Below are 72,089 nucleotides of genomic sequence, written 5' to 3'. Positions count from 1 at the left end.
GAATGATTTGATGCTGGTTTGGTGGAAGTTTAAAAGAGGACAAAGCTATGTATGCCAGTGTCCAAATAATGCATCAGGATTTTTTTTTCTTTTTTTGGGAGCAACAAACAGAGCTGTACCTGATGCTTTGGGGACTTTTGACTTAAGCTTGCAGTAGTGCTGACCAGTGCCTTGTCCTCTTTTTACGAGTCCCTTGTTCTCTCTGTGGAGGCTGGAGAGAGAACTGCCATCCAAAAGCAGCTGTCAGGTAACTGGTGACTCTGCAGTTTATGTCATGGAGGAAGGTCTTAGTTTTGAGGGAAGTACTCTCTTATTCTTCTCATGAACAGAAGGAGCATACAAATTTTGCCAGGATTCTTCCAGGGAATAGAAGGAGAATAAAAATTTTGCTAGGTCATACTAAAATAGAAACAAGGAACCCTTAGTTCTGAGTATTCTTGCTATTCTGGGCTTCTGTGTAATGATTTAAATAAAAATCAAAAGATAGTTTGTAGTTAAGCTTTAATTCTGTATCAGAAAAGTTTCTGAATTCAAATAAAAGTTGCTGGTGTCTAGTACTTTGATCCCTCACATTGTAGCATTAGAACTACCACAGTGGAATCATGTTCTTTTGCTTCAAATGGTATATGCCTTTTATTACTATTGAATGGATTTTTCTTTTCATTTTAAAGATACGAATATCCCAGCTGACTTATACCAGATTGAAACAGGAGAAATGGGCTTATTTTATGAAAAACAGCTACAGAAGGTAGCTGTTAATCGTAGTCTAAATTACTCCCTCTTCATCCTTTCAAACAAAAGTGTGTGCAAGCAGATAGCAGATGGGACTTGCACAGTGTCCAGGAGGTCAGCAGACTCCAGGTCTTTCAAATATGTATAGCAGAAATTAATTGCAAATCCATGGGTTTTCATACTCCAGATGCTGGGTTTGAGGACTGTAGCCATGAATAAATCAGCTAATCTCAAAAGCTGCAGAAATGTACAGAGAATACAGTGGCTTCTGAATTATTTGGAGCCATTGTATCCTATTAGGCCCTAGAAAATAAAACTGGTTTGCTTTTTGCTTTCAATTAGTTGCCCGAGCAAATGATGGTTATCATCAAGGGAAGAAATGTTGCTGTAGGTCCACAAGGTATACAAAGATGACAGAGGAGACAAAGACTGTGTTAGGGAGCTTGTTCCCCATTAAAAGATATAAATGCTGGGCCAAAGAGGTAACAGAATATTGTTTTGCTACAGAGGAAAAACAGATCTATTGGCTTTCTAGATGTCTCTTTTATTTCAGTTGAGAAACCTGGGGTTGTCAAGCTGAAATTTAACTGGGAGCATATATATTTGCTACATTAAATGCTGGGCCTGATGAACAGGCTGGAAAAAGTATTCTTCATGTGTACTCTGATATATTGCTGTTCTGACCGTCCACTATTATTATGCAAATATATTCTACTGAGAGGAACGAAGACACAGAGATTCCAACTCATTGAAATAAGAGGCTATTTTAATTCTTTTAAAAAGCAGGGGGGACGTAATCTCCATTTTCTTTCTTCAAAGCATAAAAATGAAAAATTTAAAATACTTTCAACTATCATCCCTAATGTTAAAATAGTTGTCAAATAAATTAAATCCCTAAATTGAAAAAAAAACCTACTTATTTTAAAACATGCTTTTATGGAGGGAGAAATACTTCTTCCTGGCAATACTTGGCTGGTCTCCTAAATAAGAATTTGAAAGAATTGCGGCTTTGGATTGTAAGAAAATTGCTCAAAAGAGCAAGGTTCTTCTTCCCTGAGTTGTATAAGAAGTGCTCATTTTCTTCTGTGGTAGCGTTCAGGCTGAGAGAACTGTATAGCATTGGGGTGTTTTGTCAGATACTGTGTTGAAAATTGTATTTTTTCAAGTGCAGAAAGCCCAGTCCTGAAGGGTGATATCCTGGAGGAGTAGCCTAAGTAACCCACTTTCTATTGTGAGGAAGATTTACTCTTCATTATACAGGCTAGCCTTGAAAATACGCAGCTTTCCTAGCATCTACACAATGCCCAGGGATTTCCATGCATGACTGGAGACTTCCAGATTGAAGATTTGTAACTCCACAGTAATTCAGCTCCTCATATCCTGGGAGTATCTTATTGCTAGGCATGATCTGAGGCACATCCCCATGTGGGCATCTGCTCTCACAAAGTGGGATGTTGGTTAAGTAACACAATATTGGCTATGTTTCTTTTTCCCATCTAAGCTCCTTTGGGCTGGTGAGAGTCAGTGAAGAGCTCTTCTTTTCCTTGACACATTCAGTCCTTCACATGCAGTTTCCAGTTTCCTCCTGTAAATGTCAAAAAAGGTAGCACTGATGTTCGGTGCAAAGGGAGATGGGAGGTGGAAGGATTGCTGGGTGCAATTCCTCTATGGTTAAACAGGGAGAACCTCAGAGGCTGAAGTAGTTATGCTGACTAAATGGCTCAAAATGTGTCTTAAATTCAAGGTGCTCAGGATCCAGTTGTTGCACTTGTAAATAGAATAGCAGGTTTCACTGTATTTTTTGAAAGCATAGGGGCTGGTCTGAGTTGTATTCCACTGGTCATTTCTGGAGGGTGCTGAACACTCCATGGTGTTGGTCTTTAACTCAAGTCTGCAAACAGCAGTAACTGAGTAGATCCTGGAAGTCACAGGACAATCTACAGAGGAAGTGGCACTGTTACCTAACCTGGCTGGCTGGTGAAACCAGCGCTGCACTAGGCATTGAAAGAGCATAAGCTAGGGAGAAGTGTGGGTGTGCTTTGATGAAGATGAATTTGCAGTCCCCATCAGTCTGCACAGAACGGGTAAGTGGGCACCACACTTCAGATGTTCAGGTGATTCCTCTTCTGAAACAGGATCAAGGTGCCAGTCTGATTTGCCCCGTTCTAGTTAAAGGTCGCACTGAGGAAAAATGCATGAGGCATGCCTCGTGTGGCAGATACGTGCCTGCGTCATACATGTGTGGAGTCTGCCCTTGGAACATGTCTTTCTTAATCTACTTCATGACTTTGTGTGTGTTGTTAAAATCGTTGATCCTCAGTGATTTAATCCTTTCCTGCACAGGCTCTCCAAAGCCCATGGAACTTCTGCAGTGACTCCCTTGGTAGAGTTACAAGTCAGTTACAACCCAAAACTGCATTCGAAGATGAGTGAAAATAAACCTGAGGAAGGAAGACATAAGCCTGCATTATGAAATGGCCCGGAGCTCAGATGCTTGTCACAGTCAGGCTTTATGAGCTGTGGAATGACTACATATTTCTCCTTTTTCTAGGTTTGTGTTACAAATGGTAACAAACCCTCAGCTGCAGTAAGAAGTGTAGGGCTTGTTTCCATAATACATGTCCATATAAAAACCCTAAAGCATCACAAAACAGAGGAAACTGATGCTATTAGTTTTACAAATTTTCTATGAATTTCTATAAATACAATTTTTTCTGTAAATTTGATTAGATTATTTCAATTAAAATATATCTAGGATTCTAAAAGTATTGGGGGGAGGAGGTTATTTCACAGTTAGAGCACTTGGTCTGAGAAGAGGTGATCTGAGTTAAGCTTCCAGGTTTTGCCACTAGCTTCAGGTGCAGCCATGGGCAAGTTATATAATTTCACTATATCCCTCTTTTCCATCTGTAAAGTACAGGTAACCCTCTTCCCAAAGGTCATTTGAGGATATGTACTTAAAGCACTCAGAAGTGGGGGCTCTTTGAATAGATGTCCATGTGCATCCGTATGAAACATACTGCATTCAAGAGATTGACACATTTGTATAAATAGCCAGGGAAAAGCACGTCAGCTTGTGACTCTGATCTTCCTAAATTTGAGTTTAACTTGATTAAATGTTCCCAGAGGCAACCTGCTTTTTACTACTGTTTTCTTCTTTTTTTGTTTTAGCGTTGTAAAACTTTGGGAAATGTGGAGATGTTGTCTGGACTGTGGTGCCTTTGTCTTTACAGCCTGTCAAAAAGGATGGTTTGCTTTGCTTTGGTTGGGTTTATAACTGTGGCTGTGTTTGACTTGGGCAACTTCAGGTTCGTGACAGGGAGGACTTGTGGACTTTTATATAAAGAGTTGCTGTCATGTTCCCAGACTTCTCACCTGGACTGGCTCTCAGGAACTCTTATGGTACATGATTCCACAGGATGGTAGTCCAGGGAGCTCAGCAAAAGATTCAGAGAGAAAACATGCCTCTGTCACCTAGACCAGCAGGTGCCCACATGGTGGCAGGGGACAGGGACTATTTTTTTTTGACAGAAGCCCACACCTTGTGAGACCTCAGACCACCTTCAGCTTGAGGAACCTTCTAAGAATGTAGCCAGCCACTCATATTTTCTTGTTCTTTCGCCAGCACAGAGTTTGTTCCACCCATAAAATACCAGAAGGGAGTTTTCTTAACCCATATCTCTACTGAAATCATGCTGCCAGCTCCGTGCTGACATAGGGAAAGGCGAGGAACAGCAGCACAGTGCTCTGTAGCTGTCAAACAGAGATTGGGGCTGTAAGCGTTTGTATCGATTAAGAGCTGTTGGCACCAGGCTGCACACAGACAAATGAGCATTAACAATTACTCAGCTGGAACTTGGATTTCTTTTTCCTGAACAAAGAACAGTTACACTCCCAGAAGGCGCAATTTATAGGATGCTTTAAAGCCAGAACTTGCTAAGTTTTCACTTCTTTGTATGGATTATTCTTAAAAGGAGAACAAAAAAAAGCATGGAAATACTGCTTCAGAAATTACACATCTGCAGGAAAACATCAATTCAATTGATTCAATTATGCTATGACATTAACAGTATTTGCCTGTATCAGTTTCTATACTGCTTTGTTTTAACTATAGCTAATAATTATATATAGTGCAATATAAATTGTGTGCAGTTTTTGAGACATGATTAACTGCTACATCAGTACATGAAGGAAAAAAATTATAAACCATGTAATTGGGGGGAGAGACTGTGTATATTGCGCTCTAACAGTGATGTTGTGACACATTGCAATCATTACACTGAGAGCATGACAGTAGCTCACTTCAGCATCGCTATACTTTTGAATGCTTCTCTCAAACCAGTGGAAATATTTTTCTCTGTAAACTTGTTTAAATATTCTAGGATAAGACTGGTTCAGGCTTAGGCTCTGGGTTCCTCTGTACCTTATCAGAAAAGACTTGAGTATGTTTGCATAGTATGTGGCTTTGAACAGTTGGGGCACAAAGCCATTAGTCACTGGCACATTATGGAACGTGTTACCTACACAAAACTCATTGCACGCTTCGGTACATGGGAAACCCACAGTTTTTGCATCATCCATTGAGAAGTCTGGTGCAACAGACTTGGAAAATGGGCATGTCCTTGTGGATCCTGTCCTTGGAGGGATCATCACAGATGCTGTGTGTGGCACAGTGACTTCCTGCAGTCTTTTGTGTAATTCCCTCACCCTTTGCTTGTTTTCTGTTGCTTGACTTTTACCTAGAGGTGGGTCAGTAGAGCCTGCTATAGAGATCTGCTAAGAGATGGAGGCAGAAAATGGAGACTGTATCTGTGCATCCTTAAGCTGGCTTACATGGTGGGCCAAGTTTAGCCCCATGTTCAGAAGGCAGGTATGATTTGCCCTTGGGAGACCAGCCTTGAGTTATCTGCATTGCCAGGATTATTGGAAGGTACGCAGGGCTGAGGAGTTTGTGTTAAGAGCTGTGCTAATAACGTGACAGCTTGCCTACTTCTGAGTCTCTTAGCTGTGCATTCGAAATGTATGCAGCTTTTTGTTAACTGGTCCAGGAAAAAAGGTCTGGAATTGCCTGAAGGGTTGCTGTGACATCTGAGAGACATGTAGCACAGGGGCTTACGTGGTTTCCGCAATAAGATCAGTCCTGTAAGGGCTGATGGCTGTGTACAATAAATCTCTGAAAATCTGGGACCTAGTATAACAGGGAGTGGCATCAGGAGAGGACTGAGCACAATCTCGAAGGGTTCAGGACCTGGCTGTGCAGTGCCACAGCTGACCTGTGTTGGCAGTTCAGCTCCAAGTGTCTGAGGTGGACTTAAAGACCACCATAGGTTCCTTCCAACCAGCACTTCTGTGATTGTATTATCCTGTGAAAGGCTGACTTCCATTACATAGTCCTGTCCTTCCAGGTAGAGCCAACAGGACACGCATGGAAGCACACCTGGTGCTGTGTCCTGTGCTAAAATTGTTGGGTTTTGGTCTGGGAGCTACTATCATCAATTTGACAAGAGAGTGAAATCCCTTTGTTGCTGCCAAAGAAATACTCCTGAGGCCGTCCATACTCTGGAAAGACCAGTAGAAATGTCAGGACTGTTTTTAATGACACATAGGCCAGACGTGGGCAAATACATGGTCGTAGTGGGATTACAGGGCTTGAGAGTTTCAGGTTTCATATTTGGTATATCTGTACAGGACTTAACTCTGTGTTTGGACCACTTTGTGACCTGGCGGTGTTGGGGAAGAATCATCAACATGGCATGTTGCTGATAATAGTACTGACAGACTTTAAAGAGCTAGTGGATGTTGAGTTGAATGTTTTTGCGGATGTGCTTCAGTGCCACATGGCATTCTGAAGGGGAGACGTGTTCATGAATGTGGAAAAATGTAGAGACTACTGCAGCATCACTTGGAAGTAGAAAAGCTCCCAGATTTGCCCACAGTGGTCCATATATGTTGATGTGTTGTGGTTTAACCCCAGCAGGCAGCCAAGTACGACACAGCCACTTGCTCACCCCATCCCCTACTTGGCCGTGCTCCCTCCCGGCTTCTTGTGCGCCTGCTCACTGGTTGAGCACAAGGCACTGAAAAGCCTTTGACTCAGCATCAACTAAAACATCAACTAAACATCAGTATATTACCAAATTTATTCTTATACTAAATCCAAACCACTGCTTCTGCTAGAAAGAAGATGAACTGTATTGCAACTGAAACCAGGACAGAGGGACAAATCATACGTGAGATTCACCTTGGGTCTTTTGCTGAACATGGCAGGAAGGAGCAGTTGGTCCCTCGGTATGACCAGGATCCTGAGAAGGCTGCCCGCAGCAGATTGTGTTCCAGGAGGTCTTTCTGCCCGATATTATCAGGGTTATAGACTAGATCCTTATCAGCTGTTTGTTCAAGCTCATTAGTTTGGGCAAAGCCTGGATGAGTGGCATGCGATTGCTCACCGTGCCACGCAGGCTGGGCGCAGTAGGAGCATGAGCGAGGGAGGAGGCTGAGCACAGCACACGTCCCCCTGCATTTCAGCATGGCTGCATAAACCAGTTGGATGCTGTGGCATTGCTTTCACCTTTCATATGTTTCTAGCTTGTTAAAATTATATCTTGATAAGTACACGAAGTCACAGCAGATGGCAAAATCTGAAATGTTCTCTCCAACTCTTTAATTAGGTTTTCAGTTATTCCTTTATGAAAGGCACTCTGCGAGTGCCTAAAGTATTGCAAGTATTTAAATAAGCTCCTGTTGCGACTTCTCAGAGCTGAAGTCGACATTGATATCTTTATGAAAGGCTTGAGTTTTCTCCGTTGTTTTTAACCTCTTGGGGAATGCTTTGATTTTGTTCAGATATTGGTTTGATATCTTTCCTTGATGTGGTGCTGGACACATCAAAACATTGGCCATGAAAATGATTTGTATTCCTTACCCTGGCAGTAGTGACGCATGAGGTTTGGGGATTGGTCAAAATGCAGTTGTGTGCAACAGAGCTGTGGCCAGCATTATATTTACATGCTGTATCTACCATTGTTATCGTGTTTGCAGAATGCAGCAGCTTGCAGGCTCCTGACCCGAATTAAAATGACTGCACGTTTAAGTAGCAGTCTGAAAATAAACTGTAATCAGAGCTGGTAACGGTGCCTGTTAAAATGTTTGACACTTTCTTTTGTAATTGCATCCAAAATGACATTTTTTACTTAAAGATTTTTGTGGGAATGGCAAAAAGTGAAAATTCAGTAAGAGACTAGATACCACCCGAGTATAGACTCAAAAGCATCTGAATTCTGTCAGCTGAAATTCCACACTTCTTTCTTTTTATCCCAGGTTTACTTGAGGCACCAAATAGGGAAACTTGCAGTCCAGGAGGTTAAATTTTATCCAAATTATAAACAGCTGGTAGGATATTGGTTAATAAGAGACAGTGCTAACCATGCCACCCATAGTTTCTGTATAAACGGAAATACATGGACTACAGCAGGGTAGAATTAGCTGCTCTTAGATGGTGTGGTTTACATACAACCTGCATATGGTACCAGAATGGAAGTGGGTTTAATGATCCGTTGCATTAACAACAAAAAAAGTATCAGAATAAACTCATGAAACAATGCTCATTTCTTCTGCCATGGCTCCAGTCACATTTTAGGTGATGTGATGATATTCTCCACATTATTGTAAGACCAGAGAATTCTTACTTTCCTGCTTTGAAAGCCGTATGTAGCTGGTGCCAAGCATGAGCAATAGCTGTTCACAATGCGAAGATCCCTTTTGCAGGTACAGCTTAATATTAATACTTTGTTAAAGCTGGGGAATATGCGGCTCATGCTGTCCTAGGTGCTGTGCACATCATTCAGAAAGGTATCAAAGCCTTAAATGATTAATAATGTGTAAAATACAGGAGACAGCAAATGGATCTGATCCAGAAATTTAGTAGAGGAAGTTTATATTTACTTTCAAAAGTATTTATTTTTTGAGATTTTGAGGACAGCGTTTCCTGTGCTGATTTAATCTTCTGTTGCACTTTGCTCTGTCTTTTCCTATGTTTCTCTAAGTGTGCTTCCAACAAAACCTCAGTTTAGGAGGAAAATACAAAATATGTTTTCTAACAACAAAAATACTCCTGCAGGATAATTATGATTGAAAATTATACATTATGCAATTATATATGATAATTATTCAATAAAATTTAAAAAATCTATTACTCAGTTTTATTTAATTATTCCACTTGTCACAACTAAAAATGAGCATTTTCTAACAAAATTTATGGTTGGGGTTAAATTGAGAACCATTCAGATCATCCTTATTTGGGACATATTAATTGCCAAATTAGTGTGGGGATGGAGAAGGTGTCTCGCTGTTTAGTCTATCAAAGGGTATTTAAAGAGAAATAAATTTCTAGTCTGTAAATGGGAGATAGGGAAAAAGGTGAGAAAAAGCATCGACAGGTAAAACAGCTATTTTTGTGAAAATTGAATAAGTTGACTGTGAAACAATTGAGGTGGGAATTAGAGGCTGTTCCTAATCTTTGGTTAAGGTAGGCTCTAAAAGAGAACTCAAACTGCACTGAAAAATGACTTGTTAAAACAAGAGTAGGAAACAGCCTTTTTCTCTCATGTGTCCATAGTTTTGTTATAATAGAAGCGGCACCGAACATAAAAGAGCCTCTGTAATATTGTGACAGCTTTCTGGAAAGAAAGAGTTTGTCCACAGTGCAGACTTATTTTACTCGTTTTAGTCTGTAAAAATAGCTTTGATGCTCCAAGGGGAGATTTTGTTTTTCTTTTTTCCTATTTTCCCCCTTTTTCCCTCCATATATCAGATTATTTTCTCAGTATTTGTTGCACGCAATTGCAAATGAAGAATTTTTGGTTTAAATTCCAATTTGACAGTAAAATCAGGGAGGCAAAAGATGCCTCCCTAATGCATCATTTTGAGCTAAAGAACAGAAAAAAATGAGAACATGCTAACTTGGTTCTTAATAGTTGTAACACTGCAACGTGATACCTGCTCATCAAATAGCATTCATTATTAAAAAAGCTTTCGGTGCAATCTGTCAAACAATTACTAAAATTATTAGACCAGTGAGTTTAATAAACTTCTATTTTGCGATAAATCCAGTAGGCATAGATACTTTAAAGGTATTTATTTAATTTTATTTATTTTAAGATATTTATTTTTGTAGAGCGGTATTAATCTGCAACTCTAATGCTTTCTTGTATCTCAGTTGGTAATTGTCATAGACCAATATGAAAAATAAGGTAAGCTGTTAATAACTCAGTAAAAGTCTCTCTTGCCAAACAGGGATTTGAAATTTTATACTGCTGTGCATTTAGAAGTAATATCTAATTGCAGAGTAATAAAAATGCAGTATATGTAAATGGGTATATTTTCATTTATTATCAAACTTGTCATGAAGGGGTAATAAACATATTAGAATTTTTGATGTAAGTTGGAAGCAAGTTGGTTTAAGGCACTTCCACTGTTCATTTCTCACGGGTCAGATTGGAGGGAAAAGAATGGAGTGTGTTTCGTGGGATGAATGTAATTTTTAGTGACAACTGTGCGTTGGCAGCGAGGGGTGAATACGGGCAGCCCTGAGATGCAGCCTCTGCCAAGGCACCAGTTCCGTGGTGTAGCGGTGCATGCCTCGCAGTCCCTGCCTGCACAGAAGCTCCCCCCGGCCGTGCAGGATGGGTGCGGGGGTCCTTGTGCCAAATACTTAATGGCAGAGGTCCCAGTGCAGCAGAGAGGGAGGCGAGCCCTGTGGCACAGCCGCCGCAGCCGCCGCTGGTTGCTGCATGCGGGGCAGCATGCCAGCACAGGGGCTCGCTGGGAAGCTGTTCTTTTTTTTTTTTTTTTTTTTTTTTTTTTCCCCTTCAGTGAGTACAATTTTTAATCATTTCTAATAATGCATTTGTCTGCTCGAGTTTGGGAACTCTGCTTTCTGGTACCCATAAGTGAATGCCTCTTGGCCTGATGCATTGAAAAGTTGAGCTGTGGTTTCCAGATGCGTGTGCACTTCTTTAATAAAGGTTTTCTTTTTTGTTTGGCGCAGGGCCGTATCTGCAGAAAAGCTGGCAAATCAAAAAAGTCATTCAGTCGAAAGGAAGCTGAAGCAACATTTAAGAGTTTGGTGAAGACCCATGAAAAATATGGGTGGGTCACCCCACCCGTCTCTGATGGCTGATGTTAGCAACCTGCACTTGACAAAAATGCTGAAAAAAAGTACTGTGACATCTCCTCAGTGCTGTACACCGCCCATCCTTTTCTACTTCAGCTTCAGTTACATACCATGAATGTCAAGGAGACATCTAAGTTATTTATGAACAGATGTGTTTACAGAGGGAGAGAAAAAAAAAAAAAAGCTGTGTAGGATTATGTTTCAAGACTGGAGAATGGTCATCATTGAAGTCACTTGAGCGGATGCTGAGATTGCGTCATTTGCCCCCATACAGCCCACATTGTCTTCAGCTTCTTTCCATGACAGCAGCACCAAACAGCAGTACTGGAAAGTCTATCCATTACTGCTCAGTTCATTTAAATGTAAATGAAACAGTTAATATTTAATAGGGAAGCAGTGCATTGCAGGTACATGTTTGCTGTGCTGTTTATCTTTGTCTCCTAGCAGGTCAACATAACTTGAAGATTTGTCTTTATGTGGAACTGTGGTCTGCTGTGACTAAATTTAGACCTCATTTGTGCTCTATATATGACCTTTAATTCATAAATGAAACCAGAATTAAAATGCTGAAAGGTCCTAGTGTTGAAAAATTATTAAGTGGAATCACCCAACCGGTTACAATGTGCTCTCTGTGCTGATATTGTGATGTGCTGTTCAGAAATAAACCAGTGCAGTTAGCTGAAGGTTAGGTGGTTTTTTAAAACACATCCACACCAGGGCTCGAAGGGGTTGGTTGGTGGTAGCAGAACAATTATTACCCTGCCAGTACCTTCTGCAGTAGCATGTGGCCTGTCAGTTCTTCAAAACAGCAAAACAAACAAACAGAAATGGACAAAGCAACCTTAAAATTTTATCTGTTGAATTTTGAAATGATATGCCAGTAACAGAGTAAAAATTTTCAAGTCAAATGGAACATGGTTTGTAAGATGATTTGCATGACTGGAATTTTTCTTTTTTATTTTCACTCAATAGACATTGTATGTACTTAGAGCCCAGTATCTGAGAAAACCCACTGATGTATATAAATGTCCTATTATTTAATCATTAAAATTTAAGTTTTCTGTTAAACAAATTGGAAAAAAAAAAAAAACCACAACTTTCTAAGGGACTCCATAAAAGCTGAAGGTAATGTTAAGAATGGTGTAGAAAAGTATTAAAAAATGTGGATTCCGAATGGAAAATCGTATTGGACACGTGCTGAATAAAATCACCAGTATCGTTTCTGTTGCCTCAGGAATTCAATCATTTTGGTCAGTTCTTGTCTTCAAGGTAATAGGTTTTCTGTTGTGAGATTCTAAGCAGCATATAGATGCATCTGTTGTGATACTTTAATTGAAAGTATCGATTGCAAGACTGATTTGGAGGAGAAGAGCAGGGTGTGTTTGGAAACACCTTCCATTGTATAGCAACCATAAGAACAAATCAAATTGGTTGATCAGTTTCTGTTTGTATTACAGCAACACTGGAGACTATACTCTAGAGAGTTTGGGGGTCTGGAGTTTGATTTAAAACTACACATGGCATAGAAGAACAAGAATCACAAAGGACAGTGGAGTTCAAGCACAAGTGAAGAAGCAGCAGAGCAGATATTCACACAGTACTAGTACAAAAACACTGCTCAGTTAACCTGCCAATGCTTTGTCAGCTAGATACAGAGAAAAATAATCAAAGCCTCCACCAAAACAAATATGGAGGTCAGAGCCACTGAGGTTTGTGGACATACCTGGTTTCTTGCACTTCAAATCTCCTGTCAGTAGTCTCTTCTCATTCTTCTTTGATCCTTTGGGGTGCCCACCTGCTGTGCTTTCACTCAGTTATAAAGGGAAGTTCTTTGTACCACAGATATACCCAGATCTTGCTGTTTATCTCACCCTTTTATACAGGGAGAGAGTGCTATAATCAGTGTATGTATATACCGTTCCCCTCAAACAGCAGATCAGTTCTGTACATGCAGCAGCAGAGCGTGTCTTTGGAGTGAGGAATAGCATTTCAAGTAATTTACTTAGTTTTCATAAACTTTTTTTTTCTATCCTTTATGAAAGAGGAAACTAATATGTTTAGTTAAGCATCAAATAATTTGGAATTCCTGGTGTGACTCCCTGGAGAACAAAGGGAATGATCTAGCACTGGAAAGCATAAGGTTTGTTATTTCTCTTTGGAAGAGCTCTTCTCTCATCAGCACAGTGAAATTATGTTAAAACCAGCATGAAGATGTGGTAAGTCTTTAAGGGGAATTATTTCTTTTTCTGCTGTTTTTTAACCTGTCTCTTTTTTTCTGTCAGTGGGTTATTTTAAATCTTCCTGAGAACCATATCTTTAATATTTAATTAAAGGGTTAGCTAAAAGGAACGTAGTGGGTGGATTGCTACCACTTCCCTCAAACCTACTTATTATGTGTCTTCTTAAGTGTGCTTTAAATAGGTAGAGCAAACATCATCGCTAAAAATCACAGTTACTTTCTGGCTGTAGGAGGTTCTCTGCATCACTCAGCGTCTTGGAGCAGTAGGAGAGGCAAATCAAAAAATCTGGAGTGCTTTGAAGCAGTAGCAGAAGGGGAGCAGAGTGCGTGTGATGATAAGCTGAGGCAACAAATCGTGCGAGGAAGAACGAAGGCAAAGTACACTGCATGAACTAGGGCAGGATGAAGTTCCTGCTGCACCAAAAATAATACTGCTTCTATTGAAAAGATGATGGCTTATGGCAGGAGCAGCCTGTGCTTGGAGGGGGGTGCAGGAAAAAGGGGACAGCAGGGAATACCGAAGCATTGTGCTTCTGAGAAGGGAGGGAGGGAGGTGGCTAGGAATGTGGCTAATTAAGAGATCTATGAAGAGGGTTGATCTATTTTAGGGAAAATTAGTTCATGGTTTTTGTCATAACTGTATGCTAGACAGGTTCTATTTTCTTTGCAACAGACAAGCTTAAAATAAGAAAATTGGGAAAGGGGTATGAGAGGAAGGAAGAGAGGAAGACTTGAGAGAGAGAGAAGTATGGGCTAAAGAGGGTATAACTGGGCAGTTAAAACACAGGATAAAAAATGCCTGATGATGGAAGGGTATAAAATGAGGGATCAGAGGAGATGAGCACAGCACCAGAAAAAGCAGTGTAGGTAGGGCCTACTGAAGGAACTGATTGCAGAGCTGCTCCAGGTGCCTTTCTCTTGAGGGAGATATGGTAAAAGAGATCCTATAATGTCCTTTTTGTTTGTATCACAGAAAGTGAGAAGTACTTTCTCCTTTTTCTGTCCTCTTTCTGGCAGCTGAGAAGGATGCTAGGATTTGGAGCTGTGGTGTGGAACTCAAATCAGGCCATCACCTCGCTTCTCTGACTGAGAAGTAAAGCCAAGTGTCACTCCCAGATCCTAAATTCGAGGAGGCCAAAATTAAAACAGATTGGACAGTCATCTGCTTGGTCAAAGTTCCTCCGTATCAGAGAAGTGGGAGGATTTTTTTTGCAGACAGTAAACTTCAATATTCCCCATTTATCCAATCAAAAATCTCTTTAGGACTTCTTGTAAAATTAGCAGTCAGTATGGTTCCTCCAGCTCTCATTAGACCCATTTTATCAGGAACGTTATTTTCCATCTGCTGTCCCCAGAACAGATGATTAATTTGAAACTAGCATCTGGGGAGGTGTGAAGCTGTGTTGGGAACTTACTTTCAGGCTTCTTTAGAATATATCCTTTTGGAGTACCTTCTTTGAGTCTGAAAAAGCTACTTGACTGAATGCAGGCATTGAACAAAGAAATGATAAAGGAAGAAAACTCTCTCTAAATACCTAAATGCTGAAAGATTTCCACAAAGAACAGAACTGATGATTTATACAGGGGTATATTTCAGTGTCATTAGAAATTGGTCCTAAAAGTTAAACAGTCAAAAACATAGCAGTCAAAAAGACCTCTTGAACTTGCATTGTTTTCTTTCCCAAACAGCACGTCTCCTTCATTCCAGCCTAAACTTCAGTCCTGAGCCCAGAGAAAAATCATAGGCATGGTCTGTTTATTTGGTGCTATGACACTATTATATTTTTGAACAGACTCACTTCATTATCCTTGTCCAAAGCAGTACATAAAATCCTAAAATGAAACTTTTTGCCTAAATAGCAGGGTTGGGAAAAGCCTTCCTAGTATAACAAGTACATGTGATATGACAATGTAATATATATATATACTTTTAGAAAACTCATTTAGAAAGACATTCAGAATCACAATTGGCAGCCAGTGTCAGCTGTGATGGCCAGTGCTCTGATGTGCATGCACTTTCCATTCCACAGGAACTTGCAATAGAGAGAAATCTATTTTTGATAGGCTGACTCAACAGAGAAAAATATCATAGAACTGAATAGCTCTGGAATATGAATCTCAGGGCTTTCTTCACCACATTTTAATTTTTTTTTTCAGGATTTTCAGACACTCACATGGAGCCACAGTGTCTTCATTTTACACTGGGAGTATGACCAGCATGGTTGCTTACATGACTCCAGTGAGGTGGTCTATTATGAACACACTTCTTGCTGAAGTTTTTAGAGGATAATTGTCTTCCAGCTGAATGCCTGGGTGTGGAGCTTGGCAGATGCACTGAGCGTTTACTTGGTAGTGTTACGTGGGCAGATGTGACGCATGCATAGGCTTCCCAAAGCTTAGCTGAGATTACATGGGGAAACATTTACATGGAGTCAGTGCGAAAAGTTTGTCTCTTCCATGCAGTAGATAATTTCTAGTGAGGAAGGTTCCTCTCAAACTCTACTATGATCTATACAGTAGAATTAAGCAGGCCAACCTCCTGGTACAATGTAATTTACCAATTATGTTTTTCCCTCCCTGACAAACACCAAGCTATGTCTGCTACAGACATTAGATTTCAGAAGATGATCAGTAATGATGCTGAAGTAAAACTCCTGGATTTATCTCCTGAAGTAAAACTCCTGGATGTATCTCCTCTAGCCTTCCCGATGCATTCCTGAGGGCAAGATTTAGCCCTGATCTAAGTGAATGAGACAGACGGAGAGGACTGTGCACATGCACTGAGAGCATGCACTGCCCTGCAAAGTGCCAGCCCTGGGAGGATGGGGGCAAGAGCCTCTGAGCTTGCCTAGGCATTGTGCATCCTGTCTTGTTTTCATCAAATACTGACCTTGCAAATACTTTACAAACATGCATATTGGATTAAATCAAAGCGTTCAGTACACCTCTGACCTGAGCTGTTGGTTGCAGAGCAGATGGGTTACTAAATACGCACTGTGCATTTTCGTGTAAGTTAGTGACATATTTAAAGTTTTGCTTTGCTGGCTCTGAAGAATAAAGTGGCTCTCAAACTAGGTCTGAGGACAAGTAGGTTAGAAGTGAGTCACATGCTATTATCAGAACAGTTGGACTGGAGAAGTGGTTTCACCCTTACGTCAGAGGATAGAGGTGAGGTACTGCAGTGAGAGCCACCAGGACATTGCATGAAGTTATAAGGACAACCTGCCTCTGTTGTGTGTGTGTTCAAGTGTGTTGCATATTACTTAATTGCTTCCTCTTAATGTACATTGCTCTGCTTTGTAAATGTTACCCCTTCCTTTTATATCGCTTCAAAGTTTTGCTGACATGCTATGAACATTAAGCGAGTCATGAAAATTTACATTTAAAGCCTTCATTTCAATCTGGAAGCATGCAAATGCCATGCTGGCACCTGTCAAATTTCACCAGCAGCTTCCTCAGAGAAGTCATGGACAAATCAGCGATGACAGTAGTTAAAACAAAAATAGAAACTCCGTAATTTGGATGTTTGACTTAGTCTTTTCCCTGATTACTTTGTCTTTCGGTTTGACTGACTGCAGATGAGAACGTCAAGCTAACAGCAGCAAAACTGTCATAGTGTTGTTTATTTATAACAGTTCCTTTGGTTCATGCTGCTAAATAGGGTGGCAATAAGTATTCATTGCAGTTGTGTTTCACCAGATGGGAATCCAGAGATAACTCCTCACACTCAGAAAACTTTGCATTTTATTGTTAGTGTTTGCCACCACACACAGCATTCATTATCTTTTGCTGTCAAATATTCTTCTATTTTCTTATTCAGCGACCCCCTGTGTTTTAAATTAATCGTGGTTTACTAAGAGAGATATGCGAAGTATGTTGCAGGTTCTCTTGGCAAAATCAGTGAAATGTAACTGAACCAAACCTAGTTGCCTGGGTGATTTAGAGGAGTTCTCCACTTGCCAGTTGCATTATCAAGATCAGCAAACTTTTAGTAAATATTCCCCTTCTGAACTTCCTCAACAAACCAAAAATTCAAATTCAGCACAAAGTCCTTGCTGACGTGGATTAGCATGTGTGTCAGGAATGAAAACAGACCATCTTTGTGAGAAATTTAAACCATTTCTTCATTAACACCAGCATCATTTAGTTCTGAAAACGCATGGGAACAATACAAACACAAGTAATGCCCTACACTGGATGAGGGGTTTATTATTTAAATAATTAAATGATTTAATTTTTTATTATTTGATGGCATTTCTGACAGGGACTTTCCCCTTGAATATGTCACAGTACAGTTCTTCTGCTCTGCATTTATGTCCACTCTGCTGTACAACAGATCCCAGTTTGGTCAATACATGTACTTCCCCTGTCCACCTTGTAGGGTCGAAGACTTTACAGGCAGTGTGAGTACCTGGATTTGCCTTTCCTTCCCTGCTCCCTGGTATGCTTTACATCACTGCACCTGAATAGGAAAGCCTTCCTTCTCTGATTGCACTTATTTTGACCCCATTTCTGAGATAAAATTGTGTTGTCAAGTATCCCTCCCTCACAAGGGCAGTCAGAGCACTTGGAAAAACAAAGGGATGGAACAAAGGACTCATGTATTCCAAGTGAGTAGCCCTACAGCACAGCTGGTAAGTTGCCACAGTGAATAGTGCTGTGATTCAGCTCCCTTATCCTCTGCATCATGCAAAATGGAGTCTTACTGGAAGTGTTGTCGGTTTGAATGTTAAGCATGGCAAGAGCACCCTTGCTGCTCTCAGCGAGCAATAGTGGTGCCCAGCCTTTGCAGGGGTGTGCCAAGTATATCTGTGTTGAGTTGCCTCCCCCCTCTCCTCCATCACCAAGCAAAAAAAAAAAAAAAAAAAAACCTCATCCAACCCTTTTGAACAGTTATTCTACAGGCACTCAGTTATTCCTGATGTATTTTAAAATTTTTTATGTATTTTATTTTATATTTTTTAATTGCTTTTAATATTATATATTAAAATATTATTTATATTAAAGTATATATACACATAAATACATAAAGGGGAAACTTGGACCCAAATCAAGACTAGGGCTGAAACAGACTGCTCTGGTATTCTTTCCACTATGACACTCATTAGGTTTCCAAAAGCTGGAGCATAACTACTCAGACATCTTCTGCAGGACTTGGAGTATAAATAACAGCTTTATCTCAGGGCCATTTCTGCTATTCTTTCTGTATTGGCAGTAATAAATTTAAAGGTCCCTGCCCATTGGAAATTACCTGAAGAGTCTCTGTATTTCTTGACATGAATTTCACTGACAGGTGACATGATCCATTCACTGATAGCTGGAGCTATCTACAGTTCATGCACCAGCTCTCAGAAAATGACAGCTGGATGCTGCCCCTAATACCCATGGTAGATGCTTTATGGGAAAGGCATAAATGTAACTAGGCAAACTGGGCTACGAGTGGTGATGATCCACCATGGTGAAGGTGGCAAAGGAGGAGTCAGAAAGTCTCCAGCAGTACACCTGTTGACTGCGTTCCTGGAAGAGCTTACAAGTTCTTTGAAAGGAAAAGAACCAGAAGTTATTGCAGCCTCCTGAGGGACAAGTTTCAGTTTATGCTATTGATTTGTCTTCAAATCTTCTTTTGACAGAGAAGACCATTATTTCCTGCTAGTAAACAAAGCCAAACAAGGATGGATGAGAAGTCAAGAAATTGAGAAGCCTAGAAATTGGAAAGACAACAAAAGAATTCTTCTTTATACCTTTTTCTCGTACAGTATTTTACATGCTTTGAGCAGCTATTCAGTTAAATACGCCTTTCTACCTTCCCAGTGTTTTCCCAAGTGATTTGGAGTACATGTGGATCATACCCAAGGGGTCTTGTCACTGACACCATCACGGGCCAGTACAGACTCCTTTTAAATATAAAAGTGCAAGTGCTGGTAGGAGGGAGAGCACTCACAACTGCTAGTCTATTCCCTCCCTCCTCAGCTAGCAGGCATCTAACTGTAGAGCTGTACTTGCTTTCATGTGTTTTAGGTAAGTTTTGTGCAATGTACCGCCTGGAATGAGAGTAGGAAGTTGTCTTTAACAAGTAAATGGAAGTATTTGAAGTGTGTCTTTAGCTTAATGACCATAAATAAACACGCTGCAGCCTCTGTGTGGTTTAAAGTCATGATCTGCTGGATCAGGGCAATAGTGGAGAGCTAATGTATGAATCTGACAGTAGACAGCCTTGGTTTATAACAAGGTCATCTCATCTCTGTCATTGAAATTAATTTCAATAAATAGATTGTCTCTTCAGGACACTTTTTCAAGTGATCTGAGTTTTTGCCACATGACATATAACAATAGCTCTAATGTAATAGAGAAATTGAAGGAGCATTTTGTTTCTCAATACCTACATCCCTTTGTCCTCTAATGCTGATGCTGTTAAACAAATGATGAAAGCTTAAGAATACCCATTAACTCATGAAAGTAAACAGCTGGCATATCCAGATTAAACTACGTGGGCAAAGCACCACAGGTTTTTTAAACATTTGGCCAGATTTTTCTCTACATAAGTAGAAACTAGTAAAAGGATAGGACCTCCCTGTTTCTAATTAAAAAAAAAAAAAAAAGTCTTCAAAGGATCCTTAGGAATGTCCTTCTTAAGGAGGCTAGGTTCACACTAAGGGCAAACAGTCTTTTTTAAACAGACCTGCCTGCCACTGTGCATTGCTTCCAGCTCCACAGACCTGTCCTGCCCCTGGTTCCCTGATAGACTCTGCTAAATCAGGAATACCATTGCTCAGTAGATGGCAATACTGGCAGTTTAGTCAACATCAGTAACATGAAGAGATTATCCTCTATGATTCAAGCAACTAGTCAAAATGTAATACTTTGTAGTCAGCTATTTCAAATAAATTAAGTTCTTTCAATCTGGAAGTAAACATTTAGGTATCTTCTCTAATTGAATCATCTGCTGGTACCTAAGATAAATCTACCAGATTCCTCACGGTAGAAATGGAGGGAGGAGAGTAGGGCAGGGTAAGGGGAGAGAAAAAGAAAGCAAACATCAACCCACCTGCAAAGATGTTACCAAGCTAGCCAAAGGGAGCAAAATTCAGAGGATCAGCTACAAGAAAATGAATTCAGCTTAGACTGAGAACCACTCTCATGTCACTCCTTCTGTACTCTCACTTTTCGCCACTCTATCAGTAAGGCAAACATCCATAAAAGGGACTCACGCAATTAAATCTCAGTTCCTAGGAAATACCTTGCCCTCCCTTCCTGAGCAAGGTAACACTTTGCATTGAACCTGAGAAATCACTTAAAAGGAAGTTTCACCTTTCAGAGACAACAGTAATTAAAGAAAAACCCCAACAAAACCCCATCCATTTTATCAACACTGATCAGAAGCATGCTTTTTAACTCAAGGAAAAATAAGCTCTAACTTAGAATTTAGGGACTCAACTGTTTCAGAAAGTGGAAAGTCGCCTTGTGGAAAGTAGTCAACTTCAGTGTGATCCGTGTGTCATTTGGAGGATGTGATGGCTTCTCCAGATTTGTCTGGATGCCACAGCACTGGGTGTTGCATTGAAGGATGCCAGAAGGCACCAGCACTGCCTCAGAGATGTGCACACCCTTAGGGAGCAACTGAAAAGGATGGTAATCACAGAATCACAGAATGGTGTGCATTAGAAGGGACCTTTGAAGGTCAGCTAGGCAGAGTCCCCTGCAATGAACAGGGTCATCTTCAACTTGATCAGGTTACTCAAAATCCAACCTGTCCTTCAGTGTTTCCAGGGATAGGGCATCCACAGCTTCTCTGGGCAACCTGTGCCAGTGTTTCACCACCCATCATAAAAAAAAATTTCATTATATCTAGTCTGAATCAACCCTCTTTCAGTCTGAAGCCATTTCTCCTTGTCCTATCACTTCATGCTCTTGTGAAAAAAAGCTCCAGCTTTCTTACTGGTACCCTTCAGGTACTGGGAAGCTGCTCTAAGGTTTCCCTGGATCCTCTTCCCTCAGCCTTTCCTCACTGGAGAGGTGCTCCAGCCCTCTAATCATCTTGGTGGCCCTCCTCTGAACAAGCTCCAACAGGTCCACATCTTTCTTGTGCTGAGGACCCCAGAGCTGGATGCAGTGCTTCAGGTGGGGGCTCACCAGAGCAGAGCAGAGGTGCAGAATCACCTCTCTCTCCCTGCTGGCCACGCTGCTTTCGATGCAGCCCAGTATACAACTGGCTTTCTGGGCTGTGAGCACACCTTGCTGGGTCACGTCCAGCTTTACATTCATTAAATCCTCTCAGTTTGCAGTTAGAGCTTTGATTTTGTCTATTACTGCACCTGTTCAAAGCTGATGAAAAAATGAACCTTTTTAGTTTTCATATTGCTACTTGTGGGGCAGCTTCAGCTACCTTAAGTTTGGTAACTTTATTGCCAGGATATTTGAAGACTCAGAACATGCTCTACAAACATACAGGCTTTCCCTAAAAAATGGCTGACAATATTTATCTTTTGTATCTCAGAATCTTTCAATATTACTTGCAAATTCCAGTCCATGTTCACAACGTGCAATAAAAACAACTGGGTTATGTTGCACTGGGCAAAATTTGAACCAGGTATCTGGTTTGTATTTTTGATATAACACAGAAATGTTGAGATCAGTACAAATGAATTGTCCAGCCAAATAAGAAAGTCATCTAATTCTGTATCCTGATGGCTCAGAGGGGAGAGTCAGAATCTTGTCCTGGGTATCAGAATGATTCAGGCTGGAATGGATATGATCTCATTCAACCCCTTGCTCCCAAAAAGACCTACAGGGACATTAGATCATACTGCTCATATTTGAATCTCAGATAAAAAGTGGGCACCTCACCACCACTCTGGGCAGTCTGTTCCACTGTTTTGTCACCCTCTGGTGACCACCTTTTCTTCCTGTCTGACTAGAAGCATGGCTGCTGGCTCTTGTCTTCTTTCATGAGAACCTCTGAGAGGGGCCTGCATTTGTTAGAAGCAAATAAAACCAGTTAAAAAAGAGACAAAGGAATTGTTACATTTTACTGTCTCAAGTTAGTGTCTCAAGGTAACATCTCAGCGTTTTAGCCTCCCAGAATCACTCACCAAGCAGAGAGGTCTCCCAAGAGCTGCCTACAGCAGTGCCCAAATCTCACCACCATGGTATTCTCCATCTAAAATGCAAGTGTTTGAAGAGTTTTATCTTTTCCCTCCAGTTCTGTTTCCTTTGTATTGACTATGGAGGGCGATTTGTCATGGCACCCTTCATCTACTTGTCTGTCATTAGGTTTTTCCTTGTTCAATTTGCCTTGTAATAGTCCCAAGTTTTTAACTAAAACAAATACCCTTATAGTCTCCACAAATTTTGTTAATTCACTGTTCACATCCCCTTTCCAAATGTCCAAGTATTTAAATCTTACACAGATCAATTGTTGAAGCTTAATGTTTTTAAACATTTTGACATTTCTGATCTCTTGCCACCCTGAAAATTGATTTCTCAGTCCTATTTTGTTTGCTCTATCATGGGCAGATTTGTAGCCATAAGAAGATTCTACGTTTTTATAGCTGCCAAGAAAGGACTTCCTCTAAGGTTTTTGAGTTATTAATTACATTATATAGTCCTTTCTTCCCTCCCCTTTTTTTTTTTAATTTTTAAATTTTTTTTTATTTCAAATGATCAGTTAAACCTACTTTGCCAGCTGTAGGCATAAGGTTTACTAGCTCTTGATTCTGAGGATCACTCAGAAAGCTCTTTTTTTTTTTAATCTGAAAAAAAGCCAACCAGAACAAACAGATCCTCAGCATTTTGTGTCTCTGTAACCCTCTAGCACAAAATCAGGATTCAGTGAGAAATTAATTTTAATATGTAACAGATATTATTTTATATACTATGTAATATTATTTGTATAGACTGTATAATGCAATATTATACACGTATTTTTTACAATCTATAACATAAACAGGAAAACTGTTTACATTGTATTATATAATAAACCATAATAGTTCAAAAAGGCTTCAGGGTGGCCCAATTGTGGCCCTCCAGTACAATAAGGGAGCCCACAAGAAAGGCTGAGAGGAGGACAGGGTGACAAGGCTTCAAACTGAAAGAAAGGTTAGGTTTAGGTAAGATATTAGGAAGAAATTTTTTACTGTGAGGGTGGTGAGGCACTGGAACAGGTGAACAGCCTAGAGAAGCTGTGGATGGCCCATCCCTGGAAGTGTTCAAGGTCAGGTTGGAGCTCTGAGCAACCACAGCAGGGTGGTTGGAAGTAGATGGTCTTTGGGGTGCCTTCCAACCCAGGTCATTCCATGATTCCATGAAATAATATGCAACATGGTATTATGAAATTTAATAGGACATAATACATCAATATATAATTATATCAACATATGCATATTTTATATGCTGTTATATAAATGTATAACAACATATAGAGCATATAGTGAATGTAATATAATTTATAATATAAAATGCATATAATTTACCAATAATCAGTAAAATTTAAAAATAATAAAGTATAAATTAAACAGAAACATTTAGCATAAATTTAAACCAATAAAAGCAGTCTGAGTATATATATTTAATAAACATTGAATAGAGGGTATGCATTTTCACTAGGGGTTATACACTATAGTGTAATTTCACTTGCAGCCATTCAGCATGAGGCTTATACCCCTTCCAAACTCTCAAAACACAAACCAACTGGGCCTATTGGAACAGGCTACTATTCTATGTGCCATTTTGCATTGGTACCTACTGTTTTGTTCATCAGTTTGTTCTGGTACTTCCCGTCCTCACGAGAGTTCATCATCATTCCCAAGCCCAGAACTGGCACGTCTTCAATATTGTCTGCAGAGGCGGTTGCTGTTAAGAACAAACGTCGCTTCCTAGCAATGGCCTTAATTGCTCCCTTCAAGCACTAGAGAGAGCTACTCTTGCATGGACACATTTCCCCCAGGAGCCGGAACCAGTAAGTGCATCAGTGCTTTATCATTTTGCTCGCTCCTAGAAAGCCGCAGTTCCAGCTCTGAGCATACACACAATGCCCCAGGGACATCTTTTGCTTTTAATGTTGGATATTGGACATTCAAAATCCTTCTTACATTCCTCTGACCCACAGCCAGCTGCAGTATCTTAATTTGCTTATTATTCCAGATGTTGCAGGATTCTTCTGTCTCCCAGCAGTCTTTCAAGCTTCCCAAGTTTCAACTAGCGCTCATCCTTTGCCCTGCCACTTGTCATCCCATTCATCCCTTCTCCCTAAAGCCTTCCCTACCTCAGAGCCTCTCCAGGGGCTTGCTGCCCATTTCACTTCTCTGCTGGGAAGCACAGAGCTCGTTGTGAATTACAGGAAGAAGCAGACACGCAACATTAAAGAGCATATCCACAGCCAGGCCCCACAAGCTTTTCCCCTGTGCCAGGAAAGCACTGCAGGGGTGCAGGGCCTATCGGAAGGAATGGCTTTTATTTGGCATTTGCACTGGTTTGGCTTGCCTACCTCTGACAAAATATTGCTCAGGCACTGTTCTCAGGATCCTGGGCTCCTCCAGACCCCTCTTACACCCTTCAGGGGTGCAGGGAGACAAAGGTTTTGAACAGTTTATTGTCTTCCTCCCAAGAACACTGACGTAATAGGATCTTGTGAAGGTGCTATCACACGCTGTATTTGCTTTGCCTTCTTTTGACAGGTTGTTTCTGGGTGTCCCTTACCTGTGCCATAATGTGAGAGCAATTTGTTGCTGGTAGCACACATCTTCCTGGCCTAAGGGGGTGAGCAGCTCCAGAGCCAGAGCCAGTCTTTCTATTGGTGGGTGATCTTCAAGCCCAGTCAGGGGTCTGGAGGCAAATGTAGTGATTTCCAGTAAAAATTACGCATTCATTAAATTCCTGTTCTCAGATCTTGCTTAGAAACAACAGCTGGCATCTTTGCTTGGTGCCACCAGCCATAAACTCAGGTGTTGTCCTTACCAGCTGTTTGAGACTTTTTATAATCTTTTTATGATCAGCATCTGCTGTGCACAGTATGGCTCCTCCACCGGCAGTTTCAGCAGTTAGCCTGATAAAAGTTATTGTCCTATATCTCTCTACATTCCCTCTGTAAATCAATGATAATTTGTTGGTAATCACTCATCTCCTACTGAGACCTCTCTGTTGTCCCATAGACTGTAATTTTTCTTTTTTATGTCTTAAGCACATATACTGTATTTCAGGAAAATACAGTATTTCGGCACAGCTATATAAAGCTTTACTCCAAGCAACACCCCCAATGTGGGGCAGAGTGGCTAGAAAGTGGCCCTGCGAGAAAGGACCTGGAGCTATTGATCAACAGCCAGCTGAACATGAGCCAGCTGTGTGCCCAGGTGGCCAAGAAGGTCAATGGCATCCTGGCCTGTATGAGAAGTAGCGTGGCCAGCGATGGTCCCCCTGTACTCAACATGGGGGAGGTCGCACCTCAAGTACTGTGTCCAGTTCTGGGGCCCTCACTACAGGAAGGTGCTGGAGTGTGTCCAGGGAAGGGCAATGAAGCTGGTGGAAAAGCAGTAGAGCACAAGTCTTATGAGGAGCAGCTGAGGGAGCTGCATTTGTTTAGCCTGAAGAAAATGAGGCTTAAGGGAAACCTTATTGCTCTCTACAACACCTGAAAGGAGGTTGTAGCAAGGTCGGTCTCCTCTCCCAAGTAGCAAGCAATAGGACAAGAGGATATGGCCTTAAGTTGTTCCAGGGAAGGTTTAAAATCCTCAAAGAGCTGGCTGATGTCATCACAAAACCTCTCTCAAAGATTTTTGAGCAGTCTTGGGAATCCAGGTTGCTCCCAGATGATTGGAAGCTGGCAAAAGTTGTCCTGATTTTCAGGAAGGGCAAGAAGGAGGACCCCAAAAACTGCAAGCCTGTCAGTCTCATGTCAGTGCCTGGTAAAGTTATGGAAAAGATTATTCTGGGAGGTATTGAAAAACACCTGAAAGACAACACAATCATTGGTCACAGCCAACACGGCTTCATGGGGGGAAAGTCCTGCTTATTAAACCTGATTTCCTTCTATGACAAGGTAACCCACCTAGCTGATCAAGGGAAGCCAGCTGATGTAATTTTTTTGGATTCCAGTAAAGCTGTCGATACTGTCTCCCACAGGATCCTTCTGGACAAACTGTCCATCACACAGCTGGATAAACACATGTGGTGGGTGAGCAACTGGCTCACAGGTCAAGCACAGAGAGTAATAGTGAATGGGGTAACATCAAACTAGCAACCTTTCACTAGTCAGGTTCCATGGGGCTCCATCTTGGGCCCTGTGCTTTTCAACATCTTCATAAATGACTTGGTCTCAGGACCAGAAGGGATACTCAGCAAGTCTGCAGATGATAGAAAACTAGAAGGAGCTGTTGATGCCCTTGAAGGCAGGGAAGGCCTGCAGAGAGACCTCAACAAATTAGAGAGCTGGGCAATCACCAACCATATGAAGTACAACAAAGAAAAGTGCTAAATTCTGCACCTGAGAGGGGACAACCCTGGATGTTCATACGGACTGGAGAATGAGATGCTGGAGAGCAGTGCCATGGAAAGGGACCTGGGGATCCTGGTCGATAGCAAGTTGAATATGAGTCAGCAGTGCCCTGGCAGCCAGGAGGGCCAACTGGGTCCTGGGGGGCATCAGGCAAAGCATCGCCAGCCAGTCAAGGGAGGGCATTGTCCCGCTCTGCTCTGCACTGGTGTGGCCTCACCTGGAATATTGTGTGCAGTTTGGGGCACTGCAATATAAAAAAGACATTAAGCTGTTAGAGATTGTCCAAAGGAGGGCAATAAAGATGGTGAAGGTCTTTGAGGGGAAGCCCATGAGAAGGAGCTGCGGGCACTTGGTCTGTTCAGCCTGAAGAAGAGGAGATTGAAGGGAGACCTGCAGTCTACTGGTCTGTTCAGCCTGAAGAAGAGGAGATTGAAGGGAGACCTGCAGTCTACAACTTCCATGTAAGGGTAAAAATAGGGGCAGACACTGATCTCTTCTCTGCGGTGACCAGTGATAGAACCTGAAGGAATGGCCTGAAATTGTGTCAGGGGAGGTTTCTCACCCAGAGGATGCTTGGATGCTAGAACAGGCTCCCAAGGGAAGTGGTCACAGCACCAAGCTTGACAGAGTTCAAGAAACATTTGGACAATGCTCTCAGGCATATGGTGTGACTCTTAGGGATGGCAAGGAGTTGGACTCGATGATTCTTGTGGGCCCCTTCCAACATGGCATATTCTGTGATTCTGTGAAATTTCTTCACTAAAAGAGTTATCAAACATTGGAAGGAGCTGCCCAGGGAAGTGGTGGAGTCACTGTCCCTGGAAGTATGTGAATGTAGCACTTGGGGATATGTTTTAGTGGTGAACACAGTGGAAGTATGCTGACAGTTGGACTCAATGATCTTAGTGGTCTTTTCCAATTTGAATGATTCTATATGATTCTATGAAAGGGCCAGCTGCCTTTTTTTTTTTTTTCCACATTTAGCTGCATGCCCTCCCTGCAGGAGCAGGTAAGCACTGAAGCAGCTGCCCAGCAAGACAATGGACTCTCTGCCCTGGGACATTCACAAAACTCACCTGGATCCTGAATAACCAGGGAAGTTGGCCCTTCATGGGGCAGGGGGCTCACTGCACTGCACATCCTCCCCCAAGTCCCTTCCAACCCAATCTGCTCTGCTCTTTCCATGGTCCCACATGCTTGGTTTAGAGGACAGAGCTGATTTGAAACACAGCCTTTCTTGCCTCAGAGCACAGTCCGGAAATTAATCTAGAGAGACGGAAAATGACATCATTTTTTGTAGACAGCTTGCATGCTACAAAGAATATATCAGGGAAATACCCTGTTTCATTATGTTTACCTTTTCAGATTAAATCTGATTTAATGTGCTTTTCTATAAACTTCAGGAAAGAATTGGGCTGAGTTCGGCTCTCCTTTCAATGTAGTTCACAGAGGTCAACAGCATTACCCTGTTATCGCAGCACTGTACCAAGGCAACCTGGAGTACAAAATGTTAATGTTATTCCCTGTGCACAGACTCACCATTTGTATTACATTATCCTTCCTATTTCTTCTCCAAGGGAACAGCACAGTCTCTGTAATAGCACAATCAGAGGTCTCGTATTATTTTAACCCAGCAAACCCTTTTGTGTGACATCACTTCTTAACAAAGCATGTCACTTCCATGACCTCTTGCAATTTGTCACAGGAAAACATTAAAGAGTTACTCCTTACTTGAGGGATTTGAGTGAGGTATTATGTGAGTTTTCTCAAACACCGGATGTAGATCCAAATCCTATTTGGATGTGAAAAGCAGAATAACTGGATTCTCTCTAGGAAGAAAATAAATTGCTCATCAGTTGTGATGTCTGCTTTTGTTATTTGACACACTTTTCCTAGGTTTTTCTTGAAGAGGCTTTGATTAAAAAAAAAAAAAAACAAAAACACAAACAACAACAAACAGCTTCTTTTATCAGAAAGAAAACCCAAATCGGCTACTAGCAGAAGACATCCAGTTAAACACTGAAGTCCCATCCACAGGGAAGTAAGGTTCGGTTGGCTTAATGTTGTCTCCAACTGTCTTTAAGATGTTCTAGAGCATCAGAAATATCTCCACGGGATGGAATGACCTTTTTTGGGACATACTGGTGGCCCATCAGCACAGGCATGCATTACTTCTCTTTACAGAACAGTTCTTTTTGAGATGGTCTCATAAGCCATCTAGAACAAATCACTTGCCTGCTATCAACACCTTCCACCAGTATTTCTTCCCCAGCAAGGAACTTCCCAACTTCCTTGGAATATACTGTATTCCCACTAGGATGAGTGCCTCACAGGTATCACTCCATTCATACCCTCATTTCCTTTTTGAGACAACAGAGAAACTGAATCTCCTGCACCCCCTGATTTTGCCACAAACCAATTAGCAATGGTCTTAACATCCTCTCCATGTCAAAGTTCAGGCCTGGGCACAATACTGGGCTGGTGCTTGTTTGGGTGGGTGGCCATCCCTTGGCCAAAGGTAAAGGGACCGTGGGTTTTTCTGTGCTGTCTAGTAACCAGATAATCATGCACTAACATAGTTTTTTTAATTTTTCTTTTAGGAAATGAAAATGTTCTAAAACTGCTCAGATCTGTCCTTTCTATCTGAAATTCACAGTCATTATGTACAACTCATCCTCTGCCTCCAGAGACAATGTAACATTTACAGCTGAACGTATGACTTAATGGACATGGGAACAATTCAGATCTGTAGATGCCTCGCATTACTCATGTACTGCAGCCCCTTTCAGCCAGGAATACAGCATTTTGAAACACAGGACACAATTCACCAGCCTTGTACCTTCTATAGTGTTCCTTAAGTAACGGTGTGGCATGGTGGTACTAAACGCCAAGGTGGAGGCTTATTTCTGCTACAGCAATCTAACAACTTCATCAGCAGTTTCAACTCTTTTATCCTCTGATTTATGACACAATTGAATTAACAATGAAGTTATTCCTACTGCATTTGGGTAGATTCCACTGAATTAACTAGAATTACAGAAAAAGAAATGCACTAGCAATACCAACCTGCTGTCCGTAGTCAGCAGGGGATCCAGTAACTGCGTTGTTAGACCACTGCAGGCTGGTTCAGCTCAAGTCAGATGTGTACACGTGCTTCCCTAAAAGCTAAATGAAATACTTCTATGTCTGGATAGCCAGAGGATGGGTGAAGGTGTACTAAGTGAAAGACTCTTGGGGGTCTGTGGTTGTCTGTACATCGCTGACATCACTCAGGATGTTATCCTAGAATCAGGAAAAGACTAAGGTTTGAATCCGCTCTGGAGGTGAGCTAGTCCAACTCCCTCCTCAAAGCAGAGCCTGCTTCCCACCTAGCTCAGCTTGCTCAGAGCTACACTCAGACAAGTTTTGAAGATCTCTCTGGGTCACTTGCCCCAGTGCTCAGCTCTTTTTGTGGGGAATAGTTTTTTCCTTATGTCCCACTGGAGTCTCCTTTGTTGCCTCTTTGTATCCTTTGCTGTGAGTTCCATCACTTTGCCCTGAAAAGTGGCTTTGTCTTTTCTAAGCCACCAATTACTTACTGGAAGAGAGCAATTAGATGTCACCTACCACTTTTCTCCAGGCTGAACTAACTCATTTCTCCCAACCTCTTCTTTCAGGGCATGTGCTCCAGCCTCCTAGCCACATCAGTGATCCTTCACTGTGGGCTTTTAAGCAATAAAAAGAGTCATAAAAAAATACTGTAAACTTTTTATGTTTGCCAAAGTATGTATAAAAGAATACATAGATATAAGGAAGAAATATGTGCAAAATGAGATTTAACTTAGCAAGAGAATTTCAGGATAACAAGGTATCATTCTCTGCACCTTGAATGGCCCAAAGAAAACACTGATACAAATATTCAAGAAAAAAGAATCAGCAGATGATTTTAAGCTGAATTACTTATTATTTCTTTTGAACCTGTGTTCTCTATACTGTAACTAATGGATCTAAACTGATAACCTGGCCATCTAAAAAAAAGAGGCTGCTCACGCACATATCAATGAAGAAAAGGTCTCAGGGACAAGAGCAAGAACAGAGTAATGAAGTAAGTTGCACCTAACAAAATAAATTAGACATCTTCAAATTAGACAAGCCTGAAAAACATCATCTAAGGATACCTAGAGAAGTGGCTTTCACTGTCTCAGAAGACTTAGCAGTCATCTGAGAAACTGAGTTGTGGGAGATTAGAGAAGAGCAGATGTCTTTAAAAGGCTGAGAGATGCTGGGAAATAATGGGACAATCAGATTAACTTCAAGGCTGTCAATCTGCCACCTTTCACAAGCTCTAAGTTATTTTCAACAATAAAAAGTATAAATCCAGATAACTTAAGCTGATTTTGCAGCAACCAATTTAAATTCTGCTGTACCTCACCATGAAATGTATTACTAAGGTTTAAAAGAACAATATTTCCAAGGTGAAGACCATTTCAGATCAGCTGAGTGCGCTTGCCTCTCTACACTCAGATTCAGAGCTATGAAATAAGACATAGAAACATGTAAAAAATAAGCATACCATAAACTTCCCGAAGTCTGTACCTATGCAAATGACGAGTTTAAAAAACAGAGAACAGACTGACTGAGATTGCAAAACTCAAGGTGGTATTAAAACATCCATAAGAGCAATTAAAAGTACAGAAAACATGTGGCAGTGTCCAACCCTTTTGAAAAATGGGGGGTTGGTTTCTCTTTGTTCTTGTAGACAGTTGTTCGACAACGTGTCAACTCATTGTTTCAGTGGATTCTTGCTGAAATCCTATAAGCACTAAGAATCACAGAATGGTTTGGGTTGAAGGGACCTTAAAGCTCATCTACTTCGAATGGCTCTTCCCAGGGCAGGGACACCTTTCAGTAGGCCAGGTTGATCAAAGCCCTGTCCAACCTGGCCTTGAACACTTCAAGGGATGGGAATCCTCAGCTTCTCTGGGAAACCTGTTCCTGTGCCTCACCACCCTCACAGTGAGGAATTTTTTTCTAATATCCAAACTAAACCTACCATCTCAGTTTGAAGCCATTCCCGCTTGTCCTATTACTACATGCCCTTGTAAAATGTCCCTCTCCAAGCCCTCTTTAGGTACTAAGAGCTGCTCTAAGGTCTCCCTGAAGCTTTCTCTTCTCCAGTCTGAACAATCCCAGCTCTCTCTGCCTGTGTTCATAGAAGAGGTACTCCAGCCCTCTGACCATCTTCGTGGCCCTCCTCCAGACTTACTCCAACAGGTTCACGTCCTTCTTGTGTTGGGGGCCCCAGAGCTGGATGCAGAACTCCAGGTGGGGGTCTCACAACAGCAGAGTAGAATAGAGGGGGAGAATCACCTCCTTCGACCTGCTGGTCACATCAAAGGTTCTGTTAGACCAGTTTGTGGACAGATATTTAATTATTTAAATATTAGAAATAAAATGCTCTACTCTCTTTGGTGCTCAGTCATCCTGCTCACTGGCATTTTGATGTGAAATTCCTCTCCCATGACCTAGCCATAATGAAACTTCTAGTTCAGGATCCCTTCAGAATGGCCAAGGACTTGCAGACTCCTAGAAAACTAAACAGCATGGGATACAATTCAATCTGGTAGCTACTGGTTTAGGTCCAACTTTAAAAAAAAAAGGAGTGCAGAAGGACCTTACAAGGCTGAGCAACTGGATGATAAAACAGCAAGTGAAACTCGATGCAGATAATATTTAGTAGCACTAAAAAACACCAACCAGAGGACTTAGAGGACAGAACAGTGAGCACACACTTCCACAAATGCCACATCCCAAGCATCACGTGCAGTTCCTCTCCTTAGAAGAGGACATGAAAACTGAGAAAGCTCAGAAACATGTGGTTAAGATCATGAAAAGTTTGGAGTAATCTCCATACAGGGAACAAAAAAGTAAGCTAGGACTCTCTAGCCTGGAAAAAAGATGACTAGTAAAGGATATGACAGAAGATAATAAAACCACCAGTGTCCTGACCAAGGTTGTCAGCAATCTTGTTGTCAGTTTCCATGCAAGAAATGAAGATCACTGAACAAAACTATCAGGAGCTAAAATAATACTTCATACAACTGGTAGGATTTTCAGGATCCCTGTGATAGGATGTTATGAGTTCTCAGAGTTCACCTGGTCTCAGGGAGCAAATTAATGGAGGAGAAATACACAAGAGACCATTAAACCCAAAAACTTAATCTCTGGTCCAAAAAGTCCCTGAGGTCTGGAAGAATATTCTGAGCAAGGATTGTTGCACATTTACCCCATTCTTACGTAAAGTGGCCCAATGTTTTGGCCACTGTTCATATCTGTTTTCCCTGTGAGAACAGGCAAGAGTCCATTGCTAAAATACCTGAAAGCCTTTGAGCTATGCAAAAAGAGAACTAGGGAGAAGTCTGTAATTTCAAGGGATGACAAACAGAAAATGGGAAGAGGCAAAACATCAGAAATACAAGGAGGTACTCAGGGGAGGCAGGAGCGTACAGGCATGTTCCCAAGTGATGATTTGGTGACAAAGCATCTGGAATTACCCATCCTGCCAAAGCCACACATAGACAATTTATTTAAAGAAAAAATTTGCCTACACAGACAAACGCCTATGTAGCCAACAGCTTGCTTAAATTGTAACTAAATAGAAATACCAAGAAGAAACTTAAAATTGTAACTCGAGCAACCACGCCCTAAGAAGAAAATCAGATTTTAGTCAAAAAACAGTACTAAGATTTATGAAACAAAGAGCAACAAATTAAATAATAAATATAACCATGTTTGGTACACGGATGAGTAGTAGGTGTGCAAAATCCACCTGGAGGGGAAAAAGGTGCAGACAGGGTTACATACCTAGGTGAGCATTTGATGCAGCAGGGTACGTGCAGTCTGGCTCCCTCCAAAACTGGTCTGTGCCGGGCACAGGCAGCATGGTGCCTCCCATCCCCGTGCTGGCTGCAGATCCCCCCGCACCATGTGCCAAACAACCTTCCTGGGCGCCAGCTGTGAAGCCGACTGGCAAGAACATGCAGTGGCGCGAGCGTGACAGCCAACTTTATTGGGACATTTGTTGGGAATAACAGAACTGCTGTTGTATCCGCGCCGCTTTGCTGGAGGTTGTTTACAAGACTTGTCCTGGAGGGAGAGAGCAGGGAGAGACAGCGTGCAGAGTTCAGCTCTGGCAGCAATGCAACACGAGCACACCACTGATTTGCTTTCTGGGCTGGACTTTTCCCACTGTAAGAAAGAAATGCACTGATTTCCCTTTGCTGCAGCCTTGAGAAGGGGCTGTTACATGCGCTAAGTTGCTTTCCTTTAATGTCAAAGCTAAATTTGAAATTCACAGGCAGGAAGTTTTCAAGGGGTCTGTATACTTTGAGAAGCCTCTCTGACATTTAATAGGATTCAGGCATTTAAGAAAAAAAACCAAATCACACCAGCGGCACTAGGCTACAGTATATTAATTCTGCAGTAAACTAAATTAAGAAAATTCTAACAATTTTCCAAAAATAACAAATTACTAACATTAGGCAAATGTTGAAGGAAAGCATTCCATGTGCGTTCCCTCTTTATCTTTCAAGGTTTTTCAGTCAATAGATTTTCTAGTTGTTCCTGAGGACATTTCTGAGCAGAACATCAGACTTCATTTAGAAGCATGAGGTTTTTTTTCAATTTTTCCCTCTACCACAGATAAGCCTCCCTGCCTCTACAGTCCTGTGTTTCTAAAAACCAGCAATGTTAACTAAAGAAACCTCACAACATTTAATAGGGACTACTTACAAGGATGGACTGCGTAATTTGTGAACTTCAACTTAAGACTTTTGCACTTCCAGACTTACCATGACTGCACATCACTTTTGTCTTCCTTTTAAATTATTTGCAGCAACCCACATTCAAAACCACTAGAGCAGAAATTCGGACACCTGAGTGTCAGACTCGCAGCAGCACAGAGCTCAGCAGAGAGAGAAAAACAAAACACACTCCATTTCATCAGGCTCCCAGCCTGAGAAGCTAGGACAGTGTTTTCAGCCACTACCCAGACAGTTTTGGGCATCTCCTTTCTGGCTATCAAGGTAAGAGTAACTGGGACAGAGCAGCTGGTGCAAGCAAACTCACACTATTAAAAAAAAAGAACCAAAACAATAAATCTGCAATCCCTGGATTTGCTTGGAGATACAGAGTAAAACTGCTGATCGGCACAAGAAAATTAGACCCTGAGTTTCTTGGCTGAAATCTCTCTCTTGCATTTGACAGGAAAAAACCACCTCCAAGAAGCCAAGACCAAAGCAAAATTTCATAGATAACAAAGGAAAATGAGACTACTCAGAAGATTTAAAATGATGCAGATGTATGTTCTTAGTCTATTACAAGTCTGAGTTATACCCAATTTCAGTCAGTTTATGATCCAAGAACCTACTTTTCTCTAGCACCCAGATAAAAGCTTCCTACTCGTATTTTAGTCTGCCAGTGGTAAGCTCAGTCAAAAATAATGATCAGGACTGTTAATTTTCTAGTTTGCTTTCTGCTGATTTAATTGCCTGGACTGTCTGTATCAACAAGTATTCTTATCAGCTTAACTTGTAATAAGCTTGTATTCTTAGCCGAGCCACTGACTGAAAGGAAGCTTAAACTGCTGCTCAGGAGCATCAGGTGATACAGTAACACAAGGCATAATTAAATAAAAATTTTAGTTTCTTCACATAAGTTTTAACACTTGACCTTTTGATAATTTATGCAGATCATCAGAGCGTAAAGATTAGATGGATTCAAATCATCCTCAGGGCTGAGCACTGCAGATGACAATGAGGACTTAAAACTCACACCGGTCTTTCCACCCTTCTTCCCTTTCAAATGCCCAATATGTCAGAATAAATGCAAAGATACAAAAATGTTTGAAGTTAAAAGTTGCTAGAATTCTTTTCCTCATATACTTAAGGAGTTAAAAATTACACTTTGCATACACATCCATGCAAAAGAAAATTCTGCTGCTTCTCTTCAGCCTAGGGAGCTGCCAAAAAAGAACCTGGCCCACCAGTTCCCAATTCAAAGAACAAACTCAAACCTTAGCAAAATACAAGGGCAAGAACTGATTTTTTATTAACCTATTTTATGGACTCTCATGAGGAAAATGAGTCCTGCCAATGGTTCTTCACTGCATGAGACTAATATCTCATCAGAGGACATAGCATTATTTCACTTTTATGTCTGTCCCCCAGGAATACTCTCTTTGATGAAGTAGTTCAAGGGCAGGCATCGGAAAGTCTGTTGTAGCAAGGTACAGCACATGCATCTAAGCCACATTAGGACTCCATCAGTAAAAACTACACATGGTAAAATTCCTTTCGACAAGCAAAACAAATATTTGCATCATGATGGCTCTAGAGGAGGACAGTGCCTTGTACCATTGGTCACTTCCCTTTCAGGTCAACTTGATACAAGCAGAGTACTGCTGAAACTAATCCACAAAGGATGGAATTTATATTTGAAGTTTCTGAGGTAGCCAGCTTTTTTTTTTCCAAGTCAGATTAAGTAAGTTACCCTTTTGAACCTAAATAACCTCTTTTTAGCACCTAATATAGAACATATATACCACCACATTTTTTTTTTAATTATTCCTTCACCTATAAACAAGTATCTTGCAAAAAGTAGAGATGACTCCCCCTTGAAGAACTGACAGATAAACAGATGACCCTCAGCAGATCTGGTGGGTGCTCACAGACTCTTACCAGGCACATTTCAAGACACAAGTCTGAGACATGCTCAGCACACCTGAAGATCTAGTTAATGACATTTACTGGTTGTGTCTGTCAAGCAATTAATCACTCTGAAGAAGAATCTCAGACATCAGTCTCCAGCAAAATGCATTCCGCTTTTTTTTTTTCCAGGATGCTGTACATGGTTTTGTTTTGAACAACTGTTAACCAGGTTGGTAGCCAGACATGCTATACGCACATCTGTATGGATACTCATGCTGATTCTCTTATCCGTTAAGGAGCCTGCAGAAACAGTGATCAGATTAGGTGTAGGTGGGGTAAGAATTTTTTTTTTAAACTTATGTACTTTGAATGAAATTCCCGGCTTTTCTTCTGAAGGAATTCTTGACCAGTTACACAGGCAGTCCATTTGTTCCATTTAAAATATGGGCTTTAGATTTTACCAGTGCCTGGTCCTTTGTCAGCAACAGACATGCAAACCCACCACTAATGGGGAGTTTAAAATGGTAAAAAGAAGACACATTCAAAATCTCTTTATAGCTTTCATTGAAAATATAAAATAGGTGTAACTTCAAAAAGAGGAACATTCCACTCCAACCAAAATTTTAAAATACAGTTTCATGCTAAAAGCAAAAGTCCGGATTTGAGCCTCATGGAAGCTGCCAAGCAATACTAAAGAAACCTAATCTTTCACATTACTTGTATCTGTGCCTTTGCTTATGTGAGTGGTGGCATTTTTACTAGATTGATCTGAATCCTCAGTTTTATTTTCTATTTCCATAGCACTGCTTTCCACAGGACTCTGGGAAGATTCTTCACCTATTTCTGCTTCCATTTTTGTGACTAAATCGTGTTCTTTATCTTCCACATCCATTCCTTCCTCTGTTTGCGCCAGCTTATGTTGAACTTCTTCCTCAGTTTTGTTTTCCAATCCCTCCTCTTTCCTCTTTGCTTTAAACACTTCAACTCCCATCATCCTCAGGTAATGAAGTCTCTCGTTCTTGGGCACAAAGGCACGAAGTGACGTCTTTCCTTGCCAACCACACAAGACTATGGGACACTGAAGATCATCAGGTTTTCTAAAAACAAGCAGTTACCTTCAGTCAATTATAAGAAAGTTAATCTTCAAAACTTCATTTTATAGCCATACCCCAATAAATAAGTGCACAAGATTAAAAAAAAAATAAAAAAACCCTCAATGCTATTAAATTTCTCAAACAAACAAAATAATTTTCTGGCTCTAGTTTCGGAACTAATACAAGGAACAACAAGATGAAAGTTTACTTTAAAGAAGTTCTCAAGAATTTTGTCCACAATAACGTACTTCGTCCACAAAAAATAATAACGAAAAGTAACATTTTCCATTCCAGTGCTGGACTTTACAGGGAAACAAACAAATAAATCACATGCAGTGAACTATGGATCTCTGGCAGAACTACCAGCTCTCCTTTATAAAGCTAAACGCTACACTTGTTTTAAGAATACACAAGCAAGACAGCTTCTATGTCAGTCTCTTTATCCTATCTGGCTTTATTGTTAACCTCACAGCATCCCTATGCTTCTACTTCTGTTTTTGCTGAGTGAAAATAAATTCTTGTCCAAGTGCATAAATGGAAAACAACACATCTACTTACTCAGGGTCTGGGTCATACTTCAGAACTACACTTCCCATTGCTGCAGGGAAGGGGGGTGGGGAAAACAAAACCAAAACATGTTACTTGGTACAATGTTAAAGTGATTGTAATCTGAAAATATTCAAGAAAACAAGTTTTTAGACAGTCACACAAAATGAAATGGTTAGCAGTTATCTACATCAACACACTGAACTACAGACAAGGTTTTATTCCCTTTTTTTCAGATCAAAGTATTTCTACAGTTACAGAAGCAACTGCCAACCCTGCCTCCTCCAAATGTCAAACAAACAAATTAAAATACAAAACCCACATAATGGATTAATTTACTCAGTGAACCTAGCAAGGAGCCTCTACTTAATTAAAATGAACATAAGAGTATGCCAGCTCAAACTTTTAGAAAAATTTTTCATCCCATTTTTTCTCATCAAATGCTGAAGTACAAGGATCAGCAATGAGTTGGAAATAAAACAACATAAATAAAAGGCTGGAAACTCATCTTCATTTCTTCAAGCATCCAGTGAAGAGGAAATAAAAATTTAATACGAGTAGACATTGCTCCCCATATTTAGGAAAACTGAATCTGAATAACTATATTTGATACATAAGATCAAGACAAGCAACTGCAGATGACAAACAGTTTCAGCTGGAGCACTAACAGGCATAAAGATCAGAAGTGTATATAAAATCTTTGTTCATCAGATATTTTATATGCTGCCTCACAGCACTGCTTCACAGAAGTCACAAGTCTGGCAACTCTTCTGTTCTCTGAAGCTCGTAAACCTTGAAGGCTGCAACCAGAAAGGACTAAAATTTTTAATAGCACACTAGGTTTCAGTAATGCTTACTTACCTAACAAGTATATTCAAGATAAATTTGGTCAAAATTTTTAGTAAACACAGTTTATGTCACAGGATGTTCAAAGTCTTCTGTGTAATGTATAAAAATAATTTTGTCACAGAACAAATTAGAAGGCTTACCCATGTCTTTGACTTTCTTCTGTGTTTCACTGCTAAATTTACTTAAGAATGGATTTTCCTGGGTTAGCAGAATTTTAACATCTTCTATGCAGACACTTATAATCCTCGCATGAATGAACGGGTACAGAGTATAAATTCCCTGTTTAATAAATAAACACAATTATTTCAAAATGCAACTTTTACTTTGTGAAGGAAAAGTGTTAAAAACAGTATGTCCTTTTACCTAATATCAGAAAACAATTTTCACATTTTAAACCACACTGAAAATGCAAATTGTCACTAATCTGACAAAGTTAATGCCAGCTGTGTTATAAGCTCCAGAGGAAACCAAAATATCTTCTTTGAAAATACAATGCTACGTAATTACCTCCTGCGCTAATCGGAATGCACATCCAAACTGTTCACCATCACTGTTGCGAGACCAGACTTTTATGCCTGTGTTAATAACCTGCAAACAGCAAAGCCAAAAAGCGTCATTAAGGAGCATAAACTCTAAATTACCAATCTAAACTTTGTTTTTCATCAACTGTTTGACTAAAAGGAGGAAGAAAGGATAACTCTGCTGTAACGTTTGCTCATTTGCATTGGACACTGAATTAATGTGAAAATTCATCCAACAGAAGAAGGATCTCCTGCTATAAAAATGTAGTGCCCTCTCATCACAAAATGCCTTTTACTCCTTTTCGTATTGAAAACTGAACAGTGTGAGGAAGTGGCAGTTTTAAAATTAGGGCAATGAACTATTAATATCTAATTTTAATTTTAGTGAGTAAGAATTTTCTGCGTGATTTTGGGAAAGTCAAGCAAGGACAATAAAAAATGTACACGACATTAATATTAGGACACTATATGTGTCCTAATACCACTATTTGTGGTACTCAAAGTTAATATTAAGACACTATATGCTTTGTGGTACTCAAAGTCTCACTACCTAATGCAATGCACTGCTTTCTTAAAATTTTGTCAATTATGTAGCCATTTCCTGCATGGGGGATAAAAGAATAATTATTTATCCGTTGCATCGATCTGTTGTAAAGATGGACCGAACATCCTCAGCAATTTTCAAGATTTGACTGGACCCAGACTGTATCTGATCTAGCTTCGAAGTCAGCTCCCATTGATGCAAGACGGAAGCTGGACTAGATGACCTCATTCCAACTTAAATCACTCAATGACTTGAAAGACAAATCTTTAGCATTTGCAAGATGTTTACCATAGGGAATCCTATAAAAACATTTTTTCCCCTCTAATTCACAAAAACTTATTATTCCATAATCAGTCAGCTTAACAACTTTTCAAAATGTTCATTTGTTGAAAGTACTTTAAAACAGTGTCCTCATATAACGCAACCAGCTAATAATTCAGCTGAAGGTATCTTATTTTTGGTAGGCTTTCAGAGCTCTTAATAATTTTATAATTAAGTGGTTCATAAATACAACAGCAGCGATGTAAACTTGTGCAATTACCTGAAGACTGCATAAAAATGCTGGTACACACAAAGCAGTTATATATACTCACTCTCTCTACTTTTAAGTTCCCTTTCATCCACCAAAAATTTACCGATTTTAATCTTGAACGCTGTTATTTACCCCTCAGAGTCAACTTTTCACCTCTAACATAGGAGGAATGGAGAGGAAAACATTAATCCAGACTAAAAAAAAAAAGCCTGTCAGAGGGCTAATGCTCTATATAAACAGCAAGCTTGGCAATAAAGTTCAAGGAGATACCCACTAACGCTTATAACCTCCCTTGTGAAAACCTGAAGATGAACCATACCTTCATCTTCTCACTGTTGTTCAGAAGCACGTTCCTCAGCTCCTTAGAAACCATGTACAGCTGTCTCTTCTTTCCTTCTTGAGTTCGAGTCAGTAAATTCATCTTGGGAAATGATGGGTCCAATGCATAGAACTTCCTGTAGCCATAATGCTTGCTTTGATTAACTGAGCAATGAAATCACATACTCAGACTGCATGGGCTAGCCCACTTCCTCTGGCTACCTCTGCAACACTTAGCACTTTGCTTCCAGAACACAAAGAGTAGACTTTCTAAAGTGTATGACATCAGAAAAGACAAGCTGTCACAGACACTAAGATATAATTGAAAATTTCCAGTGCAAACTCCAGTTGGCTATTTTCATTTAAGGAGTGTTTAAATGTTAAGGAGAAGAGTCCCTAGTGTAAAATCAGGCAAAAATCTTTACACACAATCAAATAGACCCATCTTTTGTGATAAACTAAACTACTAATATTCCCAAACTACTAGGAATCTTATTGCCAAACCAGAAACACTTTTTTCTTACTCGATAGGAAGGAACAATGGATCATCTTCAGGGAGAAAGACAAAAGGGTCTTCTTTAAAACCAAACAACTTCATTTTTTTAGACGGTGGTGGTCTAAAAAGAAAATAACACTGCACTGTCAATTTTAGTAAAAGTACTCAGTTTCAAATTAGTATTTAGTCAACACTTCCTTTATGGTAACAACACTATGCCAAATAGAATATTGGCATTTTCCCATGCTACACTAAGACAACGGTACCCAAAATACAACTTCTTAACATGAGGAAGCAAAAGTAGTGCTTTAAAACAGAAACCACAAAAACAAGTAAATAGAGATTTCTGACAGTGATTGCAAAGACAACAAAGATCTTCCAAATGTTAACTTCTGAAAGTATTTTTTTCCCTTAAAACAGAAGAAAGTACTAACAGACTTTGCAAATGCTAATAAGAAAACTGGTTAGTTTCCAAACTTGCTGAAATACAAGACAGAAAACATGGAAATGCAGGACAACTGAATGAATTCATTAATTCTTCTTGATCGACTTCTAAATGAGTCCAGTAACAAGAGAACTATAGAATACTCAGCAATTACAAAGTTGTGACAGGACAAATACTTACCCACATACTCCTTCCTTTTTGCCTTGCTCAGTGTCTGAATTCTGCAATCCTTGCATTTTCTTAGACTCCTCATTTTCAGCAAGTATTGGTTCCTCAGTAATACAGTCAGAACCATTATCTGAATTAGTTGCTGTCACTTCAGTATCTCCTGTTCCTTGTGGTAACTTCTGATGAACCTATTTCAGATTAAATTATTTTCAACGAAGCAAAGTAGAATCTAACTTGTAACAGAAGGCACCTCTGTTCTCTCTATGCATGTGCTTAATTCCTGTCAGTTTGTATCCAAGTGCTTAAACAGATCCATTCAGGGAGTTAATCTGATTACTAGATCAAGATACCACTATAAATTGCATTTACCTCTAGTACTGATCTGGACAGTTTCATACCAACTGTCCAAGAAAGCTATTTTTGTACTATTTACAAAATCATGTTCAAGCACTCAGAGAAGACTACATTGAGACAGGATCTGCTGTTTTCCTCCTAGCGCTCAAAAGGACACATGCATCCTGCTGCTGCACACCTTCCACAAGAGTGCTACAACGTTCAACTTAGAACAGAATAAACTACCTCGATGACAACTTGCTTCTGAATAAATGCTTCTTCCCTATTGCCACATATATTTTACTCGTAAGCTGTTCTAATGAAGCAAATCAAATGAACAAAACCACCTAAAGGAGCTTATTCCTAAAAGACATTTTTCTCGTAGACGTGGCAATCTAAGAGATCAAATAAATCATGCCAACTTAAAATCCTGTTGACAGGATTTTAAAGACAATTGACAACAAATGGATTAAAGTCAGATGGCTGAAGCTGCTGCTCCTAACAGTTTTACATCCACTCCCCCTGCTGCTGATCTGCTAAACTAATCTGTTAGTGAATCACCCCTGAGCAACCAGCCACTGAGCAAGATAAACTGAAATAAGAATTAGCCTACAGCACAGCAGAAAAAAGCCCTCAGCATGAGGACCACACACACTGAAGGAAGTGACAGCTTTAGCTATCCAATATAATCTGCTTCTGTAATTCTTTCAAAGGCTTAATTTTAGGTTCAAACTTTATCTTACTATTTTACTATAATTTCAAAATCTCCTCTTTTTTTTTCTATTTTAGAAATTGTCATTTTTTTTAAAGTGCTTAAGGGATTTAGGAATTTATTTTTAATCGACACACTGAGCTATAACTGAAGGGCAGATACAAAAAACAGTTTTATGTTTATAGTATGTTTTCTATTATGTGTAATATTTAAAAAATCCTGAAACATTATTAATAATTAACATTTGAGATATTTAAGAGAAATTTACCTTAGGCTGACGTTTATTCCAGGGCATTGGAGATTTTTTTATTAACACAGCCACAAAGAAACCGCCTGTGTTCTGGTGATGTGGCAATATCCTAAGACTAGAAAGAAAATAAAAAAAAAATGTTGCAGTGTATTCATATCTGCATTCAGGCTCTCACAAAATACTAGAAGTGTCACGTTTATACTCATTTCCAGGATAAGCTAAGTATTCCTAGTAGGATTGTGCAGATTTAATTTATCAAACTAGAAACAGGATCTAAACTAGAGTATTCTGGCAAAATTACTTGCATCAGTGCAACACATTCATTTCACAGTTCACATCTGAGTTTTAATGACTCATTTATAAACAACATTTTTAGAATAGCTACGAAAAGCTTTTCATAGCAAGTAAGTTACTGTTAAAATGAATTTTACATACTTTTCCAATAATTTTGGCTATGCATCTCTATTGGATGCAATGAATTTGACCTTTTTGTCTGAGTACTTATTCCTCAAAAGCAACATGCGATAATTTCTCTGACTTCAGTGGATTTTAAATAGTCTACTGCCACTACATAGGAAGCAATCAAAATATACTCAGACCTGTACAAACAGGTCTATACTGCAATACATTCCTAATCTGACGTAATTATAAGTTGCCCACCATCATACATATTAATCATTATATCCTCATAAGATCTACACTGGGAAAACTTACCAACGCTCTAGATTCATTGCCTTTAGCTTCTCTTCATCTTTTAATGGAAACATAGTGGGACGTATCTGTGTTTGTCTATTCGTAGGCACATCTTGCCACTCTTCAAACCACTGTCCATCTTTCAGCATTACCTTCAAGGGAGTAAGTATAAATATTGTGAAGAATATAGGTCACCATTTTATAAGTTTTAATTATAATACCTCCAAACCAAGGCTTTGATGCCAGAAAGAGAAATTATTTTCTGGCATAGAAAAGGGTTACTGCTGTCTACTAGGGATTAGAACTGAGGAATTCCAATTTCATTACATAAGAAAGATGCAAGAGTGCAACACAACAGCTTGGTAATCATAGAGCCCCATGCCACAGGCACACATAGGTCATCGATAGAGATGTTTTCAAGGAAAGCTGCTGAAGAACCATGTCCCCCATTAATTTTCTAGTGTCTGTAATTTTACCCAGAACTCAGAACACACCTATAAATCCACTTTAATATACTGTGTAGGCCTAACATCACCTCATTCTGGCTAGAGGTCAAAGCTTTTGATGGACTCTTGAGATACAAGCAGAAGGTTAGAGCCACAAATCTTGTAGGAAGGCATTCTGAATGCTCTTCGAGAAAGAATACCAAACTGAAAAAGTCACGGAAAAATCTCATTTCAGAGCTCTAGATGCTTGGTTTTGTACTGGCTGTAAGAAAGGTCACATCTGGGTACATGTGGGGCAAATGTACAAAATTAATATCTGAAATGAAGGCCCATTTTTGTCATTAAGGTAACAAAATAAAATAAAAAAGTTGTAGCAATGCTACATGTCATAGTGCTAGATGGAGACAAGACAGACTGTTCATCTTTGGAAGTCATGACTGAAACTTGAGAAAAAACAAACAGTGGGACTGATAAATAACTGAAATCCAAACAAGTCTAGAACTATTTTGGATTTACCAGAATAACTGCTCAACAGCCCTGCACTGTTTAGTTTTGGTTTACCAGCCTAACTGGTGGACTGGCGTGACTGGTAGAATGAGAACGCACCAAAGAACATGCTGAACCCTACTGCACATTTTACTAGCTACATGCTAGGGTAGAAAAAAGATTGAAAGTGCTGCAGAAGTAGATGTTCAGATCTGGAGTTAAAAAAGGTCTCTTCCTTCAAGACTGAAATAATTCAGTGGAGTTCACTCATCATCTGGCTTCAGGAGAGAATACTGAATGCTGCTTCTAAGCACCTAAGTGTCCCTTGAACAAAACCTTATTTCTGTTTTGCTGTTTCCAGAGATTTACAGTCAACTGATGCTCAGGAATATTCAATGTAATCAGTCACAGAGCTCCTAGTGAACAGATGTTTCACCAGGGAATAAATAAAAAAGGCAATAAAAGTAAAAACAGCACCAAAGCAGGAAAATATATTCAGTGATAAGCTAGCCAATGAGGCCTGAAAAAAATAGAGTACCAGCCAATAAGGACTGAAGAAAGTCTTGCAAACTTTCAACAGATTTTATTAGCCTAGTTTCTAAAATACCTGTTAAGAGATTTATATTTCAACTGCAGAGAAATAAATGTAACAGGGAATACAATATACCTTAGTCATTGTTATACATATATATAAATGCATATATATAGTAGCTTTCTACAGAACCAAAAAAAAGGTAAAATTAAGATTACAGAGCCACAGTTATGCATTTTACATTTATTCTTCAGGTACAAGCACAGTGTAAACTTTTGGAATTGTAAGAAGAAAGAAATCAGCTAGTTTCTCAGCTGGATTTCCAGTGGCAGAACACAAGCACATCTTTATTCCACATATCTTGTTCACTAGTCTGCACACAGGCATAAACCTGCAGCCTGCCATTGCAAGGGACTAATAAGGTCGTAAAACAGAACAACCAATGGCATTGCAAAGGCACACACTCATAACTAAAATTTAATCAGTTTCTTTCCCTACTACCAGGGTGGCCTTCTACTCTTCTCGAGTATACTCTTAACTGGAAGTTGAAGCAGCTATGGGTTTTTTTGCCCTTCGCTACTAGTCTGTTTCTAGAACTGAAGTCACATAAGGCCTGGAACAAAATACAGGATTCTATTAATATTCTAGGATTAGTCACATCACTGCAGGTTTTAATAGCTAATTTCCAATAAGGGTTTCACAGGTTTTACTTCTAAATGATTCAAATGGACCAGCTGAAGAACTGCAGAATCTAACATTCACAGACTCCAAAGACCGATGAGGATGGATAACTTTAAAAGTGGCTGAAATTACATTGCCATCTACAGGCCACATACACACAACAGGAAAGGGAATTATACCACTAAAGTATAGGAGAGAGACCTAAGAAATCTAGAGGTAAGAGGAGAACAGATGAAGAGACAAGAACTTACTATTAGAAAGACTTTTATCTCTCTCCCCTAAACATCAAATCACTGGCATTAATCCAGCTCAACCTAACACTGTAAAATGTTACACTTCAAAATTTCCCTAATTTAGTACTCTACCACAGACAAAGAACTTCAAAAAATTATCAGTTTAAGTACCTTCCATTTTGTAATTCCTGGCATCCTCTTCAAGCCTGGTAACTCAGAAGAGACATCAGCAAGTTCTAAGGCACCTGAAATCCCAAGAATATAAAGAGTCTTGAAAACAGGATTGAAGAGTTGTGGGCTAATTAACTTTTATAAGAAGTTTCCCTTCAAATTTGAAGAACACTGCTTTTTAAAACTTTCCAGAAAAAAAATGATACGCAACTACTACCATGTAAATCAACAAAGATGGTAAGAACTCTTAATAATAACTACCTAAGTTTGCAACCTATAAATTAACCTAAACATAATGCTTCAATATTTTTTGTAGCAGCTGCATAGAGTAGTGCTCTATGACTGCTATCATATAACAGGGTTCTAGGCAAAGCGATCATTTAAGTTTTTATTCTCATTTACTTAATATTTTAATTTACCACACTGATTAAGTATTTTTCAGGGAACAACTCTTAGGATAACTAAGCCTTCTAAAAGGCCTGCTATATTCTTATTTTATGGTTTTAACATCTGAGTATATTTCAGTGTGAAAGAGAATTTATTATTTTTTAAATTGAAAGGAAAATTCCGAAAACTGTTTAACAGTAAGGTAAGTACTATCAAACTAACAAGACAAAAGACTTTATGTCTAAAATATGTCAAATTACTACAAGAAGTATCAGAGTATAACTTAATCTACTGAATTAAAGCTTTAAACTGCCCCTAGTCCAGAAAGAACAATACAAAATTCACTGTTTAAAAAGTGATCTCTCCAGAGATGAGTAACTTCAACATTTCTTTTTTGTGATTCTGAATATTTAAGTTATTTAACAGTCAGGTAGGCTTTTTCCTCATGCCATACACAATTTATCAACCAGTTCTACGTGACTAACCATTGACTCTTACAGTGACAGTTTAAGCAAGTCCTTTAAATAAATGAAAAAGTGATACATGAGTTCATAGACAAATTCAAAGATGGCATTTCAAATGTGATTAAGCTTGATATTTGCATGCATCCTTTGAATAGTCCTGTCCCTCTACAGCATGACTTCAGCTGACGCCTCAAGACTACATCAGATTGATCAGGCACTAAAGAGTCTGCCAGAAGTACCACAATTTCCAGTAGTTTCTATATGGTACAAAAGTGTCCTTTCTTACTCCTTCAACCCTAAGGGGAAAGCAATGTCTCATCTGCTCTACAGGTAGCAGTCAACACTGTTTTAGAAAGTGCCAGCAATCTTCTGGACTGACCTGAGCAAATTCTTGAAGTTCAGTGCCCCTTGCAGACCACTGCACTACCTCACCCTTCTTTAGCTACTCCTATGTTCAAGTTCCAAGGGTAACATTCACTGGTCAGGACACATCATAGCCTCCAGGCAGACTTCAAAATACCTCCACTGAGCCAAGACTAGATCTCAGTGTCACAGCCAGTCAAGATCCTCCCTTCCAAGTACTGAATTTGCCCCAGATACTGCAAATGCTGGCCTCCATTAACATCCATACTGCTTCGTGCCCCTATCCAAACTAGTCATTGTTAAATTTAACGCTGGCTTACTACAACTTTCAATATGCCAAGCCTAATATAATTTACTGGAAACACATTCATGCCTACCAAAGAAACTACCTCTAAATAAAAACGTCATTTGAGTGGAAATTAAATAGTCAGTTCCTAATTAATCTGCAAGCACTTTAGCTAAACTGCTGTTTCTGAGACAATGAAGTTTCATGCACAATTTGGGGCCAGAATAGTGACTGGCACAAAGAAAACATTACACAAAACAGGCTACCAACTTCCAGAATAAGCTCAGTTCCAGGAGCAATACAGCTGCTTCTGCTCTGTAAAAGGCTCAATTTAACACAAAGTTGGTGGAACTTTTCATGCCAAATTTCATTAGATATCTCCAAATTTCAGGTTACTGATTCAGAAAAAACAGTATCCACAAGCAACTAAATAGGCTACTAAACCCTACTATTGCAAAGAGATGCAGTGTAGCTTCTCAGTCAACCTCAATTTTTCCACCTCTTGTTACCTCAGTCATCATATGCAAGTCAAAAATGTTAAAAAAAACCCATGAGTTTAAACACATTCAAATTTCAATCATGTCAAAATGTGGGTCAAAGGATGCTAAAGGTAATAGTGACTCTCACCTACTGGTGAACAATAACTCTCCTCTAACTGCTTAACTACACTCTGAGCTTTTTACTCCAATAGCGTACAGCAGCAATGTTCCACAGTGGATTTTCCAAAGGAATTAGGAATATCAGACATGGACTCCAACCAGGGGAGTCAATTAGCAGAAGCCAGGTAACAGACACTGAATTCCACTGATTCACACAATGCTTAAGGTTTTATATTTGCAGCCAATTTAGGCCCATTTCAGAAGAATGCTCATAGCAACATTAATGAAATCCTACTGGTACCAAAAAATTTCTGTAGTTTTGCAAACTAGAAGCGTATTACCCACACTAAGCTTATCACTAGCTTATCTTTTTTTGGGCTGAGATTAAAAAAAAAAAACATGTTTCCCAATTCCACCCAAACTCACATTCTCACCTTGACTTTTTTCCAGCAGAGATGCGATCACAGCTTCATTTTCGATAGGATTCAATGAACACGTAGAATACACCATTCTCCCACCTTCTGCCAGCTGTTCAACACCACGGGTTGCAATTCTCAGCTGCAAGCTAACAGAACACTCTTGGTCTAGCCAGCTATTATTCAGGAACCCCAAAGAAGTTATACTGCAGACACACAACTCTGCATGGACTAAGCCAGTACAGCCACAGCTGTCACCAGTACACAAATTAAAGTCAGTTTCAAACTATTTTAGCTTAGTGCAGTCTACACTGCAGACACACTCACACCTATTAAATCAGAACAGCAATTAGGTCAAATGTACACACTGATGCAGGGTAGCTTTTAATTTAACATTCTGTATTTTGTTCTTTCTAGTGCCGCATCAAGTCTATTATAAAGTACTCAACACTAGAAAAATAATACCCCAAAACATGACTCTTCTCAGAAATCCAGAGTTAAAATGAGCAGTAATCTTACAAATATTATGGACAACACAGCTTAGGTAGCAATGGCCTTCTGAGAAAGGTATCCTTGAGCTGGACGACCAGCTTAGACCTACCTCCATACTTAAAACTAGAAGAAAATCTGCAATTATGAATGAGTTACCAAGCAGGCATAGGTCAGGTGAGTCACAGTAACCAATGGCACCCCCAGCTTGTTACAAATACACAGTAAAATGTTCTAAGTTTTCTCATTTGTGTTTCAATCTGCATTTTATCATGTGCCAATCATGTTAGCATGTGCCAATCAGTAGTTAATCTTATCATGAGGCTAACTACTCATTCACCATCAGTTAACATAAATCAACCTCAGGCAACTGAAACCGTTTATGTATGATTTCTAATATTCTAAAGACTTTAAAATATTACTAGCAAATTTTACAAGTTACTGTGTATTCCAAGAGTATTTGCAATGCTAAGAATCCCAACCAAATGATTTCTCCGGTTTTATTAGCTACCCTGTCTAAATCAATTAAATGAACATTAATATGTCAGATATTCATAAGAATACAAGCAATTTGAATTCACATGCTCCACTCACATCTGGAACCCTACACTTCCTCTGAATAGCACATAATCTCTTGATTTGAGAGAAAAGTGACTCTTCTTAGTCTCTGCTTTGTCATAGATTAACATGTGAATGCATGCAGCTGTTGAAGATATGGGAAAAGGAAGAGAGAGAAATGAAAGAAGTGCAGATATGTAATAAGCATTTTTACCCATGGAGCTGCAAACTGTTTTGTGTTGTCCACTTCTTCCATACATCAATGTTTTTCCTCATGGTTCCATCTCCGCTGCAACAGAGGTTGAGTAGATTTGTATTATTTGTGTGTAAAGTTCTTTTCACGTCCAAGTCATTTATAGCAGGATAATTTTTACAGTTCTCTCACGTTAACTAGTTTTCTTACACTGTACTATGTTTCCTCACTGTCTTCGTATTTCAGTATCCTGAGCGTAAGTTAAAAATTTGAAGCCCTTTAACTGACCAAATTTAAGGACCATTTGGAATGAAAAAAGTTCACCTTGATTCAGTATCCCCACATCTAAGACAACTTAAGGCATTCACCTGTTTTGGAAGTTACTATAAATCGTAACTCACTAAGCAACTCAAAAAGCATGATTTGGTAACACAAAAAAAACTTCCACGTATTCAAGTTTACATGCCAGATACCTGCAGGGGACGTCACATAAAATCCTGTCATAGAAGAGGATCTCTTTTCTTCCATCAACATCTATTTGTAGATTAGGAATGCTGGAGGCATCATGATTTACCACCATGATGCACGGACTGTTTAATCTCTTAGCCTGATGAACCAGCAAATAGCAGCGCTTGTTGTCGACATCATTAGCAATTACAAAACCCTCTGGGAACATAAAATAGTGGGAAGATGCTTTACTCTTCAACATCTAAGTAATTTTACATAGTTTATTGTCTTATGTTCAAAGTTGTATAAACCTTTCACTAGAGATTTTTACTTAAAAGACTTCTCATGAATAGAGGTGCCCTTACTGAGCATAAAATAAGGTATGCTGAAGTTTAACTGATGTGTCATAGTCTCAAGAGTTCTAACTTCCATCTAGCGGCAGTAAGACACAACCAAGGGCCCTTCAACTTCTCATAGTAAAACCCCTGTAACAGAGAAAACCCCCACTATCACGAAGCTCTACATCAGCAAATTTTCAGTAGAATGGAGAAAAAATCCACACACTCCCACAACTTTACATTTCTGTGAACAGTATTTTCTGTGAGCATCTAATCAAGAGTAAAGATTCCGAAACTTAAAAAGAAGATAAACACCAGAACTAGTTTAAATCTAAAGCAGCTTAATCCAGTGTTTGCAGAATATGATTAAACCACAGGGGCTCATGGGCCATCATCTCTCAAGTAAACTTTGCTTATATACAAGAATTAAGCTCTAATCACAGCAAAGATACACATATATGTATATATACATATATATATATATATATGTAATTCATCTCTCTCCTTCATGCCAAGGAAGCCCATGAAGTTTCAAATCAAAGGTGGGGTACCTTTCATATTGTTATCACTCAGTCACCCTAGAAATTCAATATGTAGTTAAATGTAGTTACTCATCTGCAATATTAAAAATAATCTTCTACAAGAAAAAGCAGAAATTCCATGTCACAAAAGTTTTTAGTAGTTTTTCAGACTTACTGGGAAAAGGAACATTCATGTCTGCATGCAACATTTCGATAAGTTGTGCAGTCTTAGATCCAGGTGCAGCACACATATCTAGAATCTACAAACATCAGAAAGTTAAAAAAAGTCCTGCTTTGTATTTTTCAAGTACTCAAGAAATTTACTGTGTTCTTTCTTAAACTAAGTATTTTTGCACATAGAGAAATGATTGTTCTGACCACCAATTTGAAAAAAACAAAGTACAGTCCTGCTCTTTGTATGCTTAAGAGTCTAAAATATAAAAAGGACCTAACATTGTAGGGAACAAATACATCAGATGAAATAGAATTTGAAAGAAGAACGTGAATACAGATATAAGGATATGGTCCTTTTACCAGCAATTCCAACTGAAGTTAACTGGCACTTTTCATGTACACACACATATTAAGAGCAAAGTTATAATCAAGGGCAAGTAGTACTTTTCTTTAATTAATTAACTTTTCTTAAAGTATTAGTAAATTTATCAGAGATAGCTGATTATATAGATTTCATAAAAATTAATTGCTATACCTCCCCACACATTTGCATTTTAGTGCAAAAAATCAGGCAGCATAAATCTCTTGTTTCTATATCTTGAAGACGAACTTGGGAAGTGTTTGAACTGCCCTGAGGCAGCTGAACAGAACAGCACCAACATCAACAGACACAAACACCTAAATTCTAGTGTATTTCTCCTTCCTGGTTCATCAGGAACTTGTGATCGAGTCATTTATAGTCACTTTCACAGCAAATCAATTGATACGTAATACTGTTCTCTTAAGTAAGGAAGCCTAGAGTCTTTCCTCTTGTCTAGTTACAGATTTTCAGAAACACATTTATCTCCCGGATCTTTGGCTCCAACAAAAAATAGCAGAAATCACGCAACAGGATAAAGGATGGCAAGGGATCTGCTCAGACCCTCATGCAAGTCCCTGGCAAGAACAAGACTAAACTAGAAGACAGCCCCCAGAGAAAAGCAAAGAGAGCTCCAGAGAGCATGTGGTAAAGTGCTAAAAAATCATGAAACACACTCAGGAAGACAACACTGAACTTGCTCTTTAAAGTAACAGTTGTGATGCTACTGTTTTCTAGTTTTGCAGGTAATACAAAAAGATAACAAAGAATATACAAGGCTAAACATCCTCTAGAACTTGCCAGCAAAATGATGGTGAGGAAAACTAAATTGTGAAAAACAGATTTAAAATGAACACAGATATAAAGAGGCTTGACAGTCACTAAGTTGATCCTTGTACAAGATAGATTCAGCAAGACATGATGTACAGGACATGCTAGTCAGACATGAAAAGTAACGTGCAGTTCTGGTCATAACAAGCAGTTCAGAAGCTAAGACACTAAGGACCAGAAAAGTTCCTAAATGACAACAGTTGCTGTCATCATTACAGCAGTTATTTGCTGTCTTGGCACATGAAAGGATAAAGAACCTATTCTAAGCCTAATTTATGAGCAAATGTGTGAAATCTTCCACTCATTTCTGGAAAATGCCTGCTGAAATACAGTCACCCAAGTTAAACATTCAGTGTAAAATTCCTATACTGCTAGCTTAGCATATACAACGTGTGTGCAAAAATACTCCCACAGTTTGTGTTTTACATTAAGTTGAACGTGTTCACTACCTGTTCAACTCCAGACAAAACTGAAAATGCACCTGTGACACATCAGGACTGAGTCTTTCAATTCATTATTCACTTAAGAGATGAGAAGACCTTGATTCACATCAGTTCTGTGTCACACAATGGGTTGGGGTGAAGGTAGGAGAAGATAAAGTGGTATGTTACGTACGCTAGGTAATGTTAATATAAAAACAAGTAGTTGCAGACTAGGCTCTAAAACATGTCAGAAGTTTGAAAAACTTAAAGTTTTAAGATACATCATGAAAATTTAAGAAAGAACAAAATATGACTGCTTAAGGTAACAAAACAACTAGTTTATTAATTTAACAGATCAAGAGAATAAAGCCACCCAACAGATTTAGTCTGCAAGCAAGCATATAGTATTAAAACATCCCAGATGTTAGAACAGAAAGTTTGCTACCAGATATTCCCATTCCTACAGTCTGCTATAGGAAAATATTATGGGCATTCCTTAGACACCTCCATTAAAGTTAGCACCCTATGGTGTTTAGCCATCACTAGTACTGTGTTTCAATTCACCCAAATTATTTTGCCTAACACATTTATAGAGCAGAAATTTAAAACTTCTTCAAACGGCATAGAGGAGTGAAATCTACCTGGTAGGGAACATTATCATTTGGATCTGGAAAACTACATCTGTTTCACAGTGTGATGGAGAGCAGGAAGTCAAAAACATTCATCTTACTTTAAAAGTAGGTTGAAATATGAATACATAACTCAAATGCAGCAGAACACATTTACACTTGGAAAATAGGACTATGCAACTACTTAAAATTGAAGTGTTTCTTATAGGGTTCTACATACAGTTAAAAAGCAGATGTTCCTCTGAGTGTGTCTGTGATATGAACACACTCGTTGAGTGTTGCTGTTAATGTGCAGAAAGCATAAACATACCAACACAAAACAGAACTGTGCATCAGTATTGATACTGCTGTTGTGATGTGTAGTTTAATCAAACTAACTTCAGGGAAAAAGTTTTAGTACACATTATATTATAGAGTTACCTTATGATGAGGGCTAACATTAAGCAGCAGAGGTGGGATCATACTAACAGCCTCCTGACGACTGATATTTCCCTTGAAAATAAAAAAGAAATTAAAATTGTTTTTATTCGCAAAACTGCATTTATTTTGCTATAAAATTTTTAAATCACTATGTAGTAAAATAAGAAAGCAGTCAGAAACACACTACTAGGAATCTAGGTTTAAATTTGTTTAAATGTAACCAAAAAAAGCAATCACAGTATTCACACAAGTATAACTTCTGACAATTGCATATTTATTCCAACTGTATTAATTCTACAGTCATAGTTTCTGCTCAAAAGAGATGAGAAACTGGTTTCAACCAGGAGACAAACTCCCATCGCTTAAGCTAAGTCTTATCATGCACACACATGCACTTTTTACCAGATTTAAATATCTGGTTTCTAACAGCAACTAATTATTTTACATAGACTCATTTTAGCATCCCCGAACAACTACAAAAAAATGCAACTAGTTTAAGAAAAGTATTTGTAGTTGTGGCTATGTGCCAGAGTTGTGGGACGAATCACAGTCAACAGCAACATAAAATCCAGATTCTTCTGAGTCATTCAATTCTTGAGAGAAAAGGTACAGTCTCACTCTTTCATAACGTATTTCACTAAAGCACTGCTCAGGACATGAAAGAAAAAAATCAAGATCTATCCAAAACTTACACACTCTGTCTCGCTAACCAGAAACTGATGGAACTTTTCCAGTTGTGGGGACTTGCGTAAGATTTTTCTACTCAAGTTAGTGTGCCAGGCTAACTCTTCTGGATACCTGGGGGAAAAGAGAGGGGAAAAGGGCAGAAGAAGAAGGAGACCAACACACCAGGCTGGATGTCGGGAACAGGCAGGGTGCCTTAACTTGCCTTCAGACCACTTACCAGCTCAGTGCTTGTGGCATCTCGACCTTTTGACCATCCACCTCCAGGTCCTGCAGCTCCTTGAAGTATTTTTCCTTCAAGCAGTGGAGAATCTCTTTGGCATGGCTGCATGCGACAGGCGTGCACAGGGACACCAGATGGAGAATCACAGAACCACGGGATGGTTTACATTGGAAGTGACCTTAGGAATCACCCAGTTCCAGCCCCCCCTGCGGCGGGCAGAGACGCGCCCCAGTAGAGCAGGTGGCTCAGACACCCCTTGTCCCGGCCAGCATCTCGCACCCACGGTGCCCGGGGTAGGTGCCCAAGGCAGCAGCCCCAGCCCTACCTGCGGTAGCCCGTGATGCGCAGCGTGGCGGGCAGCGGCTCCCGCAGCGCCGCCATGAACGCGTCCCACTCGCCGGCGGGCACGATGCCTAGCTCCCGGTAGTACCGCTCGAACAGCTCATTCTCCTTCACGATCTCGGGGTAGCCGCCGGCCCAGCCCTGAAGGAACACGCCACCGCCGTCAGCTCACCGGCCGCCCCCCCCCGCTCCCCGCCCGCCCCGGCCCGGCTCTCACCGCCTGGTCCCCGGCGCCGGCGCCGCCCCGCTCCTGCCGCTGCTGCTGCTGCTGCTGCCGCCGGCGGTCCCGCGCCCGCCGGCCCATGGCGGCCAGGCGGCGGCCGAGGCGCGACACCAGCACCGCCGTGGGGAAGGAAGGACTGCCCCGGCCCCGGCCCCGCTCCCGCTCCCGCTCCCGCTCCCGCTCCGCTCCCGCTGGGCCGGACGCACAGCGCCACTCCCGCGTGCCGCGTGCTCACGCCTCCAGAGCGCACGCGTGGACACGCCCACTCCTTCCCGGAGCCCCTTCCCGGCGGAACTTCCCGAGAACCCGAGCGCGGGCCCGCCCCGCCCACCAACGGGCGAGCCGCTCGGGCCACGCCCCCTGGCGCCGATTGGTCCGCGGTGCCCGGTGGGCGGGGCGCCGGGTGGGCGATGAGTAGGGGCGGCGGGGGGCGATGGGTTTCGGTGCCGGCGGAGGCGGCGATGGCGGCGGGCGCGGGCCGCGATGGCCTCTGCGGCTTCTGGCACAGGGTGGAGGGGCCCGAGGAGCGCCGGCTGCTGGAGCTCTTCTCCTACGGGCTAGTAGCGCTGGGCGCCGTCTCCGCCCTGCTGCTCTGCTTCATCCCCATGCCCTACGGCCGGTACTCCACGCGGCGCTTCGGCTGGCTACTGCCCGCCCGCGCTGCCTGGGCGCTGCAGGAGCTGCCCTCCCTTCTCGTCCCAATTGGGCTCGCCGCCTGCGGTGGGGAGGCCATCGCTGCCCGGGCCAACCGTGTCCTGCTGGGTTGCTTCGTCCTGCACTACACGCACAGGTGCGGGCGGGACGGGGACTCCTTACGGTGCCGCCGGAGCGGGAGAGGGAATCGGTCTTCATAGGAGCCTGGCTGTCGCTTCCAGACCGAAGGGGTTGAGGTGCTCCTGTTAATTAGCGCGTGTTACTTAATATCGCAGTCGTTTACTCTTTCGGGGTTCGCTGGGTTGGGGGGTGGTGCGCTGCGGCGGGAGCCGGGCGCGGAGCCGTGTCGGAGCTGTGCTGGCTGCCGTGTTAGGTGCTTCTTCGGCTGCCCCTCCATCCCTGCGCTACGGCCGTACCTCGCGTGGCGACCCCCGTGTCAGCAAGGGCTTGATCAGGCTGTCTGAAGGGACCTAGTGGTGGGAAAAAAAAGGGAAGTTCAGCACTGTGTACTTGTATAACTTCAGTGTTGTGAAACAGTGGCTGTTTCCAGTTACGTTCCTAAACGTGGCCTTTCAGCATAGTGTTCGTTGAAGGAGTTGGGCTGGATGAGGGTTTTCTTCAGCTCGGGATATTCATGATTCATTAAAATACTAGCAAATATGAGGCCGAGTGCTCTATGTTGTCCTACAGTCAACTTGGGTCTTTAGTAAAAGGAGAAGGCAGCTCAGCTGGATCTCAGGTAGGGTTTTGCCGTTGACTTCAAGTTACGGACGGTATCTGCTGGTCATACTCCTCATGCAATTCTGCAACAATACTAATACAGGAGCAATGGGTTTGTCAGGTCATGTTAAGCTCCGTGTGTGGCTGATACACTGTTGTTTTCTGGTGCTGAATGAGAGAGGTTGGTGCTTTTGACTGAAAGTATTCCACATCCTCACAGTGGAGAAGAATGCAATACGATTGGCCTCGTGGCTGGTTTTGAAAACCGAGGACTGTGTCTTTATTCCTTTTTTTCATTTTTAAGAATACAGGTATTAGCTTTCTCATGGGATCTTAACTCATCCTCGATATCTGAAAATAGCTAGGAACGTGAGACAAAGGTTTGTAGAGCAAGCTGAGCTGTGCTGCAGTTTGTTTTTTCTAGTTGCTTGTTGCAATTGCCAGACTGAGGGATTCTTCTGTAGGTGAGTGCAGACTGGAAGAGATCTCTATTATCTGGTTCCTTTTGTTGTAATGTAGTATGCTTTAAATAATCCTATTAATTAATTTGTTACTCTTTTTTGAAAGCTGTTATGGTTTTGCTTTCTTTGGAAAGACTACTTTGACGCAGTAGTCCTTGGGTAGATGGAAAATACGCGAAGAATGCTCAGGCTTCAGTAATCCTGGTCCTGTATCCCTACAGATTGTAATTAAATCAATAGGCAGTTGGGAGTTGCCTAGTTGCACCAGAAGATCACAAGAACATTCACCTGATCTTGTTTAGAGCTTGTTGGTTTATTCCCATAATCCCCCAGGAAAAGCAATCAAGATTCCTTTCCCAAGTGGGATGGCAATTGTGGGTTTGTCATGTGTTTAGCAGGTGTCATAGGGTAGACCAAAATTGTTGAGGTGAAGCAATTAAGGTTTTAGAGTGACTTTTAAGGTAGGAAGGAAACTGAGCTCAATTAGGTTAATTTTAAGGGCGTGGACTCCCCCCCCCCCCCCCCCCCCGAAGTGCTGGGGGATCATGGGAATTGGCTCATTTCAGAAAGCTTGATGATACTACTGAGGGTTTAAGAACAGAGGAGGATAAAAATAGTCTGTGCTTAACATTAGTTACATTTACTCCTCTCATCAAAGGAATTGCCTTGGATATGAAGTTCAAAATTTCTGTCATACAGGGAGAGAGGACTGATCTTGTCATTCCAGTTAGGCAACGAAATGAATGTTTAGGTGTTAAACCAAGTGCAACTGTCCTTCAGAACACGGACCAAAACCTCTAGTGCGTAGAATTTGGAGAGTAGGATAGTGTGGACTATGGATTACAGGTTTTTTTACTTCAAAACTCTCTCTTTTGTTTGTTAATACAGTAAATTTTCGTTCTTTTTTTGCTCTAGGGCACTCATATTTCCTCTTCTGATCCGTGAAGGAAAACCAACACCATTTTTCACTTTTGTGTTAGCCCTTCTGTTCTGTGTTTTCAATGGATACTTGCAGGGCCGAAGCTTAAGCAACTATGCAACGTACCCTCCGGGCTGGTTGAAAGGTCCATGCTTCATTACGGGTAAGTCAAATAATGTTATGAGAACTTAAGGTGTAATTTTCCTTGTCTTCACAGCTTGTTATTGTAATTTTATTGTATCTTCAATGCCATTTTGTAAGTATTCTCATAGGTATTTCTCTTATTGCTGTATCTGGAAGCCTTTTACCTTTTTTTTTAACTTTAGAGCTGTGAACTGACATTTCTTTCCACAGTATCAGTGCTAGGTGAGCTGTCGTCTTTACTCTTTAGCACCAAAGTGAATATTGTCATGTATTTTTTTCAGTGTAGAAACTTGAAGCCTCACATGGAACCAGCAGCATGCATGTTTAGAACAAACAAAGCAGGTTTTCTGTGTGACATGTAGATCAAACTGAAGTGAACTCATGGAGTAAAGATCTAGCAAGGGTAATTGCTAGCTTCCAAGATACCACTGCTAATACCAAAGACCCTGGTGTCAGGATATTTACATGTGATACACACGCATGCATAAGCACATCCGCCCTTGTAATAGGGGTGAGCTTTATCAAAGGATGAAACTGGCCCACAAGGAAGTGGGTGGAGGGGTTGATCATTCACTCACAATCTAGAAGGGAGGTTACATTTATTTATGGTTGAGGTCATGGATATGATGAAAAGGCTAAGATGCTTAGTGACAAAATACTGTCACCCTATTTTTTTGTTTCCTAGGTATCTACTTTTGTTGACCATGAAAATCATAGTATCATTTTCTAATGAAATCTTTACCAAAAGATCTCTTTCATGTGAAGATAAATCAGAATATTTTGTCTCAGCCAAAGGTGGAGGACTGGGCTGTGCTTGATCTGAACAAGTACCCTTCTTGTTATTGTTCAGTAGCCAGAGCAAGGTAGTGTTTCTCTAGAACTTCTCAAGTCTTTCATAACAAGAAAAAGGTTTTTGTCCTTATTACAGTGTTATTGTAGATAAAAGTGGAGGACCACTGTGCTAAATGCTGTAATGACTCTAAGATTGAAGAAACTTAAAGGAGGTTCTCTTGCCAAGATTAGGAGGCAGTACTGCTTGTGCACTAAAAATGGAGATATTGAGGTACAAGGGAATGACTTCAGTGGGTGCTAGGCACTTGGATATACTTGAGATTCTTTTAGTAGTTTCAGATTTCCAGTTTTCTTAAACTAGGGTCCAGCAAAAAAATTGGTTAAAAGATCTGTTCATCAAAACTGTTAAAGGCTCTGATGCCTAGTTTAACACATTAATAAAAAGATATCTTAATACAGTGCTGTGAACAAATCATGATTAAGGAGCCATAAATCAATTCTTCTTTACTGAACGACCTTTTAAAAAAATGAAATTAATAAGACTGTTACTCAGGTTTCCTTGGTTGATTTTTTTTTTGAGTTTATCAATGATTTCTGAAAGATGCAAATGTATAAATGATAATAATTAGGTTCCTCTGCCTTCAATTATGAATACTTCTGTGTATGAATTAGTTTGATTTATATTTGAGGGGGGTTTATTGTGGTTTTATTTTGATTGATTGCTTTTTTTTTTTTTGCTCCAAGTAATACCAATCTGGAATATGTGCTTATATATATTTCTAGTGCTGTTAAACTTAAATAAAGTGTTGATTTTGTGATTATTATAGTTCAAAATATTTCTTTAAAAAGCAATCCTGAAAACTAAGTTATCCTAAAAAGTAAGAAAGCAAGATTCCTGGTGCACATAGCAACCATTTTCACAGTATGACTACTGCTGACTTTTTTGATAGTGTTAGTACAATAAATCTTTGTATAAAATTTGACATGGCTGTGAAGCAGCCAAACTGAAGACTTGTTTTTTATTTTATTCCTGTAACTAGAGTATCTTTTGGGATTTTTTTTGTCTGGTGGTTTTGTACTACACTTCAATATAATTGGATCTTAGCAATTTGTAATGGCTATTTGGTATTCATCCCAGCTGGATACCTTGAAATATCTGCAGTTTATGTTTGTGGTTTTGGTCAACTCAAATGCCAAAGTGGCTGTACTCCCTGAACAAGTGGACTATTATGTTCTAGTTCTTCAGAAACATCCTTAAGCCTCCATTTAAAGTTACTAGAAAAAGTTACTAGAATATTAGCAAACAACAACAGCAAGAAAGCATATCTGCTGAGGGCTAGCAAGGTATTTCTTAAGCTGTATGGAGTTATATGTGGAAGATAAATGAGAGAGTGTCTAAAAGTAGCAGCCAACCATGGTTCAGCAGTCAGAAGCGGAAATGAGATAAATTTGCAGTGAAGACTGAAATTTGGAGAAGTCAGGCTGATTAACTGTCATGATGAGAGGTTTCAAACAGCTGCTGTTGTTCTGTCTAGAGCCTTATTACAGTTTCAGTGTTTTCAGGCATTTAGGGGTTAACTCTGGGAATGCAATAGCTTATATCTACACCAGCAATTGGTTTGGATCAGGAGTATAATTTTGCTGTGATTCCCTCACGGTTTCTCTGGACTGTGTGTTGGTTTAGTTCAGAGCAGTGAACGCAGCTGTTTTCAGAGGAAATTGGAGTGCTTTGCTTCAAATGCAGCACCATGAGCTTGCAAACCTATGTGGAAACAACTTCATAGTATTTCAGCATGTACCTTACACATGTATGCCAACAAACAGCTTGTGAACTTACCAAGACAGCCCATGATACCCTGAAGCTGTGAATGCTACAAAAAGGGACACAAACACCTGTGTGGTTCACCCTGGTGTTCTTTTCTAATCTGTCTGCACTTCTGTTTGGGAACTCCTTCTTTCCTTTGCTTGCTTTAGCTTCTTTAAACTCTTTGCAATATGCCATGTGTCTTTGCTTACTCCTTTAAATCCCCATTCAACTACCTCCTCTGAATATTGATGGCCAACTCTTCTGTACATCAGAAACTTCCCTCAGTAGCAGTTCTGCAAAGCAGAGCAGCACTTGTAACTCAGAAGGTGCAGGTGACTGGACCTCATCTGTTGCATGAAGCTTTTCTCTGGCAGTCAGGCAGCCAAGCACATGTGCCACCTCTGCTCTTGTCACAGAACAGACATGAAGAGTGCCTGTGCATTGCCCATATCTAGATATGATTTTGTAGTTGAGAGATGTCTAGATATTATCTCATAGCCCAGGGATGTAGATTAGCCTGTATCTCTCCTAATATCTACACACACCTGGATGTTCCAGATGATCATATGTGTTCTTGGAAACTAACCACAGAGTCTGAGATGAGGCACTGGTTCACCTGAAATGTTTATTTGACATTCTCAGTGCAGCTGCAGAAACTGGCCTCCTGATGTGTCTGTACAGCATCTTGCACTGCGTATTCTTGAAACCTGGAAAGGGAAGGTGAGCCAGACAGCAGCTACCCTCCTGTCACTCTGGAATAGCCTGCAGAACAGCAGTAGGTCTTCTTGTGTGAAATTCTACATGGGCAAGGGTAGAGAGGGCACTGGTGCAACAACACACATGTGCTCTTTTGTTGCACTAGGTTGTCCGCTAGTGTAGACCTAGTTATTGTCATCCTTATGCAAATGTTCACCTAGTATATGCGCAAGCCTTCATCTCCAGGTTTATCTTGATGAAGGAAAAAGCCTCTAAGTAGTCTCGTGAGATCATCTGTGTTGTGTGGTGCATCCTGGGGATCTGAAAATCTGATGTAGTATGCAGTGGCTCCCTTCCTGTTTACCTGTCCACATTTCCCTGTGCTAGTAGCCAAGTCATGCTATTTGGATTGTGGGGCAGAACCAGCTCTTGGCTTTGTAGAGTCGTAGGACTCTGCCATGGTGTGAGTCTGAAGATTAGGAGAGGGGAAGAGCTCCAAACCTGACAGCTCAAGAAGTTTGGACAATACCCTCAGGCACATGGTGTGACTCTTGGGGATGTGTGCAGGGCTGAGATTTGGGCTTGATGATCCTTGCGTGTCCCTTCCAGCTTGGCATGTTCTGTGATTGTCAACAGAGCGTGGGTGCAGGGAACGTGGTTATGCAGTGCCTTAGAGGAAAGGGGACCTTGAAATTGTAGAGGTGTGTTATAAAAATCATCTACATTTGTCAGTTTGTTGTCCACAAAGAGATGTGATTGTTTCCTTCTGCCATTTTGCAGCTTTCAGGTCAGAGGGGTAAAAGTGTACAGGATCATACTCATCTTCTGTAGTAATTTGGCATTCTTAAAGCAAGCTCCAGCCTTTCTGCATTATCTGAAGAGTTCATATACGCATTTATAAATAGATGTCCGTACAGAATGCACAGGAAACATTCACCAAAATTATAGTATATCTAATGTATAACAAATCATAGTATTATAGATGTATGGTATAAACTATAGTATATCAAATAATAAAGTATAGTATATTTATTCTATGTCATGATGATGTATTTACATCGACTATATAGTTGATAAGCAAAATTTTACTACAAAAGGCACTTTACATATAGCATCCTGAATTGCTAATGGAAACTTGCTGTGATATATAAAGAAAAGGTTAACAAACATGCTGGGAAAGGTAGCTTAAGTATTGGTAGAGTGTGCTCTGACAACCTACCAGTCTTGCAGTGTGGCCTTATACATTTGGACATACAGTTAGTGCTTTTGTTGAGATGATCACACTCCTGGATTTCTCTATATAGAAAAAGAGCCACCTGAAAGACTCAAGTTATGGATGTAAAAAGGCAAAGGTTTTTTTATCTGGCATCTGAAGTGACTTTGTCCTAGAAGAACATCACTGGCATATTCTTGGTAATTTAAGTGAAACTGATAACTTTGGAGGTGGCTTCAAAACAACACAGTGGATCTATCTTCAAATCCCGAATCTTGTCTGCTCCTAGTAGCAAGGAAGGCTGCCTTCAAAGGAAGATAGCATAGATAACATGTTGCCAAAGGATGAAAATAATGAATTTCAGTCCTAAATTTTTTGATTTATCCCATAGTTATGGCAACAAGACATAAGGGTGCAGAATGTGACAACAGTCTCAGTTTCTATGAAAATCTGGTGTAAATGGCTAAACTATTTTGCTGAATGACACAAGTAAATCATACATTAACTCCTTCATGGGTTGATTCCTTTTGTTGCACAAAATTCTGTTGTGGAAATTTTGGTATGTTATCAGTAAAAATAGAAAAGGAGAGTGGGGCTAAAATGTGTCGCTCTGGGAAGAATGAGAACGGCTGTTTGTTTCAGGGTTTAAAATTTTAGTGTATTTGTGTGAAAGTTAGGGAATGACATTATATCTGCATATGTGCCTGTGCATGCATTTTTATATGTCTACCAACATAAGAAGAAGCTTCATATTTGTGGTACTATTTCATGTATAGGGAGCTCTTGGTTACTGTGAGCTCTGCTGACTAAAAAGCTCAGTCTGTCTCCAGAATTGTTTATACTGCTTACATTACTGCTGCTTTAAGCTGATATGCCTAACGTGTGATCCATGACCATAGTTTTTCTGAACAAGTGCTTTCACTCGGTGTACTGAACATGTGCTTTCAATATTTCTTTTCAGGTTTTATAGGGTGGTTGCTTGGCATGGCAATCAATATTCATTCTGATCATATTCTCAGAAATCTGAGAAAACCAGGGGAAACTGGTTACAAGATACCAAGAGGTAAGTAAAAAAATGGTACAGAGATTAATGTAGCAAAAGTAGTATATCTCATGTGAGAAGTGGTAAAGAAAGCTGGGACTGGAGAAAAGGCTCATTTTATTTTTTCCTCTTAAGCCAAGTATTGTAAGGAATCTGTTTCATGATATCACTTGGCTTGTGCAACTCTTTGGATTTCTTAAACCAACTTTGGCTGTATTTTTCAAAAGGGGTAAAAATGTCACATCATTCCACAACTTTTCTGAGAATCAGCAGGAGGATGGAGAAGAAAGACCTAAATTATCAACCCAGTGTGTGGGCAGGAGGGGAATGCAGAAAGTAGTCAATGGCTGGCCCATCTGATATCCCATGTATGAAGAGGGAAGCACCTCAGGTAATCAGAGAGCAGCAACTACTATTGAAGGGGACACACAGTAAAAAGAGGACAGAAATCCAAACAAAGTAGGGCAGTATGAATTCTGGCCTTCATGGGAAAATGGAGAATATGAAAGGTTTTCCTATGGAGCCTATTGATGTGTTAAAGTTTACTGATGTTTTTGGAAACATTAGACTCTTTCAGGTACATTACAAGCACTGAGAGAAGAAAAATACTACCTCTGAACTTTGTTTCTCTTTTTTCCTTAGTTATTGCTTTTTCTTGGTTGTTAAGGTTTGTTTTTTTTTAATATAACTGGAAGATTAAGGTATATAAGGCAGTAGACTGTTTTTCACCCAGAAGGTAACTTATAATTTTAATAGATGTAAATCCAAGTGCTCATGTAAAATATGAATATGAACATACTGTACTGTGTTCAGTGCACAAAAAAGTTCTAAAGGAAATAAGATGTCATTTGCTGCAAGATCGGGAGGAGCTGGTCTTTTTGGTGCTGCTTATCCAGTTTAAGTGCTAGAATTTCATCTCCCTTTTGTCAAAAGAGTAGAGCAATTAAAACAAGGTCAAAATATGTCCTTTATTACAGTTGCCAAACACTTGTTTGAATAGTCCCTCTGGTAAAACACATACTGAGATGTTATCAGTTTGTACACTGACTTTGGAATTAGGGTGAAAGTTCTTAGTTTATAAAATTTTTTAGCAGGTGAGTACTGATTGTTTATGCATAATTACCTGTACAGCAGATTTAATGCAGACTCCCAATTACTTTTCTCACTGAGTATCGAGGCTGAAGCAGTCAGCCTCATGAGGAATGGGAACAAAAGAGCAACATATTTTAAGCTAGAGAATAAATTTGGGACTTTACTTCATAATAATAATAGTATTGTTCATAATTAATCTAATTTCTGAAGTACTTAAAGAAATGAAACATTGTAGGCTAACTAACTCTATGAGTATTTTCTGAGACTCAAGGGGAGCATGTCCTCTATTTTTACATATTATAAAAAAGGTTTAGTTTATGATCAAAGAGACAATTTGATATTATTAAGTAACTACTTACAAAGACATGTACTTGCTTTTGATACTAGTAAATCTGCTTTTCTTTCATTATTTAAAGAGGAAAAATGGAGCTGGAGAAGGTCTGTCTTAGAGGCCTGAAGTGATCCTTTATAGTACAGCTTGAACTTAAAAACACTGCTTCTACTGCCTTTAAAATTATGTAGAGATATTGATGATATAGCTCTTATTTGAGGTACAGTAAAAGATAGCACTGGACATCTTGATTGAGGTGCTTTTGAAATAATTCTGTCCTGCTTTCAGGAGGAATGTTTGAGTATGTCAGTGGAGCCAACTTTTTTGGAGAGATCCTGGAATGGTTTGGGTTTGCCCTTGCCTGCTGCACCATGGAAAGCCTTGCGTTTGCATTGTGTACTCTTTTCATCTTGGGTTCAAGGGCAAGGCAACACCATCAGTAAGTGGTTTGTGTCTTATAATTTCTGTTGTCTCTGCCACATTGCGTTTACATTTCACAGATCATGCCTCATCCCATAGCACTGTTGCAGAGCAAGTCTCATGAAAGAGGCTGCTGCTGTAAGAGAGAATATGATAGAGAATACTCTGAGAAAAATTTCTGTGGAATTTCAGCAGAATAGTACTGAGCATAAACACACACAATGTACAATGAGGTGGTCAAAATAATGTTTAAATAAAGGTAGTTCTTCCTGGATCTGTAAAAGATTATAGACAAGTTTGGTAGTATTGTCTTAAATGATCATATACTCCATTTTCCCTTGCTGCTTTAACTGGTTTCTACAATATTAAAATTCTGAAAATCACTCTGAAGTACTCTTTAATAGACATGCTTTATAGCTAAGTCTCTATCATGTTGTCTATAATCAAGTGAATGGACAGTATGAAAACAATTCTGGTAGATAATAATAAGGTGTCTGCTCTAATTAAACAGTTTGACTGCTAATGTACTGTATTCATAATGTGGCTTTCCTGTTAAAGGACTATAGTTTGTGGAGAGTAGTTTTTGATTCTCTTTAAGGAATGGCATGTTTAAAGGACTTTGAACATGTTGATCTTATTCTGGTTATTTTCAGCTTCCTACTTTGGTTTTCATGCTGAAACTTGGTGGCTTAACAGGAAATAAGCCTGAATATATGAAGAGAAATAGGTTGAAAAAAATGCCATTGCTGACTATCTGTGGGGGCAGCCAGGGGTATGTCTAGTGGAGTCCTGAAAGCTTCCAGAAACTGAGCTTTTCCTGCACCTTGTTTGTAGGGTGTTGCAGGTCTGTATTACTTTCCAAGTGAACAAGTTTTTTCTGCTGTCCAATCTGAACCTTCCTGACCTGTCAACTCTTGACCATCTGTTCTTATTTTATCACCTGCTATTAATGAGCAGAATTGCAGAGTGTCTTGGGCAAGGGGGAGTGTCTGAAGATTGTCCAGTCAGCTGGCGTGACCTACAACCGCCCTTTTGCCCAGGGCCTCATCCACTTGAGTTCTGAGTGTCTACAAGGGTGGAGGCTTCAGCACATCTCTGGCAAAGTGCTGAAACAGGATTTTCCTCATTGTCATGGGGAAGAGAGTTTATCATTATGACCAGTTGGAATATTTCATGTTGCAACCTTTATCTCCTGGTGCACTTGCTGTGTGCCTCCAGGAAAGGTATGGCTCTTTCTCTTTAGTGTCACAATAGGTGATGGAAGATTGCAATTAGGTGTGCCTCTTTGCTGCTTTTCTAGGCTGAACGAACCTAGTTCTCTCTATGTCTCATATGTTCCAGCTATGTAGTTGTCTTACCATCTGCTGAATTCTTCTCCAGTTTGTGGATATCTCTATTGCACAGGAAGCCAAAAACTGGAGGCAGTAATGCAGATGCATGCTCTCAGCTGCTAAATGGTAAAGAGAATAAACCCTTCCTTTGACTTGGTGGCTCTGTACTTGTTAAGGCAGGCCGATGTGCACTTGACCTTCATTATTGCAGGGATCCATTACTGACTCATCCTTAACTTGTCCACCAGGATGTCCATGTCCCTTTGTGCAGAACTGCTATCTAGCCGGGCAGTCTCCACCCTGCACTTCTGCTTGGGGCCACTGCATTCCAGCTGCAAGAGTTGGCATTTCAGTCATAACTTTGCTCTGTTGTCTTAAGTAATTCACCTTCCATGACCAGTAGGCAGCACCTGTAGGTATCCATAACAGGGTCCCTTAGTCTCCTTCTTGCCAGGCTAAGCAATGCCGGGTTCCTCAGCCTCTCTTTGTATATTATGTTCTTCAGGTTCAAATTCCGTGGTTGGTTTCCATCAATCCTTGATGGCACTCTTTCAGACCATTAGAAAAAGCTAAATGTTGTAAAGGAAGTAATTTGCACTAATGGAAAAAAAAAGGCATAAAAAATGGAAGAGGGGTACAAAAAGAAAACCCCAAACAACTAAAAAATAACAAATCCATGTAATTGAAGAAACATTTTAGTGTAGTCTGTTTAGTTTAAACAACTTGGAATAAATTATTGAAATGGAAAAATAGTGTAATGATGGTATTCCACAGCTGCAGGTTATTGTGCATTGCATGTTTTGTCCTCTGCTTATTCCAGCTTTGATCTTGCAGTTGACTATTGATAATATGAATATCTGCACCTTTGAGAACCCCAGGTGAAGTTATTCCTTTATTTCAGAGAAGCAGAGAATAAGTATTCGAAAATGGGAGTAAACGTGTTTGTTATATAAGGCAAAAAGACAAATAATATTTAATAGTGCTATATATTTCTTCTTTGTTAATTGTCTGGATTTGAAAATACTGATGTCTTTGAGAGGTATTAGCAATAAGGCTAGTGTAATGTTTGTCATGTTCAGTTTGATTATGCAAATCCTTTGGGACTGAAGATGTTTCTATGCAGAATGGGACTCTCATTCTAGTATGTGAAGTAATCCTTGGTTCTTTGTGATGCCATTAGGCAATTACATGGTTTTAGTTTAATTTCTTCCCCCTCTGCTTCTGAAATGCAGATACTCAGGGTGCATAACAACATACGTTTTGAAAGAATAGGCTATTCCTTCCCTGACTGCTCTCACCACATCTGTTGGTTTGATTTCCCATTGCTGTCAGAACAACTTAGTTTTGTTGTAGTTGATGATCAGATGTTGTTAGGATGAGTGCAGTAAATGCCATTTTTATATACAGAGTAGGTCTAAAGGCATTTTTTTTTGGTTGTAGACAGAAAATGTATAGATTAAATTGAACACATTGTACAATTACTTAATTTTGTGAACAGCATTTGGAAGACTAAATACTCACCAGATTTCTGTCTTTGTTTTACAGATGGTACCTTGAGAAATTTGAAGACTACCCAAAGGACAGAAAAATTGTGATCCCATTTTTGTACTGAGCTGTGCTTTTAACACTGTCTGAGATGGATGTAACAGCTAACATTTTACAGGTGGTGGCAAGTTAAAAACATACTCTGATCGTCACTGTGACAAAGCCTGTCCATCAGTGCTGCTATTACTTACTGCTTTTTCCTCTTAATGGTAACCGAGAATCTGATGGACATGGTGAATAGGAACAGAAATGCTTTTCCAGCAGTGAAGCACCTTCATAAACACCTTAGGCAATGAGTCTGACTGCCTCTGCAGGCTTCTGCTGTTTCCACTCAATCTTGTCACACTGTCCTGAGGACTGTGACGTGAGCTCAGTCGCTCTCACTGCGGTCTGGATGGTGTATTCTGCCTCTTATTTGCCTGCATACACAAATAGGGTTGATTTTATTTTTTCTTTCTTGCCTTTCTAATCCTTCTTCCCCCCACCTGTATTTTCAGGAGAGCTGATGATGCAGGCCAAGGAATTGAATGTAGTTGCTGTTAGATGAGAGGCAGTGTTCCTCCTCTTTGCACTCTTGCATACAGATATTGTATAGATAATATTTAATGCTATTCACCTAAAAGTTGTAGGGCTATCTTCCCCAAATGATAGATTAATATTGCCATCTACCTCTTAAAAGTAATAGCTATCTCAATATGCAGTATGTGTCTTCTCACTCTAAATTATTTTTCGAAGGCATTCTTTACTTAGGATACTTAGGCCAGTCTAGCACTATTAAAAAATGTGTAATGTTTTCTAACTTAGTTTATAACAAAAAACTTGGGATTTTAACAATTTTCTTACTATGTTGTTTTAAAAAATCAAGTGTTTTCTGTCTTCTGTTGATAACATTCTAGATGATTTTATATTCTGGAATATTTTGTGTTGCTTGTCATGTTAATGTCAATGCTCATACCCCAACATTTTACTCATGAAGGACTCCAGAACACTTTCAAGAACATGATGGGATTCCAAGCATACAGACTCTCATGTTTCAGGCACATCTGTGTGCTTTGCATGATTGTGATAATAAAGAATTTTTTAGAATTTCTAAGAAAAAACCCAACAGAACATAATTAAAAAAAAAATCCAACAAAAAAGAAAAAACACAACAACCAAATTATAGCAACTATTTAAAAAAACAAACAAAAAAACCCCCCCCCACACACAAAAAAAACCCCAAACAAACAAAAAAAACCTGAACAAATGAACAAGGAAAAAAAACTTCCACAAAATCAACAAATTCTGCTGCTACTGTAATGTGGAAATAAATGGAAATCAAATTTTTGCCATGAGTCTTCTGCTCTCTCTGCTCTTTATGTTGCATTGTGTTCTTCAGTACAAGTTGGTAATAGAATTTTGCCAGATGCTGAGTTTTCCGATATGGTATTGCAGTAAGATTTGCCTAAAGCTCAAAATTCTATCTTTGCTGTTGAATTACACTGCTGTAGTAATCAAAGTAATGTGTCTGATGAAATTTACCTTTAAAATTTTAGAGATTAGTTTTCTAACTTAGCTAGAGCTGAGCCCTTGGACTGCCAGTTGCTCCTTGTAATGTTGACTGGGAGGGTGATTGTCCTGATCTCAGCCAGCATGCAAAAAGCCCATCATTGGGAGAACACAGGAATACCCATTCCTTGGTGCCAGTGTCATTACTTGATTCTCAAATTGTTTAATAATTCCTTTAGTGTTTACATGTTTCTTCAGTGTTTTACAGGTAGTTTGAGGCTTTCCCTGTTGTTTTTGTTATCACATTATAATTTAGCACGTTGATCATAGCTGTTTTGGTGAACACTCAGTCATGATGTTCCCTGGACGGAGAAAGGATAGTGAGGAGGATGATTTATTCCTCAATGCTAAAATGGACTTAGTGGACAATAAAAGTTCAATAGAATATGCTTTAAGTGATCCTAAAGAGAATTTTAGAAACCTAGTCTTATATATCAGGAGATTTCTAAACACTGTCACACTGCTGCAGCAGTTTTTAAAATTTTGCTGTCTAAATCATCTGGCTATCAAAATCTGTTTTAGTTGGAAAAAAAAATAGGATTCAAAGAGCCCTATCTCCTCAAAGTGTGTAATTACTAATTCACCATAAACTATGGAAGTATCTTATACCTTCAGGGATATTTGTTAAAAAAACACTAATGGACAACCCACCAACCCCAAACAATCTGGCTGCAGCACTTTAGTCTCTAATACTTTTTTTTTTTCCTTTTATGAAAAGGCAAAGCTTCTTTTAGTAGTAAACAGCAAGAGAAAGGTCTCTGTTCACTTTGTCTCCTCCTATTCAACCTCTCTAGCTCTATATTATCAGTAGTCTTTTATCATAGTTCACAGAAAATTTGTACTGGTGCTTCAGTTTTGTTCTGCTACTATGCTGCTAAATACTTCTCTGGGCTAGAAGTTCATCTCCTTTGCTCACATAATGTTAATTTATGATTTGCCTATAGTGGGATGGGGTTCTGAAATGTGATGGTCAGACAGCTTATCCTTGTTCCCTCTCTTCTTCCAGAAAAGGAAAAGCTAAGGTCTAAGGGATGTGAATGTCAGTGTGTTTAGAAATTCTAGCCAATTGGATTAACAACAACAAAATCAAACCAGACTGTTTTGGTTTTTATGTGATTATTATTCTCACTATACTTCTAGAACCTTTCCTAAGTAAAGTGCAGATTCTATTTGAGGCAGTTTATTAGAGCACAAGTCTAACGAGGATCAGCTGAGGAATCTGGCATTGTTTAGCCTGGAGAAAAGGATGTTTAGGGGAATCTTAATGCTCTTTACAACTACCTGGAAGGAGGTTGTAGCCAGGTGGGGATGTTTGGGTCTTCTACCAGGTAACAAGTAACAAAATGAGAGGAAATGGTCTCATGTTATGCTGGGGAGGTTTAGATTGGATATTGGGAAAAATTTCTCCACTCAAAGGGAAATATTGGAACAGGCTATTCAGGAAGTGGTGGAGTCATCATCCCTGGAGATATTGAAAAGATATGTGGTTTTGGCAATTTAGGGATAAAATTTAGTGGTGGACTTGGCAGTGCTGGGTTAGAAGCTGGACTGAGTGATCTTAGGGTTCTTTTCCAACCTAAATGATTCTGATTCTTGCATTTCAAGATCCAGGTACATTGGTAAAAGCAAATGATCAATGGTCA

At 40.0% G+C, this 72,089-nt stretch overlaps 3 protein-coding genes across 3 annotated transcripts in view; 2 read left to right on the top strand and 1 right to left on the bottom strand.

Moving 5' to 3' along the window:
- UBE2QL1 (ubiquitin conjugating enzyme E2 Q family like 1) overlaps positions 1–12,125 on the top strand; it is a 17,847-nt gene extending 5,722 nt beyond the window's left edge. Inside the window, exon 2 of the mRNA XM_027878953.1 lies at positions 10,778–12,125. Within this exon, the coding sequence (XP_027734754.1) occupies positions 10,778–10,909 (132 nt within the window). The 3' untranslated portion in view covers positions 10,910–12,125. The remainder of the gene's footprint in view (positions 1–10,777) is intronic.
- Positions 12,126–36,861: 24,736 nt separating this feature from the next.
- Positions 36,862–55,864, bottom strand: NSUN2 (NOP2/Sun RNA methyltransferase family member 2). The gene is made up of 19 exons (XM_027878952.1): positions 55,726–55,864; positions 55,492–55,649; positions 55,164–55,268; positions 54,952–55,057; positions 54,260–54,331; positions 51,601–51,685; positions 50,593–50,785; positions 50,141–50,215; positions 48,898–49,028; positions 46,365–46,438; positions 43,837–43,967; positions 43,141–43,237; positions 41,840–42,015; positions 41,243–41,335; positions 40,720–40,855; positions 39,311–39,391; positions 38,944–39,082; positions 37,967–38,006; positions 36,862–37,411 (listed from the first exon to the last, which is right to left on the bottom strand). The coding sequence occupies exons 1-19, from the start codon at positions 55,810–55,812 to the stop codon at positions 37,015–37,017; spliced, it is 2,376 nt and encodes a 791-aa protein (XP_027734753.1). The 5' UTR covers positions 55,813–55,864; the 3' UTR covers positions 36,862–37,014.
- A 277-nt stretch (positions 55,865–56,141) lies between these two features.
- On the top strand, positions 56,142–70,049 carry SRD5A1 (steroid 5 alpha-reductase 1). The gene is made up of 5 exons (XM_027878951.1): positions 56,142–56,521; positions 58,482–58,648; positions 64,099–64,200; positions 65,891–66,041; positions 68,899–70,049. The coding sequence occupies exons 1-5, from the start codon at positions 56,142–56,144 to the stop codon at positions 68,963–68,965; spliced, it is 867 nt and encodes a 288-aa protein (XP_027734752.1). The 3' UTR covers positions 68,966–70,049.
- The last annotated feature ends 2,040 nt before the right edge of the window (positions 70,050–72,089 follow it).

Source organism: Empidonax traillii, unplaced genomic scaffold (genome assembly GCF_003031625.1).
Source record: "Empidonax traillii isolate 1590-97213 ecotype Southwest subspecies unplaced genomic scaffold, ASM303162v1 scaffold48:size2401408, whole genome shotgun sequence".
NCBI lineage: Eukaryota > Metazoa > Chordata > Aves > Passeriformes > Tyrannidae > Empidonax > Empidonax traillii.
The sequence above is the reverse complement of the archived record's forward strand: the minus strand, read 5'-3'. Positions and strand labels throughout refer to the sequence as shown.

Coding starts and splice junctions, on each gene's coding strand:
- NSUN2 (XM_027878952.1), bottom strand. CDS start 55,812: ATGGGCCGGCGGGCGCGGGACCGCCGGCGGCAGCAGCAGCAGCAGCAG. Junction 55,269..55,491: donor CGCATCACGGGCTACCGCAG/GTAGGGCTGGGG, acceptor TGTCGCATGCAG/CCATGCCAAAGAGATTCTCC. Junction 54,332..54,951: donor TGGTTAGCGAGACAGAGTGT/GTAAGTTTTGGA, acceptor TTTATTTTCAAG/GGAAATATCAGTCGTCAGGA.
- SRD5A1 (XM_027878951.1), top strand. CDS start 56,142: ATGAGTAGGGGCGGCGGGGGGCGATGGGTTTCGGTGCCGGCGGAGGCG. Junction 56,522..58,481: donor GTCCTGCACTACACGCACAG/GTGCGGGCGGGA, acceptor TTTTTGCTCTAG/GGCACTCATATTTCCTCTTC. Junction 58,649..64,098: donor AGGTCCATGCTTCATTACGG/GTAAGTCAAATA, acceptor ATTTCTTTTCAG/GTTTTATAGGGTGGTTGCTT.